The sequence below is a fragment of the Vicia villosa genome, unplaced genomic scaffold, assembly GCF_029867415.1.
Source record: "Vicia villosa cultivar HV-30 ecotype Madison, WI unplaced genomic scaffold, Vvil1.0 ctg.003248F_1_1, whole genome shotgun sequence".
NCBI classification, from domain to species: Eukaryota; Viridiplantae; Streptophyta; class Magnoliopsida; order Fabales; family Fabaceae; genus Vicia; species Vicia villosa.
This window is the reverse complement of record NW_026706149.1, coordinates 13438-85526: the sequence shown is the minus strand read 5'-3', so window position 1 is coordinate 85526 and position 72089 is coordinate 13438. Positions and strand designations below refer to the sequence as shown.

Sequence of the window (72089 nt, the reverse complement as noted above, 5' to 3'; positions counted from 1 at the left end):
CCAAATTCAGAGGATACACTTTTTTCGGAGCTAGACTTTGCATTTTTACTCAATTCCTCAATTTGTCGCCTTGATAATTTGGCTATTACATCCTCTTCTTGACTCTGCTGCCTCTTATCCCTAAGGCTTCTTCTTTGTTGTGTCTCTTTCTCGTGCCCTTCCAAAAGAACCTTCTCTATCTCTTCATAATCGGTCTATATTTTTTCAAAATATATACAAAGAAAAAGTGAATATTAACATATATATAGAAAACCAAACAGATACATAAAAAATGAAGAAATTGTGTGTTTTATGTTTACATTGAAGGAAGCCTGTAGAATGTTCTTGCTGAACCTAGATAAGATGGAAGGTTGGTTTTGATTTCCAGACAATAAGAAAGACTGTTGAAAAGGACAAAAAATAATATTAAGATCATTAGAAAATCTTTACTGTAAAATAGGTATAAATACAATCGCAATTGTTGTAGTTATGTTATGGTAGAGATCCCTAAATTTTTTTATACACCAACGCGCAAACCATATTTGATATGAGAAAAGGTAAACATTAACTGACTATATTACCTGAAGTTGGCCAGGTCTATTTATGGGAATGGCAAGAACTAATACTCTAAGATCTTCGTCGTCATCTTGGTTAACCAAATAAGCAACGGTGCCAGCAGGAAGTTTTATCGTGTCTCCACGCTCAAGGTTGAAGGAGTTTCTATCGTCGGGTTTCAACACTGTGAGTATAGCTTTTCCTGAAAATTACAGTAAACATTATATTTTTAAATTTAATTTAATTTATTCTTAGAAAACAAACACGTAAAGTAATAAATACCGTTCATTTTAAATAAAATATGTGTGATTAATTTTAAATATTTAATTTGATAAATAATACATTACCACTGAGGACAACAAGGATGAAATCGGCATCAGTTTGTTGGGGAAGAAATATGGTGTGAGGTTTGGACTTTTTTTTTCAATAAGCAATTTATAAGATATTGCACTAGGGGTGCAACCCTTACAACAAAAACCTATACCGTTCGATTACAAGAAAGCGGTAATTTGTACCAATCATATAAGCTATAATGAATCAAAGAATGACTTAAAGACATCCATCTCCAGGAAAGAAAAACAACATTTGAAATCACCACATCGTAGCAATAAGACTTATCCTCAAAAACGATGGCGTTTCGCATGAGCCAAATACTCCAAATTGTTGCCACCCAAATCGTGTTAATCTTGGTTATGCTAAGGGCATCCTTGATCTTGTCTTGAAAATAACCAAAATCCACAAATTCTTCTAAAGACATGTTTGTATCCATCCCTATCCAACACAGCACAGTACTCCAAATTCGGCTTGAAACGGCACACTCAAAAAACAAGTGGTGCGTGTTCTCCTCATGGGCTAAGCAAAAAACACAATCAACCGAAATTAAGTTCTGTACATTCCTTATTAACAGAAGATCTTTCACCGGAAGTCTATTCGAGAATAATCTCCAAACAAACGTCTTTATCCTAAGAGGTAATCTCAATTTCCAAACCACCATCATGAGTCTTACTGTAACCGCCTGCCAAGCCAATTCCTTACGATCTGCCTCCAGCTTGGTTATGCTGCCAACAGAAAATAAACCATCGCTGTTCAGCATCCATTCGAAAACATCATCCTCTCTGCTATCCAGAATCGGTGCTGGCGGTAAAAAATCATGAAATTCATTCCATCTGTTTGCAGCCATGACCGTAGCTGCTACTGCTTCCTCTCGGTCTGTTCCTGGAACGGTTAACAGATCTTCAGCCAGCAACCTATGTTTGTTCCACCGAGCCACCCCATCCTGCCAACTAATTACCTCCTTGATTGAGCAATTTTTATTTACAGCAAAGGCATATAAATCTGGAAACAGAACACTTAATGATTGGTTTCCCATCCAATTGCTTTTCCAAAACAGAGTATGTTTGCCGTTTTTTGGGATACACTTTACGCAGCCGGAAAAACCTTGCTCGAAGGAGGCCAAGCACAAGTCATTGTTTATAACATCCCTCCACCAAATTGAGTCATCCGATTTTGTAACATCAGCCCCCGTTGCTTGAACCTTGAGCTTGGGATTTAAGTATCTCAATTCTATGAATCTACTCCATATTGTGTTTTTTCTCCGTTAGAATACGCCATTTCCATTTTAAAAGGAGAGCTCTATTCACCTCACGGATGTCTCTAATACCCAATCCGCCCTTCTCTTTAGGTTTGCACACTATCTCCCATCTCGCCCAATGGATGCTCCTTTTGTTCACGTTTCCGCTCCATAGGAAGTTACTTTGAAGTCCTCTAATCTCTTTTATAATTTTCCCCGGTGCTTTTAGAAAGAGAGAGTAAACGTCGGTAACGCGTTAAGCACCGCATTAATTAACGTTATCCTCCCTCCAAAAGAGATATTTCTACCTTTCCAAGCCGACAATCTAGCCTTAATGTTATTCAAAACATCCTTCCAAGCCTTTATTTTCCTAGGACAAATTCCCACCATAACCCCTAGGAATTTGAAAGTAGCCGCGCTTTTCTTGCATGAGAGAAACCAAGAGGCCGTATTCATAAACCAATCACTTACGTGTACCCCTATAACACTACTTTTCGAGAAATTTATTTTCATACCCGAAACTAACTCAAAACCTCTCAATATCACTTTCAAATTCCAAATATTATCACAAGAGGGTTCGCCAAGAATTACGGTATCGTCCGCGAATTGGAGAATGTCGACATGATCCTCTTCCCCAAACAAAAGAGGTTTAAACTCCCCTACGTCCACCGCTTTTTTCACCAACGCCGTTAGACCCTCCATAACAAGAACAAAAATGAAAGGAGACAAAGGATCCCCTTGTCGAAGACCTTTCTTGGCCGAGAAGTCTTTAGTGGCACTTACGTTCACCAACACGGACATATGACTAGTAAAGATGCAAGCTTCCATCCATTTCATCCATTTCTCACTAAAGCCCATTCTAACCATGACGAATCTAACGAAATTCCAAGAGACAGAATCATAAGCTTTTTCGAAATCTACCTTTAACAAAAGGCAACTCCTTTTCTTCCTCTTTGCCCAATCAAGGATCTCGTTCACCAACAAAACTCCATCCATCATGTTTCTTCCCGGAACAAACGCGGTTTGATTCGGCGATACCAATTTTCCCACCACCCTTTTGATTCTAGCACAAAGAAGCTTCGCAAGAATTTTATAAATACTTCCAACTAAGCAAATTGGCCGGTATTCCAACAAATCTTGGGGATTTTTGTTTTTTGGTATCAAGGCCAAAAAAGAGGAGGTTATGGATTTCACAAGGGAACCCTTGGAGTGGAAGTCGTTACAAAGAGCCATCAAATCATCTTTTAGTAAAAGCCAAAACCTCTTGAAAAACTCTAAAGTGTATCCGTCCGCCCCGGGACTCTTGTTCCCATCACAAGACCAAATCGCCTCCTTTACTTCCTCTTCCGTAAAAATCTTTTCCAACTCTAAAGACTCATCAACGGACAAAGAATTGAAACTATCTCCACTAAGCTCTAGCCGGGTCTCCACTTCTTCCTTGAAGAAGCTTTTGAAATGCTTAAAGACGTAATCTTTAATTTCGTTTGGTTCTTCCAACCTTCCAAGACTAGATACAAGGGAGCACATCGTGTTTCTTCTTCTTCTATCCCTTAGAGAATTGTGAAATAAACGAGAATTATTGTCTCCTTCGGATAGCCACATTTGTCTAGACTTCAAACGAAGAAATCCTTCCTTCTTGTTAATGTTGTCCCAAAAGATCTCCACCTCTTTGGTTCTCTTTGAAACCACCTCTTCCGGAACGTTACCTGCAAAATGAACAAACATGTTATCTAAATGATGCATCTCCTCTTCGGCTTTTGCAATGTTCAAGTCTATCCACCCATAGACATTTTTGTTCCACCATCTAATGCGTTCTTTAAGAACTTTCAACTTCTCCACCAAGCAATAATCGCCCCTCCCCTTCATATGAATTTTTTCCCACTCTTTAGTCGCGAAAGGAACGAAATCTTCGTGATTGAACCATAAATTGTTGAATCTAAAAGGTTTCGGGCCCCAATCTTTCCTATTTTCTTGTATCCAAATCGGTGCGTGATCGGATATGTCTCTCTTTCCTATCCTTTGGCCATCCACTTTCCAATCATCTATAAGTTTGTCCGACAACAAAAACCTATCGATCCGACTCATAGATTTGCCATTGCTTTTAAACCAAGTAAATTTGCCTCCTATTGTAGGTACATCCACCACATCCATCATCTCTATGAAGCTCTTGAAATTCTCAATCTCTTTGTTGTTGTTGCCTTTTGAGATACCTACTCTTTCCTCACTAGAGGAAACGGAATTGAAATCCCCTCCTATACACCAAAAACCCTCCTTATTATTATTTTTTATCTCTATCAACCTCTTCCATGTCCTTCTTCAAATAAACCTATCACAAGAAGCATACACATTAACGAAGTAAATTAAATTTCCCGATTTTTTGACGCAAAGGCCTAGGAAACCTTCGTCTCGAAAACTGTATATTAGATCGAAGTTGTCCTTCTTCCACATTGTTAATATGCCTCCTGAAGCTCCTACCGAATCCGAAGCCGACCATTCAACATTCTCATCACCCCACAATTCCTTGACCATCGTACTGCTCAAACTGCTCAGCTTTGTCTCCTGTAAAAAACAAATCTCAGCGCCCCCTTTTTTAATAATAGAAGCCACTCTCTTCCTCTTTGCACTACTTCCTCCCCCTCTCATATTCAAAGAGACTAAATTCATGGTTCACCATTAGACTTTTTCCCCTTCTCCCCTGTTTCCTCTTTTCTGCCCTGAGTCTCCATCTCTTCCAATTTGCAAATAGGATCAAACTCGCTACTTCTGTTTATAATTCCCAGTTTATTAATGGAATTCCATAGGCCCATTGTTGCTTTCCCTAAAGCCCCATTAGTAATTCTCGAATTACAAACTATTATATCAGAGTGCGTCAAAGAATCACAGGACAAAACCGCCCCACCCGCTACACTACTGTTGTTACAGATAAAAGGTAAAGAACCTGGATTGACGGCTGGAAATTCTTGTCTCGGTGGACCGCAAGCCTCCGGTGGGTAACAAAAATTTTCCACCCTCAAACCTAGATTGAGAACTTTCCTCATCTTCTTTCTCACCTTCTTGGTATTCACTATCTTGCTGTTTCTTTCATCCTCCTTCACGAGCTTACTGTTTCGAAAGATTGTCCCAATTGATGCGGGTGAATTAAAATTTGTTTTCTCCTGTACCTCAACACCCAGACCATCCTGTTTTGTTTTGTTCGGTCCATCCTCAATTCTACACGCGGGCCCTTCAAGACTGTAAGCTGTTTGGGCCATAATGGGCCCAACACAAGAATTGTCCAGATTTGAATTGTTAATAAAAACTCCCGCGGGTCCCACTCTATTTGCCTCGTCATCCGTTACCTTGAGTGGGTAGACTTTTTCCAAGCTGCACGCTACCATACTACAAGAAGAGGAAGAGATACTTTCTTCAGAACAAACTTTCTCTGTCCTCCCTTGACTTCTATCCTCTTTCACGTAAGAGCATATAATGCCCTCACCATTCCCCAACTTCTCCAGCCTCAATTTTTCAATCTTGTCTGCAAAGCCCTCTTTTAGACCCCTATGGAGTGACCCATCCCTTTCATCGTTCCCCCTATTCTCTGAACCGTGAAAAGCACCTATCAACTCTTCATCTTCTTCCCCTCCACTTTCTAACTCCGGTGAGCTTCTCCTATCTGACCACTCGGACGATTCTGAATCGATGCCTCCTTCACCCTCCCCTTCCCTCCTACTCCACTGGGGCTCTTCTATTAGAAGTATATTAATCCATGATCCATCTAAACAGACCGAGACTTTATCTCTGATGATCTCGATAGCATTTGTAAACACCATGATTTTTGTCACATCCAAACTTATAGAAGGCTTCTGAATCCATTCGTAATTTGCCACCGAACCAATATCTGAGAATAAGGTATCTATGAACTTTTTGTTCCTCACATGGCAAGGAATGCCATAAGCCGAAATCCAGGCCACCCTTGCACATTCTACATCTGTTGATTTCCAGTCCCTCACCTCTTTGAACCACCTCTTAATCCAATCTCCTCCCTCCGCTAAAAATGCATCGAGTTCGCCTTTCACCACCTCCTCTAGGAGACACAGATTCGGTCCTAAAGGTGTAGCTTTAACCGTGAAAATGCCCTCTTCAATCAGTCCTTGTGAGACTCCATAAGCGAGACCTGGTTCAGCCGCTATCCCCACTTTGGCCATGCTAAACATCTTCTTTTCTTCCGTGCTCGATTGATAGTAGAAGGCCTTGTTGTCCTCCTTTTCCCCCTTCTTCACTCCCGGAGCGTGACCCTTCACAACCTCGGCAAAGCTCTTCGATGGACCCGATCTAGCTGGTAACACTTCCTTCGGAGAGGCTACAGAGGAAAAAATCTTTCTAAGGGGGCCAGCATGCTTGTTCCTCCCTGCAACATTCTTACGACTAACCTCCTTTCTCAAGTATTTAGTGATGTTAGCGTTGATCTTCTTTTCTCCCAGCCTCACATTATCCAGTTTGATTTCTAGCATTCTCGCATCTTCCACGTTATAAAATCTCACAAACCCGTATCTCATTCCTTTCCAGTCTTTTTTAGGGGGGATAACGATCTCCTCTATACAACCAAACTCCTTGAGTTCGAAGTATAGGTCCTTGGCTCTCCATGTATCATCGAAATCATTCAGAAAGAAAGTAGTAACTGGTCCGTTACCCTCTCCTGATACGCTCTTCCAGATATCCCATCTTGAATCTCCTGTCTTCCTTCCCTTGAACCTGTTAATCGTGGACCACCCATTGTTATTGTTGTTTGTTTTATATTCCAAAAGGCGGTAGTTTTAAAGATTTTCAAATATTTTGGAACGCTGGTCAAACTTTTGGAGAAGACGGATGTGACCGTTTTCATTTTCAAAAAGGGTTTGAAACCTGTTAGATTCGAAGATAAATGGATTCTCTTGATCAGATCTAGATGAGACACACGCTAGTAAAGCAATTCCCAGCAGCATCAAAAGTGGAAATGAAGCTTTCATTGTAATAGCAGCCATGTTGATTTGAACTACTGTCTCACTTTGCATGTTGTGGATGAACAAAGTACATTGATATGAGAGGGTATTTATAGATATAGAAAGAAAGTTATATAATTAACATGCACCAACATTTGGCCATGTTGTACCATGCATATAGACGTGTGTGAAAATGTATAAAATTGAGGTGGCAAAATGAAAAGAGGTGGTGGAGTTTTGTTTGAATTTGATGATTCTGGACATTCTTATGGAAAAGGAGGATGCTTTATATATGAATTAATGAAATGACTAGATAGTGTTAACAATTGATTCGTCACACAAATTCTTTTTCAGGATAATTTCTCTTATGACAATAAAGTAATATGAATCACATCTGCTGCACACATGTGTTATTACTGAGTTGGAATTTCTTCATGTTGAATTATTAAAAAAATCTTTTCTTTAAATTTTCTTAAATAAATAAATGTTTGAGTAGTTTCTTAAATCTATTTAATTGTTGTTGAAAGAAATTATTTTTTCATAGAGCATCTTGCTTTAAATTTGTCCAATATATTTTAGTTGCATCTAAATTTAGGTTTTCAAAAAATTAATCAAAATATCTGACTTTCCAAAAAAAAAAAATGTAATCCCTACTTTTTCTTGCGTAAATTTTTTGGAAAGTTTCGCTCTTAAGATATTGAAACGCTGGTATTGAAAATGAAATTACTTTGAGATGCTATTGCTATTGCTTTGAAGATAGCTGTTATAGTTGTTGAAAATAAAATTATTTTTTCGTAGAGCTTATAGTTTTAAGTTTATCCATTATATTATAGTTTAAATTTGTCTAATATATTTTAAGTGAGACTTTTTCGTAACTGCTAAGAAAAATATTATTTTTTAATGACATTTTTATTAAAAATTTATCTATTTTATTAACAGTTGTTTTTCATTTTTTCAAATATACGACAAACTATTAGAAACAGTAAGAACATAAAAGAATATACTTAACAATTTTAGATATAAAAAAACTATAAATTTTTTTAAAATAAGAATTATTATAATACAACAACTATAACTTTTAAGGATTTTAAAAATTGTATCAAATAAATTTTAAGATACGAATGAACTTACCCGTCCAAACGCACGGGTATTCTACTAATTATAATTACAAGTCAACACAGATTTATTAATTTTATGACAATTAAAGCTTACCATTAAATATGGTAAAATGTAGAACTTTTCAATTTTAAAAATTCAATTTCAAATAAAATATTTGTTTTGGTTTTAAAAATAGAGTTTTTTCGATTCTAGATATGTAAATGTTTTTTAATTATCATATTACTAGATATTTTTATCTGTCTAAAAAGAAAAGAGTTGAATTTATAACTTCTTTATCTGTTTAATCCATCTATTTTTCTCAAAATTAAGTGTATATGCTAGCAAACATGCATTGTCTTTTAATTATATAATATTATTTCATTTTATACTAATTTATTTAAATTTAAATTTAAATTTACCTTAGAAGATACAATACTTACAAAATAAAATAATAAGTTTAAGAATTTTCCATAGTCATATTAATAATATACCAACTTGCAATATAAAGAATGTCTGAATAAAACTTATATTGTTATTGTTTCTTATCTTGCAACCACAAGATATAGATTGGTGATTACAAGTGAGACCATAACACATTGAAGTATATCTCAACTTCAATGATGATCAAACTTCTTTTATTTATTTTTTAATGAAATTTAAGATTATAGATCCAAGTGCAAGCGTGTCTAAACAAAACTAGTATATTCAACTAAATTCGTAGACACAAGTAAATTTATGTTCAAAATTAAACTACTCAATATTACATTCAGAAAAATCGTTATCAAAACATATAAAATACACAAATTAGAGAGATAAACCGCACAACGCGCGAGTCAATATCTCCGGTTAATATAATACAACAACTATAATTTTAAAAGGTTTAAAATGAATAAGTTACTAAAGAAATTATTGGTGTCCACATTTTATATATGAGGAAATATTTGCTTGTTGAATTAAATTATCTTTAAGTTAATATTTTTAAAATTAAAATAGATTTGTATAATTTTGGTCCTTCTATTTTAGATTATTTACAAAAGTATTTATCTATTTTAAATTCAAACGATTTTGGCCTCCCGTCACATATATGCCCTAAAAGCGTTTTTTTAACTTTTAATATGTGAGATATGAGCAAATCTGCTTGAATTTAAAATAAGATGACTAATTATGGGAGTATCTAATATTGGATTCAAACCCAGGAACTCTACTTTAGCTGAAAGAGATCCATACCATCAAAAATGGAGGCAAGGTTCTCAATTTTTTTTTAATGATCTTCAATTCAGTAAGAGTCTATTTTATTGGGGGTTTTGGAAGGGAGGAAGAAAATATTCCACAATTCACTACTCTTTTTAAATTTTTGACTGGTAATAAACTGGTGCATTTTATAAAATTTAATTAAATAGATCAGATATCACTTCGTTGGTTCAAACAACCTTGGTGAAATGTGTTATTCTGAAACATGAATTACAATTTAACTTATCTATTCAGTTGCCATTTTTTCATTTCATCGTTGAGGAACCTTTCAACCCTAAAACATCTAGAGCAAGTTGAACCCATTTTTTCATCTTCATAAACGAAATGAAACATGCAATCACAATATTTCGTTCTTTGGTTAATGTACAACTTCTTCACTATTGTTCGTTCTTATATTTCTCGTTTACAAATCAACGAAAATCGATATAACTATGGTTCATTCTCGAGTTTCCCTGTAGGAAGACAAAGAAAGGAGGACAAAATTCTTTCACTTATTCGTCATATTTCTATTACGTAAACCATTCATCATGCATGTACGATACGTTTATGTTCTTGTTGTTGATGTTTACGTTGTTGTTGTTCATGTTTATGTTATTGTTGTTTTTGAACTTGAATGTTGTTGAATGTTGATGTTGTTGTTGTTGAATGTTGTTGACGTTGTAAGTTCTTATACAGTCACTTATGTTGTTGATGAACTTATTTTGTTATTGAATGTTGTTGATATTCAGTGTTGTTGTTGAATATTTAATTTTGTTGTTATTGAATGTATGCTAGACACATTGTTGTTCTTGTTGTTGTTTATATGATGTTGTTACTGAATGTATATAAGATACAATTGTCATGTTAGTATTTTTTATATGTTGTTGTTGTTGAATGTGTATTAGACACATTGTTGTTGTTGATGAATGTGAATCAGACACATTATTGTTATTGTTTGTATATTTTTTATAAGATTGGTTAAATATTTTGTTGTTGTTTTTTAACATAGATGGATTCTTCATCTAGCGACGAAACTCATCACTATAACATTTATTGCTTCTGCCAACACTTTTTATGCAACATGTGAAAATTATTTCCTAAAGAAGTTTAGACAATGATTCTTATGGGATGCAAAGATAATTCTCGTAACACCTCACAAATGTCCTTTAAATAATTATGGGGACAATTTTCAAGTGTTGTCTAATTTCACAGAACAACGCATCTTATGCTCTGATTTGATTTGTAACATCGAAAACAAGGCATTTTATTTGTTTTGAGTTCATAACTTTGGATCATGTTATTTTCATTAATTATTTCAGTTGAAGAGATTATGAAAGTTATGTTATTATTTGAAATTCCATTGCGAGTATGTCAAAAAAATGAGATGGTATGCATGTTTAGTTTTGAGTAACATCCTAAAGCGGTTATTATTCTTTTAAATTAATATTCGGGGCTTATGGTGTTACAGCTATGATTTGAGTTATACTTGGTCGTGATTGAACTCAAACTCAGTAGTGGCTGAAGAAGAATCTATGGTTCGACTCATGTACAAACAGTGATTCGACTCACAGAGTGCATTATTAGAATATAGTGTAAGTCATGATTCAAATCACAAGATTACACAAATACCTGGTTCTTATTTCCTCATTTGATTCGACTCAGGGGATTGTGTGATTCGAATCACACATCACAAATCTAAAAAATTCAAGTTCCAAAGATGTTTTTGAGAATTTACTTTTGACATGACTTGAATAAATCTTAATGATGGTTCTTGTTCCAAAAATTTAATTACTTGATCTAAAGTATAATATTCATACTCAAACATTAATATTTTGAATTATGCATGCTAAAATAAAGATTCAAAACTCTATCCTTAAAGATTCGCAATTGAGAATGCGACTCAAATATAAAATTAAAGACAAAGTAAATCTTAAGGTACAAGTTAAAAAAACCGTATAGAGGTCCCCTCTCTTAATGTATCAGAGACATGAAACTTCATAATGGTGGTTAAGGCTTGCTTGAAGAATCGAGAGGCCCTATATTGTGGTGTTTATGGTGGTGAGAGGATTAGCTCACGTGAGGTGAGAGGCTTTATGGTGTACGGAATTTGGATAAGTTATGATATGTCCTTTATCCCATTTTAAGGAATAGGTCGTTATAGAAGGCTTTGGGATTGTGGTGAAATAAAAAAGTCTTTAGTAGTGCATAAAGTGTTTTATGGTCAAATAAGATAACATTAATAGGGACTATTACGTTAGTAGATGATATAGTTTGAATTAAACAACCTAGATAATTATCAGTAAGTAAACAACCTAGATAATAAATTAGAATGTATAACTTTTATTAGTAATTATCTTATTTTAATTTTATTGAGTTAATCTTTTTTAGTTTTGGATCTTTTCCTTGACTATCCATTATTACCATTATATATATATATATATATATATATATATATATATATATATATATATATATATATATATATATATATATATATATATATATATATATATATATATATATATATATATATATATAGTCTTTGACACATTCGAAGATGTCAAATAAATCAATGAAAATATTTTCAATTTTTTAGTTAGTTTTTATAGTCTTCTAGATTTTTTAATATTATATTTTTCTTTAGTTTTAATAGTATTTTTCTTTAGATCTTATTAATACACTGATGAATGTATCTCACGGATCATAGATATGAGAAATCAAATTTTTACATTAGCTCTACTGTTATTAGTGTCTTATACTTTTATTTATTGACTTTTTTAATAAACGATCTTTATATATTGTTTTGAAGTTTAGGCCTATATTATTATAACATTTGTCGTTTGCTCATAGTATGACAATTTTTATTAGGATACGATTTAATTTTTTTTTTAATTTCCTATGTGATTTTTCTTTAGGATTTACAAAACTATTTTCGGAAAAATACTAATAGTGGCATATACCGACCCATTTTTAATTGCATTATCAAATTATAACTAAAATTATAATTTAAGGATTTAATTAACTATTTATGGATGATTAAATAATACATACTCATACTAGTATAAAAGAGTATTACTAAAAAAACATAGTAGTTAAGAGGATCATCAAAATACTCTTTATTTATTTATTCATAATATAATAGTGGAAATATAATTATAGTTACCAGAGAACATTGTTTTATTCTTTGCTCACTATGAGCTATATATCTTGATAGCATACATGCATATTATTTGCTCATTCATTAAAAAGCATCCAAAATTGAAGATAAACGATCTCTTGTTTCATGGCTTCCTCTCTCTCTTTGCTGAGGTTGAGCATTTGCAAAGTAAGATTGTTTCTGATTTCCTAATAGTCTATCAACCTCTTGAGCTGATCCAGGGAATGCAAGATCTTTCACTGGTGGATGTATCTGGCTAATCACATTGTCCTCCTCGCCTTCAAATTTTCAATGACCAGAAAAAAATATCTTGATAATTTTTTCTCTTTGATTTAATAGAACCAAACTTTTAAAATACATACATAAAATGAATATATAGAGAGAGTGAATGAGTGATAATATGATATACCTGCAAGAAAGTTCCTCTGGTTGTTCTCAGCATTGATACCAAATCCAAGCAAATTGAGATTTGAGGAAGCTCTTATGGCAACTGGATGACCTGCTGGAATTATAAAAACATCTCCTTGAGACAACTTAGCTTTGTAATTTATCACTTGTTTGTTTATCTCTTCTTCCTCTTGTTCCTCTTCTTCGTCGTCTTCTTTTCTCTGTCCTTGTTGCTTTTCATTTCTTAGACCCACAAGTTCAAAATCTCCATTTCCTTCGTTAACTGTTACTATTACTATGGCCCTCGAATTGTAGTGTGGCAACAATAGAGATCCCTATAATTTAATTTTTAAAGAATAATTAAATAAATATTTTGGTATATGTTCTATACACAAAGCATGTTACTAAGTAAATAAAACTTAGTTACTTATAAGATGTCAACTTAATAACAAAATTTTGACAATATAACTTCAATGGGCAAAAATCAAATCATTTAGAACAATTGAAGTTTGATCAAGTGAAATCTCAGTGTGTAATATAGTTAGTTGCCTATAGTATAAAATAATTTTTCCATACCTCCTTAATCTCAACAGAATTAACAAGTATATCCAAGTTTTGAAGTTGTGGATTTTTCTCTGGGGTGACTTCAAAGAATTTTCCAAACTTGTTAGAATAGATAGGGTTGCGACTTCTTAAGTTAAATGGTTCAAACTCAGAGGATACACTTTTTTTGGAGCTAGACTTTGCATTTTTACTCAATTCCTCAATTTGTCGCCTTGATAATTTGGCTATTACATCCTCTTCTTGACTCTGCTGCCTCTTATCCCTAAGGCTTCTTCTTTGTTGTGCCTCTTTCGCGTGCCCTTCCAAAAGAACCTTCTCTATCTCTTCATAATCGGTCTATATTTTTTTTACAATATATACAAAGAAAAAGTGAATATTAAAATATATATAGAAAACCAAACAGATACATAATAATGAAGAAATTGTGTGTTTTATGTTTACATTGAAGGAAGCCTGTAGAATGTTCTTGCTGAACCCAGATAAGATGGAAGGTTGGTTTTGATTTCCAGAAAATAAGAAAGACTGTTGAAAAGGACAAAAAATAATGTTAAGATCATTAGAAAATCTTTACAGTTAAATAGGTATAAATACAATCGCAATTGTTGTAGTTATGTTATGGTAGAGATTCCTAAAAATTTTCATACACCAATGCACAAATCATATTTGATATAAGAAAAGGTAAACATTAACTGACTATATTACCTGAAGTTGGCCAGGTCTATTTATGGGAATGGCAAGATCTATTACTCTAAGATCTTCGTCGTCGTCTCGATTAACCAAATAAGCAACGGTGCCAGCAGGAAGTCTTATCGTGTCTCCACGCTCAAGGTTGAAGGAGTTTCTATCGTCGGGTTTCAACACTGTGAGTATAGCTCTTCCTGAAAGTTACAATTAACATTATATTTTAAAATTGAATGTAATTTATCCTTACAAAACAAGCATGTAAAGTAATAAATACCGTTTTTTTTTTAAAATAAACTATGTGTGATTAGTTTTAAATATTTAACTTGATAAATAATAAATTACCACTTAGGACAACAAGGATGAAATCGGCATCGGTTTGTTGTGGAAGAAATATGGTGTGAGGTTTGGACTTATATTCCAAAAGACGGTAGTTTTGAAGATTTTCAAATATTTTGGAACGCTGGTCAAACTTCTGGAGAACACGGATGTGACCGTTTTCATTTTCAAAAAGAGTTTGAAACCTGTTAGACTCGAAGATAAATGGATTCTCTTGATCAGGTCTAGAAGAGACACACGCTAGTAAAGCAATTCCCAGCAGCATCAAAACTGGGAATGAAGCTTTCATTGTAATAGCAGCCATGTTGATTTGAACTAATGTTTCACTTAGCTTGTTGTGTGGATGAATAGAGTACAGTGATATGAGAGGGTATTTATAGATATAGAAAGAAAGTTATATAATTAACATGCACCAACATTTGGCCATGCTGAACCATGCATATAGACGTGTGTGAAAATGTACAAAATTGAGGTGGCAAATTGAAAAGAACATAACTTAGGTGGTGGAGTTTTGTTTGAATATGATGAATCTGGACATTCTTATGGAAATGAACACAAATTGTTTTTAGCGAGAACTTCGAGCTCTATGATAATAATATATGGATTACATTCACACTTTTACTGAGTTGAAATTTCTTCATGTTGAATTAATAAAAATCTCTTTTTTCTAACTTTTCTTAAATAGATAAAAGCTTAAGTGGTTTCTTCAAAAGTTGTGCTTTTCAGACATTGTGATATGAAGCTTAAGAGGTCCAACAGAATTAAAATGCAATCTGTTTGGTTGAAGGACTTTGTGCTAGAATAAATAAATATTAGTAGTATTATTTATCTATTATGTTTTATGAGTTTAAGTCCAATAGTAGTGGCCCATGGCCCAATATATGAGGAAACCCTACTATATAAGTGTATGCTGCCTCTTTATGAAATCAAGAAGAAAAGTTGTTTTATTTTATTGTCTTTTAATGTACTCTTAGATCTAGGGTTCCTTACATTTATCTATCATTGGTGCTTTCATTGCTCCTTCTCAATCCTCCCATGGCACCACCTAAACCCCCAAATCCTTCTTCCAAAGAGATTTTGGAAGAAGCTATCCAAATTTCTACCTTAAACCTAAACAATGCTATGGCTGAAAATCAAGAACAATTAGATGTGAGATTTGCTAACTTTTCAGCATCTATAGCACATCAAATAGGGGAGATTCACTCAAGGATGAATGCTGAAAGAGAAGATGAAGATTCAAAATATGAAGCTTTAATGGCTGCCATTCAAAAGGCAGGATTGCAAAAGGAAAAACTAGCTACTGTGTCTACTGCTGCTGCACAATCTTCATCTCCTTCAGGTACTGCCCAAAATTCCTCCACCATTTTATTTGGTACTCCACCTTTTACACAAACCCTCACACCAGCACAATCACCCCTTAGACCACCTAACAGCCACGTCAGCCCTGCCCACACACATGCTGTCGTAGTGACGTCAGCTCCACAGATCATGACGTCAGCATCCCATATAATGACGTCAGCAACCCCACCACCGCCTTTTCATACATACCCCCCTTATATTAACCCACAGACTGTTTTCATACCACCCCATTCACTCCCACAACCATTCCCACAACCAGAATTTTACCCACCACAACATCCCATTCCTAATTTACCCCCAATCCGATCCCCTAAGCTAGAATTGTCATTATTTGATGGAACCAATCCGTTAGAATGGCTTTTCCAAGCGGATCAGTATTTTGGCTTTTATAATTTACCCCCAGAAAATCGTTTGTCTCTTGTTTCATTTTATATGAAAGGGGATGCCTTAAGTTGGTTTAAATGGATGCATCAAAATCACTTGTTAAGTACTTGGGGCTCTTTTACAAGGGATTTAGAATTAAGGTTTGGTCCATCTACCTTTGAAAACCATCAAGCAGAATTATTTAAATTAAAACAAGTTGGGTCAGTTATGGAATATCAAACTAAATTTGAACAACTTGGTAACAAGGTTGTGGGGCTGCCAGCAGAAGCCATATTAAATTGTTTTATTTCTGGATTACAGCAAGATATCCAGAATGAGTTAGCTATTCATAAACCCACCTCAATTTCCCATGCCATAGGACTTGCCAAACTAATCGAATCTAAACTAAAAGAGTCCAAAACCAAGTTTCCCAAACCATTTCAACCATCCTATCAAAAACAACACCCTTTTGCTTCCACCTCCCAAACTACAAAAACATCCTTCCCTACACCAACAACACCTTTGAACCCCCCAAAACCACCCTTAACCAACCAAACCAAGATTCCCATTCGCAAGTTAACTCAGGCCCAACTCCAAGAGCGGCGGGCCCAGGGTCTTTGTTTTAATTGTGACGAAAATTTTTTTACCGGACACAAATGCACAACTAGCAGATTCTTTATTCTAATAGCTGATGAGGAAATTCAGCCTGAAACTCAAGAGGTGGCAGAACTATCAGAAGTTCATATGGAAACTGACTTAGTTGATACATATTTTCAACTCTCTCCCCAAGCAGCAACAGGTCAATTCTGCCCACAAACCCTCAAATTCAAAGGTTCAATAGCAGGTCTGCCAGTCATGGTACTTGTTGACACGGGCAGCACCCACAACATCATGCAGCCCAGAATTGCACAACACTTAAATCTGCATACAACACCTATCAACCAATTTTCAGTAATGGTGGGCAATGGCTCTCATTTGCAATGTGAAGGTATTTGTGATAATGTGGAAATCATGTTGCAAAATAAACCTTTCAACCTGCCCTTTTACTTATTACCGATTGAAGGGGCAGATATTGTGCTAGGCATGGCTTGGCTAAGAACTCTAGGTCCTATACAAGCTGATTTCTCAATCCCATCCCTTACTTTTCAATACCTCACAAAACCAATTACTTTAACAGGCGACCCTAACACTTATCCAACCCATACTTCTTTTCATCAATTAAAACAGCTCATTCATACTGACGCAGTTGCCTCTTTCCACCTACTACTTATGGAACCAACAAATGCCAAACTCCATTTTCCAGAACAAGAACCTCATGAACTCAAGCCACTTTCCCCACAAATTACCCAACTCTTAACAAAATTCCAAAACATTTTTCAACAACCCAAAGGCCTACCCCCTCAAAGAACCCATGACCACCACATTAACCTCTTACCTAATACTTCCCCCATCAATGTAAAGCCATACCGTTACCCCCACTCAAAAAAGGATGCTATGACAACTTTAATCCAACAAATGCTTGAGGAAGGAACCATTGTTCCTAGTACTAGCCCTTTCTCTTCACCCGTGTTACTTGTCAAAAAAAAAGACGGGACGTGGCGTTTCTGCGTAGATTACCGCGCATTAAACGCAGTTACAATTAAAGATAGATTCCCCATACCCAATATTGATGAACTATTAGACGAGTTGGGATCAGCAACTGTTTTCACCAAGATAGATTTATGTTCAGGATACCATCAGATCAGGGTTGCATCAAAAGACACATATAAAACAGCTTTTCGAACATTTGACGGACACTATGAATTCCTAGTTATGCCCTTTGGGTTAACTAATGGGCCTTCTACGTTCCAATCAGCGATGAATGATCTATTAAGGCCGTTCCTCAGGCGCTTTGTTCTAGTTTTTTTTGATGACATTTTAATTTACAGTTCCAATTTTAGTGAGCATATTGACCATTTGCAGGTTGTGTTCCAGTTATTGAAGGACCATCAGTATTTTGTGAAGTTATCTAAGTGTGTGTTTGCAGCTGAACAGATTAATTTCCTAGGGCATATAATATCAGCGAGTGGTGTTGCACCCGATTCAGAGAAAATTAAAGCTATTCTAGACTGGCCGGCGCCACGTTCTCTCTCGGCACTTCGGGGATTTCTCGGCCTCACCGGATTTTATCGTCGTTTCGTTAAACACTACGCCACACTCGCCGCTCCTCTCACCGATCTCTTGCGTTCCACTAAATTTATATGGAGTACAGAGGCTGATGCAGCCTTTACAAATCTTAAAAGAAAAATGACCGACATGCCGGTCTTGGCTCTACCTAACTTTACAAAAGACTTCAACATTGATACCGATGCATCTGGGGTAGCTATAGGCGCCGTGTTGTCTCAGGAGGGTCATCCAATTGCTTTCTTCAGTAAGAAAATGTGTCCTAGAATGCAGGCGGCGTCGGTGTATGTACGAGAGATGTTTGCCATCACAGAATCTGTAAAGAAATGGCGTCAGTACCTCATAGGCCATAAATTTCACATCTATACAGATCAGAAGAGCCTAAGGGATTTATTATTACAAAGAATCCAAACACCAGAACAACAGAGATGGACAGCAAAATTACAAGGTTTTGACTTTGAGATATCTTACAAACCTGGTCGGACGAATCTGGTGGCAGATGCTCTCAGCAGAAAGTTTGAGAAGGAAGGATCTTTGTTGCTAGCTTTATCTTCTCCATTTCCGGATCTATTCACAACTCTCAAAAGGTTCTACAAGTTTGATATCGTGGGTCAGGATCTCCTCAAACTAGCTTTCCAACCAAACACAGATTACTCAATATCACAAGAACTGCTATATTACAAGAACAGAGTGTACATACCAGATTTGGAAGATCTACGTTTGCGAATCTTGAAGGAACATCATAGTACACCAGAAGGAGGGCACTCCGGGGTCAAGGCTACCTTAGCACGCATTGGAACTTCTTTTTGTTGGCCAGGTATGTACCTTGCAGTTAAGAACATGGTTAAACACTGCTCACACTGTCAACATAATAAATACGATACACAAAAGAAGAGGGGACTGCTACAGCCACTACCAGTTCCAGAAAGAGTATGGGAAGATATCACTATGGATTTCATTGCAAACTTACCGTCTTCTGCCGGGCATACAGTGATCTGGGTCCTTTGTGATCGTCTCAGCAAATTTGTCCACTTTGTTCCACTTCCTACACACTTTACTGCTAAGGATTTGGCCGCTCGCTTTACGGTAGAAATTTTTCGCCTTCACGGCATACCCAGATCCATTGTGTCTGACCGAGATCCTCTCTTTCTAAGCAAGTTTTGGAAACATTTTTTTAAGCTCCAAGGAACACACCTGAAATATAGCACCTCTTATCACCCAGAGACTGATGGTCAAACGGAAGTAGTAAATCGTTCATTAGAAACATACCTGCGGTGTCTAGCTGGTGACCATCCTCATAAATGGCACAGATTCTTGCATCTTGCTGAATACTGGTACAACACATCATTTCACACGGCCATTCAGATGTCTCCTTTCAAAGCACTGTATGGCCGCGACCCCCCAAAGCTTTTGGACTATGTGACAGGAGCAACTCCGGATGCTAATGTAAACCAGACCTTACAACAACAACAGGAGGTACTCACGCAGTTAAAACAACATCTCAAAAGAAGTAGAATCAACATGGAGAAACAGGCAAACAAAAAACGAAGGTCATTTACCTTTCAAGAGGGAGATCTGGTTCTTTTAAAACTCCAACCATACCGCCAGACTACAGTTGCACAGCGTCTCAGTCAGAAGTTAGCAAAGAAGTATTATGGTCCTTTTAAAGTGGTAAAACGAGTGGAAAACGTGGACTACCTCTTAGATCTGCCTTCATCATCTCGCATCCACCCGGTTGTTCACGTCTCGTTGTTGAAACCTTTTCATGGTGAAGATATGAATCCGGACTGCAAGCAAAGTTCTCAGCAAGATTCGAGTATTATTGCTCCGGTTTATGTTTCTGGGCTCAGCGGACATCAGGATGAACACGATCTTCACGACACGGAGACAAGTTTCGAACCTGTTGGACAAAGTCACACGGTCAGCTCACTGGACCCCAAACCACCAGAACAAATCAAAGCAAACATCACACAAACAGAAGACTTACCGAGTGTCGACGGAGGTTGTGTCGACCAGGAGCACGACGACGGAGGTTGTGTCGACCAGGAGCGCGACGACGGAGTTACGCTGTTGAAGGCAGACCGGCAGAAATCAGTGAAGCTACGAAGAGGAGAGTTCGCGGTTCGCAAGAGAGAAAGCATGTTGGAGAACAATTCTGAAGTGCCTAAGTTATGTACTCCTCAAATGGTACTTAACCCTAATGTGATGGATGAAAGTACAACTCAACTTAAGTGTTTGGACAAATTTGCCCTTCAGCCAGCTAACGTTCCAATTTCTGTTCCCAAAGTCACAAAACGTGTTTGCTTTGGTAATAGCTGTATTCCAGCCAAACACACTGCTCGAGACATGACCATACCCTCTAATATCCAATCAAAAGCTACTTTTCGGATTCCCCCTTATCTTCCAGAGATTTCCCCACCGCCCAAGATAACTACTGACGTGGATTCACCAAAACCACACTCCATTTTCGGTTCAGCCAGCAATACAAGCAACCCATTACCAAGTCCAGCTACCACATGGCCCAAAACCGTGAAAACCCCTTTGAACCTTGAGGACAAGGTTCCTTTTGGGCCCGGGAGTAATGATATGAAGCTTAAGAGGTCCAACAGAATTAAAATGCAATCTGTTTGGTTGAAGGACTTTGTGCTAGAATAAATAAATATTAGTAGTATTATTTATCTATTATGTTTTATGAGTTTAAGTCCAATAGTAGTGGCCCATGGCCCAATATATGAGGAAACCCTACTATATAAGTGTATGCTGCCTCTTTATGAAATCAAGAAGAAAAGTTGTTTTATTTTATTGTCTTTTAATGTACTCTTAGATCTAGGGTTCCTTACATTTATCTATCACATTGAAAGACTGGTATTGGAAATGAAATTGCTTTGAGAGCTTCTAGTTTTATGTTTCTAGTAATTTTAAAGAGAGCATCTAGTTTTAAGCTTCTAGAAGTTTTAAATTTGTCTAATATATTTTAAGTGAGATTTTCTCGTAATTGCTAAGAAAATTATTGTTTTAAATAACTTTTTTTTTAAAATGTATCTCAATTTTATTTACAGTAGTTTTAATTTTTTTTAAATATACGACAAACTATCAGAAATAATAAAACTATAAAAGAATATATTTAAATGACTTTCTTTTATTTGCTAAGAAAATTATTTTTTTAAATGACTTTTTGTAAAAAAATGTATCTCTATTTTATTCACAGTTGTTTTAATTTTTTTTTAAAATATACGACAACCTTTTAGAAATAATAAAACCATAAAAGAATATATTTAACAATTTTAGATACAAAAAATTCGATAACAAAAAATAAGAATTACAAAATATTACTATAATACAACAACTATAATTTTTAATAGTGTTACAGAAAAATTGAGAATTAATATAATACAACAACTATAATTTTATTAGTTTATAATATAAATAAGTTACCAAAGAAATTATTGGTGTGGACATTTCATACATGTGACAAAAAATTGTTTATTAAATTAAAGTATTTTAAGATTAACATTTTTAAAATAAAAATAGATTTGTATAATTTTGTTTTTCTTATTTCATATCTATTTAATATAAATTCAAGGTTGTCATGATAGTAACCCTAACCTATAAGCCTTTAACCTAGCAATGTGCTGACATGTTATCTTGACAACAATTCTTACCCATTTATTTTAAAAATTTCTATGCTTAAACAATGACTTACTTATATAAATATAAAAATAAAATTAAAGTATCATTAAAATATATAAAATAAATATAAATAATTTTTAAATGAAAAATTTATAATAAAGAAGAGATAAAAATATATATAAAATAAATAATTTTTAATATATATATATATATATATATATATATATATATATATATATATATATATATATATATATATATATATATATATATATATATATATATATATCATTTCTAAAATATAAGTTAAAAAATCTCTCTCTTCACCTTTCAGATTTAAATTTAAATAATAAGTTAAAATTTAAAAATTAAAATTAAAATATTAAATTTAATATAGTTCAAATAATCATATTTTTATAATCATAAAATTAGAGAATTTCTGAATCTATCCCTTGAATCTCTTAGCCACCCGGCGAAATTCTACTTATGCCCCCTGTTTCCGTAGATGTACCTCCGAAAGCAATTTTTTTTTAAAACTCTGTTTTTTCGTAGGTGCATCTACGGAAGCGTTAAAACATGGTGAAATTTGGGAAGATCCCAAATTAATTGGGAAAATTCCAAATTAATTGAGAAAATCTCAAATTAAATGAAATATTCTGTAGCTACATCTACGGAAAATTTTGAAAATAAAGTGTTCCATAGATATACCTACGGAATATTCTGTTATATTTTAAATCAATTACATTTCACTCCAAAACTCAATTTTATAACAAAAATGGAACATCAAATTATAGTAAATCAAAGTAGTGCAATTGAGGTTTTCCAATTACTTTGATTTATTATAATTTGATGTTCCATTTTTGTTAAAAAAAATTGGAGTTTAGGAGTGAAATGTAGTTGATTTGAAATATAATAGAATGTTCTGTGTGTACATCTACGGAACACTCTATTTTTAAAACCTTCCATAGATGTAGCTACGAAATATTTCATGACTATGTTTTAACGCTTCTATAGATGCACTTACGGAAAAAACCAAAATTTTAAAGAAAAAAAAGGTGCTTCTGAAGGTAGATCTACGGAAGCAGAGGGACAATTTTGGCAACTCGCACGGTGGGGGAGAGATTCAAGGTATAACATTGCAGCTCGGTTCAACCAGAGTGTCATTTCAAAAAAGTATTGTCAACATTGAGCATTGATATAACACTCCTTTCTATTCCAGGTTGTACGGTTTTGTCTCAAGAAATTGTATACATCTCGTTGGAAAGGAACTAGAAAGAGTGAAATTTGTTGATTCTAGCCAAGAAATATGTGGTTGCTTCATCAGAACAACACATGGGTTACCGTGTGCGTGTCAGCTTGCCATTTTTCAAGTACTAGGCAATTGTGTTCCTTTATACTCGATTCATGAATTTTGGACGAAATTGCACATTATAGAGCACGTGGTTAGTCATGATGAAAGTGGTACAAAGTGGGATTTATAAGCAAAGTGTGAAGAGTTGAAGACATATTTCAGCTCATTGGATAATGTAGGGCAGAGAGTGTTGAAGAAAAAAGTTCGGGAACTAATACATTCATCCACAACTTCTATGTGTCCACCGCTAGTGAAGTACAAGCCAAATGGGGTGTTAAGAAGAATAGAAATGGTCAAAAAAGTGGTGTGCATCGTGATCCTAGCCAGTGGAATAATGCAGAGGGCTCGCAAGATATTCGAACTACAAAGAAATCATGCACAAATCGAACACCAAGTCAACTGTCAAGTACGATTGGCAGCCAAGCGTCCACCAAATCTTCAAGACATCTCTACTTGTCACAGTTCCCTACTTTCTTACATCTATACATCAATGACTTTATTGATGTTGGTGACAATGGAAATTGTAGTTTTCGGGCTATTGCAGCTTTTCTTAGATGGGGCGAAGAGTCGTGGCCTTTGATTCAGACGCAGTTAGATTCTTAAAATCATCAACACTCACAATTATTTTCAAGCTGTTCCATGACACAATTTCTACAGTTATGAATGTGTTGGAGTAGACCGCTTAGGTGTGCAGGGTAGGGATAAATGGATGACGATTCCTGATATGGGTTACCCTATTGATTCTAGATACATTGTTGTTTTTGTCTCCCTTTCCAAAAGACTTAACATCACATTTTCCCCTCTTGCCTTAGCTCCACATATGTATACGAGCAGGCATAAAATCAATGTTATTGATTTTGTCAATGACAATCATTGGGTTCAGGTAAAGTTTAAATTCGATTGTTCATTGCCTCTTGTCACTGACCACTAGAGACAAAATTATACTGATGATGCAAAAGCATGGGAATCAGCATATGTGGGTCGCTTTAATCACTAGGTAGACGAAGTTAGGAAGAAATTCTAGTTGGTTTTGTATCCTTTTATGTATGACTGCCATTATATGCGTATATTTAGTCGGGTTTCTATTTTACCGATTGAATTATTTGAGAAAAATCAAGAAAAAATATGAAATAACAACTTTATGGCTTAATACCGGAAATTTGAAAATTTCTAGAATTTTTTAGTGGATACCAAAAATTTAAAATTTCAGGTAACAGACATAAATATTTTAATAAATCAGCGTAATTTTTTGAAATTTTCTATAATTTATTGAAATTTCCGGTATGAACATGTAATTTTTCTAGTATTTGAGTAAGGATTTTTACGACAAAACACCAAAAAATGGACAAGGTGCCATATATAACTTGGTGGTGGCATGTAGAATCATTCATACTTGAGCATACTTCGACTATAGCATTGTAGAGCTTCGACTATATCATGTGAACAGACTTCAAAGACATGCTAAGATCCTATCGAAATGTCGAACGAATAGGCCATCCTTCGACCAAACTAGAGTTTGATTATATATATATATATATATATATATATATATATATATATATATATATATATATATATATATATATATATATATATATATATATATATATATATATATATATATATATATATATATATATATATATATATATATATATATATATATATATATATATATACTCTTCATAAACCAAACGAGTTGATTACTTTACGAGTTTAATTTTGAGCCGAAGATTTTTTTTTAATAAGTAATGAGATTAAAAACCGGATTAAAACCGGAAACCGAAAACAGAAGCTATCACCTCTTTATACAGGATAGAGGGAATTTATGCCAAGCATAAAAGTTACAATTTAAAGAAGATCCGTTAACTATTCTAAACCACTTCCACGAGCTTAAGACGATCGCCGAGAGGCATTCATCAAAGCTGAAAATATTGCCTTTAAAGATGATGGCATTCCGCATCAACCAGACATTCCACAGAGTCGATAACCAAATAATTCCCACAGTTAACCTATCTTCTTTAGCCTTAACCTTATCAGCATGATCCAAAAAATTCCTCAACTCCTCCAAAGACAGAATCATAGAGTCACCAAGCCATTGACCCACCTTTGTCCAAATTCCTCTAGTTACCGAGCAAGAGTCAAATAAATGAGAAATATATTTTTACTAATAATATATGAGAAATAAATAAATATATTTAAATATGAAAACAGGTGTTTTGAATTTAACTCAGGTAGTTGTGTTATGTAATTTTCAGCAAACGCCAAAGTCCTTACCAACTGAAACTGCATGTTTAAGTTACACATAAATATTTTACAATAATATGAAGTTTTCATCCAATCTATCCCAGAGTGTTCATTCCCCTCTGTGCAAGTTTCTTGCCTGCTTGCATCATACTTCTACTATTAATTTTTTAAACGTCGTAATAAAATTCTTAAAAACTATCTTCATCAAATCTTCATTCTTTTCTCTTTTTCAATTGTTGCATTATTTTAAGAAGATTAATAAGTGTCATGAGAAAAATCTTATTTCATCATGTTTCTTTAAGAAATATTGCAAACCCACCAAACACCTGAAAAGAAATTAATAATTGTAATTTGTATGAGATTTTTTTTTTAAGCAAGAAATTCATTGATTAAAGAGAATCCAAGTTCTCAACCGAACTTACAAAAAAGAAAACGGGCGACAAACGAAACACCCCGAGAAGAAAATATCCTCCAATTACAACTTACAAAAAGAAAAGCAAAAGATCTTTGCTAAAGCTATAAAAGTCACAATTGAAAAGACTAATTTTTCTTATGACTAACCATTTCCAAGCCGAAATCTTAGAGTTCCACACTATATCATTAACAATTGTAATTTGTATGAGATTTCATTTTCTCTACGTTATAAGTCTTTTTATTTTTAGTTCTACTTATAATATTACTTACACAAAACAACTAATAAGTGTTTATATTTTATGAATTCAATCATCAATTTTTAGAATATTTTAATTGTTTATTATTATTATAATGATATATGAAAACTATTTATTTTACATTCTAGATATTTCTTTTTTTACACTAAATAATTAATAATTCATATATAATTTTATTGTTGCATTGAATTTTGAAACAATTTTGCATAGGGGCTGTTAAATTCAACCTTATTTTAAAAATAATTTTTTAGTATTATATATTTTTGTTAAAATAAATTTTAAAAAATAAAAAACATTTGTGTAAATAATTTTTTGAAAATAATATTTTAGATAGTCTATCCTTTAGCTAAGATTTTGTTGGATATAAAAATTTTAAAAATTATTTTGATAATTTTTTATAAACATCACTTTAAGATTTTTATTTAATTTTTAATTTTCGTTACTGAGTATTAATTCATAATAAAATTGATTAATATAACTTGCACTATCTTACTATTATTTCATAAAAAATAAATTCAAAAATATAAACAAAAATTATTCTCTATAGTTTTATAAAAAATGACTATAAATTTATTACATTTTTCCACAAAAGCAACAGTTATATAAAGGATCTTAATATGGAGTAGTATAATTGAATATTATATTGTCATGCTGGTAAGTAATACAAAACATTTCAATTGAAATAATAATTTTTATTTAACACCCAAATTTTCTATAAATTAGTAGCTTCATTTTTGGCTTATCCACACTCATTCACACCTTAGTAGCTCTAAAATTGATCCCAAAAAAAAAAAACTATGGATTCTTTATCTAGCTTAGAAATTTCCTTAGAAGAATCCAATATAATGCCACCCATAGAGAAACCACATAATTTCACCCACCTACACTTCTATTTCCATGACACCCTAGATGGTGAAAAACCAACTACACTCAAAATTATCAACCCACCTAATGAATCATCTCATGGTGATTTTGGATCCACTTTTATTATAGATAACCCTTTGACTGAAGAAAAAGATATAAGTTCAAAAGTTATTGGAAGAGCTCAAGGAACCTATGCATTGGCTTCTAAACAAGGTGATTTTGCTTTGAAAATGGATGTTAATTTTATTTTTACAGAAGGTAGGTACAAAGGGAGCACACTTAGTTTGGTTGGAAGGAATGTTATTATGGATGAAGTTAGAGAAATGCCTATTGTTGGAGGAACTGGTGCGTTTAGGTTTGCAAAAGGGTATGCTTTGGCAAAGACTGTTTTATATGATCCTGCTTCTCATAATTCCATTGAGGAATTTGATCTTAGCATTTACCATTTATAAAAATATCTTGTATGGTTTTTAGTAAGATTACATGTTTTTTAATTTCTATTTCAATAAATATAGGAGGTTTTCCTTAAGAGGTAGGGTTTCGCGGTATCGTTCTTTTTCAATCTGGTGGAGAGGAATGTCCCTTCTTCGATTCAAGAAATAATATCCATTGAGTTGGTTTGGCAAGCCTTGACTAAGAAGGTTGGATCCGATTATTCGACTTTCTTTTGGGAAGACTCTTGGCTTGATAGTACTCTCTATGGTTGTTGAGATTTTCACAACTCTTTACGAAGTTCATCTTTCTAGCCTGATCATGTTTGGGTGGTGTTTTGTTGTGGGGTTGGTGTGGAGATCTCCTTTTTGTTTTTTTCTTTATGTTTTGTTTTTTTTGTTGTTTTTGCATGTGTTACCTTGTAATTTCCAGTGTGTTTTACCCTTTTTACAAATATATTCTTTCACCATTAAAATAAAAGAGAATGATTACATGCAGCTCTACGTGACTTTGCAATGGGTGCAAATTTTCCATAATGGTTTGGTTTCTTTTTAAATTGGATGTCATTGCATCTAAGGTAAAGTGGATGAGCTTTTCCTAAAATGAAACAATAATCGGTTTAAGCTTATGCTCACTTCAATATTATATGTAATTTATTCATTGAATTTTAAAGTCTTCCTCCTTTTTATATTGCGGCACTTTTTTTTTTTCATAAGCCAATATTTATTAAAAGAAATAATAGTGGTATATCTATGTAATATCTAGGCTTAATGCATTTTTTTTTATTTTTTAACTTAATTTAATATTTCATTTTAGTCTTTTAATTAACTAATAAGCGTTATGTATTGGTTCCTTAACAACAGTTTCGTTAACCAACTCAAACATTTTTGTTAAATATTAGGACAAAAATTGATTATGTAATTGTAGAAAAGAGATTCAATTTAATATTGGTACAAAAGCAATATCCTGTTTACAGTGCTTGAAAAGATTTTATGATGTTTTATTCTTCTTTTTTTTCAAATTTCTATTTTTTTTTTTAGTAAACAAGAAATATATAGAAAGGAGAACTAAGGGTTCTCAATCCTGTTTACAAAAGAGCGGCACAAGACCGGAACACAAGAAGAAAGGCCGAGAAAAACGAAGAAATTAACACCCAATTAATATTATGACAAGAACCGCAATGGTTCCTTAACAAAATCATAATAAGAATAATTGGCGTGGGTAATTTCTCCACAAAAAGACCACCTCCAAACCAAGCATTTAATGCTCCAAACCAAGTCATCTAAATTCCAATCCTCCGACCTAAAACACATCCCATTACGGCTCAACCAAATGGACCAAGTCGTGGCCAACCATATGACATCTAATTTCTTTACACCTACTTTTTTTGATTTACAAAAAGAGTGCCAATCCATAAAATTTGACAAGCTCTCTTCCTCCCCTAAACCATGTTTTCCTATCCAAAAAGCTATATCCCTCCAAATACGCTTTACACAAGGGCAAGCAAAAAAAGAATGATCCCGGTTTTCCGGAACAATACGAAAAAAGGAGCAAAGTAAATCGTCGGGAAGAATAGGAATACCTCGAATAACCAAGAGATCTTTTGTTGAAAGTCTATTAGCTAGGAGCCTCCACCCAAAAGCCTTAATCTTAAAAGGGACATCCGCTTTCCACACCAATGATTTAGCCTCATAATATCTTCCAAACGGACCAAGAGGAGTACGGTGAGTAGCGTAAGCTTCATAACAAGATGCTACCGAAAAGGAATCAACCCCTTTACGGTCCCACACCACCTCATCCTTAAGAGCGCCCATCCCTCCAAACGCCTCCAACAAAGTGCACAAAGTTCCCCATTCGGTCAAGACACGAGGAGAGAACATCCGGTTTTCCGGAATACCGCACTTCCCCCAAAACCACTTATCATCCACCCAACCTCCCATCGCCGCCACCGAAACTCCTTTCAAGCAAGAAGCCTCAAAAAGGTTTGGAAATTCTTCCTTCAAAACCAATCCGCCTAACCACCTCGCTTCCCAAAAGGGAGTATTATACCCATTATGAACAATGAACCTGCAAAAAGAAACAAACGGGTCAAAAAAAGAGTTTGCTCCCAACTTCATGATGTCTTTCCACCACACGGACTCCCCACTCTTACTCCTCGGGAAGATAACTCCACCCATAACCTTCACCCCTAAATCACCATACCGCGCCTTAAGAATATTAAGGCACAAAGAATCCTCCCCTTTAAGAATTTTTCACCTCCATTTACTTAAAAGAGCCAAGTTGAAGTCCGCCACATTTTTTACTCCAATTCCTCCTTTCTCGAACGGTTGAGTTACCTCCCTCCAACTAATCCAATGAATGCACCTCCTACCTTCTCTTCCACCCCATAAAAAAGAACTTTGAATCCGAGTGACCTCCTTCGCTACCTTGAGAGGCATTTTATAGAAAGACATAGTGAACACGGTTAAAGAACTCAAAATAGATTTCAACAAAGTTATTCTACCACCAATATTAAGGAACCGATTTTTCCACCCCGCCAACCGATGCTTCAACTTGGAAATGAGCGGACCCCAAGTTTCATAGTTCCTTGGATTGAAGCCAACCGGAATCCCAAGGAAAAGAAAGTTGCTCTCTTCAATCTTGCAAGAAAGAACATAGGATGCGGCTTCCAAGAATCCTCCATTGACATTTATCCCAATCAACTTACTTTTGTGGTAGTTAATTCCCAAACCCGAAACCAACTCAAAGGCTTTTAAAACCGCTCTTATGGCCCACACATGTTTCCAAGTACCTTTCCCCACCAAAAGAGTGTCATCCGCAAATTGGAGAACGTCCACGTCACACTTCCGGTGGATTGAAAAGCTTTCAAAATCCCCCACTTCAATAGATTTCCTAATCAACCCCGTTAAAGCTTCCGCTACTATCACAAAAAGAAACGGCGATAAAGGATCTCCTTGCCGCAATCCCTTGCCCACCTCATAATCCTTCGTTGGACTACCATTCACAAGAACCGACATATGGCTTTTGAACACAAGCTTTTCCATCCAACCACTCCATTTATCACCGAAACCCATCCTTCTAAGCATATACCTCAAAAAATTCCAATTCACCTTATCATGTGCCTTTTCAAAATCGACTTTAAAAAGTAAACAATCCGACCCTTCTTTCCTAGCATAATCCACCACTTCATTTGCCACAACAACACCATCCAACATATGACGCCCCGGAACAAAACCACTTTGGCACGGAGAAATAATCTTCCCAAGGGTCCTCTTAAGTCTACCCGCCAATAACTTCGCCAAGATCTTGTACATGCTTCCAACCAAACAAATCGGTCGATAATCATCTAAAGAAATGGGGTTATTAGATTTTGGAATCAAAGTAATGAAAGAAGACGTTACCGCTTTTGAAAGACAACCACCATCATAGAAACTTTTGAAGAATCCCACAATATCTTCTTTAAGAAAATGCCAACACTTCTTGAAAAAAAGAAGGGAATATCCATCCGGCCCCGGGCTCTTCGATCCGCCACAACTCCATAAAGCTTCTTTTATCTCTTCTTCTGAGAAAGGACTTTCAAGAAAAACCAAGTCGGAGTCACACACCTTTTTGAAAGCTATTCCGTCCAAGAGAGGTCTCACCTCCTCCTCCTCTTTAAATTTATCATTAAAGTGTCTAAACACTTCCCCTTTGACATCCTCCACCGTCTCCTTCATTCCTTCGGGAGAAAGAATTGGACCTATATGATTTGTCCTCCTTCTTTCCTTGATCACCTTATGAAAAAAACCACTATTTGAGTCTCCCTCCTTCAACCAATTCAATCTAGACTTTTGCAAGAGCATATTCTCTTTAATTTGAATATCTCTCCAAAAACTACAAGAAGCCTCCCTCCTCTTATCTACGATTTCTATAAACGAATCCACGTCACCCCCCTCCAAAATCTCATCGCAAAGGTTAATTTTTTTCACATCATTCTCTATGTTCATATCAAGTCTCCCAAATATCACCTCATTCCACCACTTTAATTTAATTTTAAGAATTTTCAACTTCTCCTTTAGCACAAAATCCCCTCTTCCCTCCACCTTTAAACAACTCCATTCCTTTTCAATGAACGGGAGAAAAGAATCCAAAGAAAACCATTCATTATTAAATCTAAATGGTTTAGGTCCCCAATTAACTTTGTCCTTCACCAACCAAATCGGGCAATGATCCGAAATATCCCTCTCACCCGTAAATTGGCCAACCACTCCCCACCTATCCACCACCACATCCGTTATAAGGAAACGATCTAATCTGCTCATTGTCTTGCCATCACCACTATACCACGTAAACTTCTTGCCCTTACACGGAACATCCACAAAAGAAGACTTATGAATAAACTCCGCAAAGAGATTCATCTCACTTTGGTTTGCCGTAGTCGTAGAACCCTTCCTTTCTCTTCTATTTTTACCGCGTTAAAATCCCCTCCAATAACCCACTCCCCATCTTTATACCTCTCCTTCAAATTCCCCAAAACCTCCCACAACCTTTTCTTTTTGTTCGGAGAACACGAAGAGTAAATATTAAAAACATAGTACCAATAATTTTCCCACTTCACCTTGATGCCAAGATAACCATCTCCTCTAAAGCTACAAACCACCTCCACCGTGCCTTCCTTCCAAAGAATTAATATACCCCCCGAAGCTCCCAAAGCATTAGAGAATGAATAGCCAACATCATGGTCACACCAAAAACTCTTCGCAAAATAGTCCTTAAAGTCTTTAATCTTCGTTTCTTGAATCAAAAAAATATCAGCTTTCCCTTTTTTAATAATAGAATTCACCCTCCTTCTCTTTAAAGAATTTCCTCCTCCCCTTATATTCATAGAACCAATAATCATTTCGAACTTGTGTTATGCTCCTTCCTATCTTCCATTATGACGTTACCCACTTTCTCAAGATTTTCTATCCTACTCCTTAAATTGTCCCTTCCCTCCGCATCCACCACACCCAACGAAACAATTGCCGACAACAATTTCCTTCCCACATCACCCTCTAAATAATTCCATTGTCTATTGTTGCATCTTTGAATATCCGAGGCTTCAAGATGATTTCCATAATACACCGAATCTTCGTCGCCGAACGAATGAATAGAATCCGACTTCGAATCAATTGGACACCCCGTTTTCACACCCTTCCCCTTTAGTTTAATAAATTTGTGAATGCCGCCACTGCCCCTAACTCCCCTCACCTTTTTCTGTTTTACCTCCCTCCCCTTATCCCTGCCAACCTCAAAAACTTTTCTGAACCGGACCTTCTTAGGACCCCCCAAGCCACTGTTATTTCCCTTTATGCAAACCACCTGCCCCTTACAATTTTTCATAGATCCCTTAACCTCCTTCAAAGCATTATCGAAAGACCCCAATTTATGAACACCGGAATCAGAGATAGAACATGACACCGATACAGACTCAGGTACCACCGAAGGATTAGAAACAGAATTACTCAGCCTCTTTTTCGCACAACTCGAGAGTTCCGCAGGAATTTCGTCCCCCTTACCGTCCCCACCTATACTCTCAATAGAAACTCTCCTTTCTTCCAAGGTGCTATCGACCTGGACTAACAATGGAGAGAGAACCGGAGCAGCGGTAGCAGAATCAAAGATTTCGTCATCGAAAACACAATCATCAGACCACTCATTCCCAGATTCCACAGAATCAGACACAGAAGAAAAAGATTTGCGATTACCTGGGGAATTCCGAATTGAGCCGATCACATCCTCCTTCAAGAATAGGGTGAAATCCTTCCCATCAATCTGAACCAGCATCGAGTGAGGCAACACATAATCAATCTGAACCCTTATCATACATCTCGCTGTATCGAAATTTGTCCTCTCCGCCGTTGACTCATCCGTGCAGATGAAGCTGCCCATTGAGTTAGCTAATCCGACAAAAAAATTAGCATTCCAAGCGTGAACTGGAACCCCGTATATACTAACCCAAATAACTCTCCCTTCATCCCGATCGAGTTCATTCCATCTCCTAATCTCAGAAAACCACTGCTTCCACCAAGTTTCGCCCTCCACCATGTCAAAAATTTCAATGGCGCCTACCTTCCAATAAACAGTTTCCTCTAGCTAACCTTTTGTTTGTGATCTCGAAACATTTTGTAAACTTGTTTGGTTATGTATCTGTCTATAGTTTGAAACTCCAGTCAAACTCTAGATTGTACCAAGGGTTTTAAAGTGTCGCAGCTTTTGAACATAGATTTGATGATCTATAAACAATTCTTCGACGGTAGGAAATTCTCAGCAGTTTATTTTTTCAAATAATAGGCATGAATCTAATTAATCCAAACCTATCCTTTTTTGCGCAAACATTCCAGAGCAGCTTCCCAAGAGTAGCTTTATTCCACTCTCGGAGATGAATCAGATTCAGCCCCCTGGTGGAAATAGGATCACAAATGTGATCCCACGAAACAGGCACTTTACGCAAATGACCTTGTTTACCTGTCCACACGAATTCTCTACACATTCTTTCAATATGAGTAATAACCGTATTGGGGAATAATTTTTTTTTTTCATTTAGTAGTTAGCTATGGCGAAAATAACACTTTTCAACAATTGCAGTCTTCCAGCATATGATAATAACTTTGTGCTCCAATGATTCAGTCGCTTCAGCATTTTGTCAATTAGGGGTTTGTAATCTTGGACAGACAACTTTCTACTAGAAAACAGGGCACTAAGGTATTTCACTGGTAACGACCCTATCACAAAACCAGTTGCAGTGCGAAGCATCTCCTGAGTTTCCTTATCGACCCCGCCACAGAAAAGCTTGCTTTTAGGCACACTGATGGTTAGTCTAGTGGAATTAGAGAAGAACCTCATTTTATCCATGATAAGATGCATTAAAATCATATCACCTCTCACAAACATGAGGATGTCGTCAGCAAAACAAGGATTAAGTATCTTTAATTTTTCACATTTAGGATGAAAATTAAAGTTTGGATTGTGAGTTAACGTTTGTAATACGCGATGCAAATATTCCATAACAAGTACAAACAACATCGTGGATACTAGGTCACCTTGACATAATACTTGCTTGGCTTCTAGTGTTTTGGAAGGCATTTGGTTAATAGAAAATTTGTATGAGACCATCGTCACACAAGCCATAATCCAAGATATAAACGGATGTGGGAAATCAAGCTCCACCATAATATGTTGAAGAGGCTCCCATTCTACCGTATCGTACACTTTTTATATATCCATTTGGATCATACATCAGGGAGAAACATTTTTCCTATTGTAGCCTCTGACTAATTCTTATGCCATCATTAGTGAGGTTAAAACCAAAATCTTTTATTATTTCTTTTATGAGTTTTAATTGTATTAATTTATAAATTTACAATAAATTTAAGATAATAGGAATAAAATGTTTTAAGAATTAAATTCTAGAAATGGATAATTTTATAAACAGCCAATTCAATGACTATTTATGGGAGAAGATAATGGAAGAAGTTATAAAAATGAGTAATGTTCAAAATATATTAATTTTAATGGTATTATAAAAATTAATTTTTAATCATGTAAGAATTAAATTTTAGAAAATGAACAATTTAATAAAGAGACAATCTAAAACTAATTTACAATTAAAATTATAAAACTTAATGAAAAATTATGATCAGTTTTATGTATCATTAACGATAGAAATTAATGAAAAAAAATATAAAAGTAATTTACAATTAAAGTATATTCATGGTAAATTAATTATTAAAAACTAAATATTTTTATAATAAATAAGATTTAAATATTTATATATAATAAATAAAAACTACAAATTCCTAAGAAAATAGAAAACATCCTCATATTGTAAATTTAAAGTTTAACATACTATAAAAAGAATTAATAAATATTTTAATATAAATTAAGAAAATTTAGCTATAAATAAAATTAAAAAATATCTTTATATGATATTATTCAAATATTAAAATAGAATAATAATAAACTTTAAACTATCATGTCAGTTAATCTTTAGTTATATTTCTAAATCATTACTTTTATAATATTTTCACTACTTTAATTCTTTAACATATATTTTTTGGTTATAGTTTTAGATGACTGTCACATTCATTTTTCATATATTACTAAATATTATTAATATAATGTCAATTTAATAAATTATATATATATATATATATATATATATATATATATATATATATATATATATATATATATATATATATATATTTGTATAATAGATAAATAATTATAATTTTTATAAATAATATTATTTTTAATAGTTGTAGCTAAATATTATATTAAATTTATTAATATTTTCTTTAACTATTATTATTTGAATATTATATTATTATTTGCTATTCATATTATTATTATTATTATTAGGGGTGGTTGATTAATAAATTATTATTTTTATTAATTATAGTTAAAATAAATAATTATAATTAGAAAATTCAGAGAAATGATTATAATTTTTATAATAGTTATTGTTGTATATTATATTAATTGTATTATTATTATTTTAATATTATTAACTAAATATTATATTATCATATATTATTATTATAGTGGTTGATTATCATATTATTATTATTAATATTATTATTATTATTATTATTATTATTATTATTATTATTATTATTATTATTATTATTATTATTATTATTATTATTATTATTGTTGTTATTGTTGTTGTTGTTGTTTTTGTTATATTTGTTCTTAATATTGGGTCAAACTAGTAAATAATAGAATTTAATTTTTGCTAAGAGTTTCTATCATAATGACACATGGTTGTGACAATCTTAGGTTTATATATACTAGATTGTGACCCCGCGATGCGCTGCCGTGTCTATGGATTCATAAGTGGTTTGGTGGTTAGGAGAAAAACAACATAAATAGAAGAAAATACTATGATATCTTAAAAACACATAATTAAAATGATGTGTTATTAGTGGGTCATTGTCATGTATACATTCATTAATTTAAATGGTGATAAAAATTAGTTTATCTGAATTGATAGTAGAGTTTACCTCTATTTGAAATAAGTTTTTCCAATATCCGTTTAGACATTCATATTTTAGCGATAATATATCAAGAAAACTAATAAATTGAGCCATATGTGGCTAAAGAATAAGTTCATTCAAAGAAAATATAATAGTAATCATTATTGTAACACCCCACACATAATTGACTAGTATATTATGCATGCGACGTTAAAATTAATATTGAGTACATACAAAAGCCAAAAATACAAGAAGATCCATATTAAATACAACACAAAAATTTGTACAAGAAGGTATAAAACACGTGTCTTCAATGGATCTGCACAGCGGAAGATAAGACCTGACAAGGTCTTCGAGCCATCACCACTTCTAAATCTTCAATCCAATCTTGATACTAATTAGACACTTCTAAACTGTACCTGAAAATGATAAGATGATTGGGGTAAGATTACTAAGTCTCAGTGAGTACTCCTATCCTATGATTCCACTCGACTCTATAGTGTACATGCATTAGTAAAACCGAGTCCACCATTGGTCCAGGGTTTATCTTTTCATCTGGTGTAAGTACGGAGCAAACATATGAATCGTCCACCATAGGAGTTATCATCTCACAAGTGCATAAATAGTACAAACAAACACATATGCAGACCCATTCTCGTGTACATGGAAACCAGAAGTAGTAACAACCGGTCTCCCTAGGTTGCACAATACACCTTCAATGAGTAACCAAGTGCACGACATATGAATCCTTATCAGACATACCATATGAGAGATTGGATTCGCGTATCACTAGTACTAAGTAAGATTCCTTCCTTGAACTCCAAAGCAATATCGTCCCACATCTATCGGGAAGGATGATTTCCGCGCCCCGTACATGATAGAGATATTGTGGCGTTATACCTATCTGGTAGTACTAACATGGTGGTCCAACTCTGAGGCCATGTACTCAAGTAACCTACCTCAACAGTGCATAACGATCTCCGTGCGTATCCAATAGTCACAACCGGCAGGTGTCTAAACAGGTCTCCACTAGGGTCATTGTTCCTTAAATCCTTCCAATCACACTCCTCAGGATACTGAAATCTAAGAGTGCTACACATTCAAGGTTTACTTACTTGGAAGGCAACAATCCATACATGAAGAGTTAAGATTTCAGCTCGAGTTGCTATGCCATGCACGTAGTCCCCCTCACAGCGCATGCATAAGAGATTCTAAGGAAAATCCATTTCGGATAGGAATACCATGGTTCCAAACAACAAATACAATTGTGATCATTCCGCTGACAATCCAGGTAGATGCTAATTCTCATTCACCTAACACCCAACGCCAAGTATAGTTCTATGGTCTCAATCGGGGTCAGACAAACCATAACTGGTAAGGTATTTATGTTTGTTCTTGAGTTTCCCTTTTACAAAACAAAAAAAAAGTCAGAGCAGGAAGCCAAAGAAAGGAGGACGAAACTCTTTTACTTACTCTTCATATTTCTAGTACGTAAACCATTCACCATGCATATACAATACGTTTATGTTCTTGTTGTTGATGTTTACGTTGTTGTTGTTGATGTTTACATTGTTGTTGTTGATGTTCATGTCGTTGATGTTGTTGTTCATGTTTATGCAATATAAAGAATGTCCCAATTTTACTTATACTGTGATTCTCTCTTATATTGCAACCGTGAGATATAAATTGATGATTACAAGTGAGACCATAAAACATTGAAGTATATCTCAACTTGAATAATGATCAAACTTCTTTGATTTATTTTCTAATGAAATTTAAGATTATAGTTCTAAGTGCAAGCGTGTCTAAACAAAACTGGTACATTCAACTAAATTCATGGACACAAGTAAATTTATGTTCAAAATTAAACTACTCAAAACTACATTCAGAAAAATAGTTATCAAAACATATAAAATACACAAATTAGAGAGATAAACCACACAACATGCGAGTCAATATCTCCGGTTAATATAATACCACAACTATGATTTTAAAACTTTAAAATGAATAAGTTACTAAAGAAATTATTGGTGTCCACATTTTATATATGTGGCAAATATTTGTTTGTTGAATTCAATTATCTTTAAGTTAATATTTTTAAAATTAAAATGGATTTGTATTATTTTGGTCCTTTTATTTTAGATTATTAACAAAAGTAATTATCTATTTCAAATTCAAACAATTTTGGCCTCCTGTCACATATATGCCCTAAAAGCGTTTTTTTACCTTTTAAAATGTAAGAAATGAACAAATCTGTTTCAATTTAAAATAAGATGACTAATTATGTGAGTATCTAAGACTGGATTCAACCTAGGAACTCTACTTTAGCTGAAAGAGATCCATACCATCAGTAAGAGTCTGTTTTATTAGGGGTTTCAGAAGGGAGGAAGAAAATATTCCACAATTCACTACTATTTTTAAATTTTTTACTGGTAGAAAATTGACGCATTTTTAAAAATTTAATTAAATAGATCAGATATCATGTCAGTTGGTTCAAACAAGAATTAAAATTTAACTTATCTATTTAGTTGCCATTTTTTCATTTCATTGTTGAGGAACCTTTCAACCATAAAACATCCAGGGCAAGTTGAACCCATTTTTTCATCTTCATTAACAAAATGAAACATGCAATCAAAATCTTTCGTTCTTTGGTTAATTTACAATGCCATCACTGTCGTTTTTCTTAGATTTCTGGTATACAAATCAACAAAAATTGATGTAACTATGGTTCGTTCTTGAGTTTCTCTTTTACTAAACAACAAAAAAATGTCAGAGTAGGAAGACAAACAAAGGAGGACAAAACTCTTTTACTTATTCGTCATATTTCTATTACGTAAACCATTCATCATGCATGTACGATACATTTATGTTCTTGTTGTTGATGTTTACGTTGTTGTTGTTCATGTTCATGTTATTGTTTTTTTTTTAACTTGAATGTCGTTGTTGAATGTTGATGTTATTGTTGTTGAATGTTGTTGATGTTGTAAGTTCATATACAGTCACTTATGTTGTTGTTGAACTTATTTTGTTGTTGATATTCAGTGTTGTTGTTGTTGAATGTTTAATGTTGTTGCTATTAAATGTATGCTAGACACATTGTTGTTCTTGTTGTAGTTTATATGATGTTGTTACTGAATGTATATAAGACACAGTTGTCATGTTATTGTTTTTTATACGTTGTTGTTGTTGAATATGTATTAGAAACATTATTGTTGTTGATGAATGTGCATTAGACACATTATTGTTATTTTTTGTATATCTTTTTTAAGATTGGTTAAATCTTTTGTTGTTGTTTTTTTAACATAGATGGATTCTTCATCTAGCGACGAAACTCATCACTACAACATTTATTGCTTCTATCAACACTTTTATATGCAACGTGTGAAAATTATTGCTTAAAAAAAGTTTAGGCAATGATTCTTGTGTGATGCAAAGATAATTCTCGTAACACCTCACAAATGTCCTCTAAAATACTTATCGGGACAATTTTCAAGCGTTGTCTAATTTCACAGAACAAGGCATTTTATGCTCTGATCTGATTTGTAACATCGGAAACAATGCATTTTATTTGTTTTGAGTTAATGATTTTGGATCATTTTATTTTCATTAATTATTTCAGTTGAAGAGATTATTGTAGTTATATTATTATTGGAAATCCTTCTACGAGTATGTCAATAAATTAAGATGGTATGCATGTTTTATTTTGAGTAACATCCTAAAGTGTTGAATATTCTTTTAAATTAATATTCGAGGCTTATGGTGTTACAGCTGTGATTTGAGTCATAGTTGGTCATGATTGAACTCAAACTTGGCAGTCGCTAAAGAAGGATCTATGATTTGACTCATGTACAAACTACGATTCGACTCACATAGTGCATTATTAGAATCTATTATAAGTCATGATTCAAATCACAAGATTACACAAATACCCGGTTCTTGTTGCCTGGTTTGATTCGACTCAGGGGATTGTGTGATTCGAATTAGACATCCAAAATCTCAAAAATTCAAGTTCTAAAGATATTTTTGAGAATTTACTTTTACATGACTTGAATAAATTTTAATTATGGTTCTTGTTCCGAAAATTCAACTACTTGCAAACATTAATATTTTAAATTATGCATGCTAAAATACAGATCCAAACTTTATCCTTAAAGATGCGCAATTGAGAATGCGACTCAAATATAAGATTAAAGACAAAGTAAATCTTAAAGTACAAGTAAGAAAACCATATAGAGTTCCCCTCCCTTAGTGTATCAGAGACATGAAACTTCATTACGGTGGTTAGGGATTTCCTGAAGTATTGAGAGACCCTGTATTGCGGTGTTTATGGTGGTGAGAAAATTAGCTCATGTAAGGTGAAAGGCTCTATGGTGTGCGTAATATTGGATAAGTTATGATATGTCCTTTATCCTATTAAGGAATAGGTCGTTATAGACAACTTTGGGATTATGATGAAATAAAGAGTCATTGGTAGTACATGAAGTCTTTTATGGTCAAATAAGATAACATTAATCCATAGGGACCATTACGTTAGTAGATGATATAGTTTAAATTATCAGTAAGTAATCAACTTAGATAATAAATTAGAAGTATAATTTTTATTAGTTATTAACTTATTTTAATTTTACTGATATAATATTTTTTTAGTTTTAAATCTTTTACTTGACTATCCATTATTAGCATTATATGTATGTAGTATCTTTGACACATTCGAAGATGTCAAATAAATCAATGAAAATATTAGTTAGTTTTCATTGTCTTCTAAGTTTTTTAATATTATATTTTTCTTTAGTTTTAATAGTAATTTTCTTTAGATCCTATTAATACACTGATGAATGTATCTCACAGATCATAGATATGAGATATCAAGTTTTTACATTAGCTTTAACGTTATTTATGTCTTATACTTTTTATTTATTGACTTTTTTAATAAATGATCGTTATATATTTTTGTTATGAACTTTAAGCCCATACTATTATAACATTTGTCGTTTGCTCGTAGTATGACAATTCTTATTGGGATGCGATTTAAATTTTATTTAATTGTCCTATGTGATTTTTCTTTAGGATTTACAAAATTATCTATGGAAAAATACTAATAGTGGCATATACAGGCCCATTTTTAATTGCATTATCAAATTATACCTTAAATTATAATTTAAGGGTTTAATTAACTATGTACGGTTCATTAAATAATACATACTCATTTTTAAAGAAAAAGAATGTTCATACTCATACTTGTATAAAAGAGTATTACTAAAAAAAATATAGTAGTTAAGAGGATCATTAAAATACTCTTTATTTATTGATTCATAGTACAAAAGTGGAAATATAATTATAGTTACCAGAGAAGATTGTTTTATTCTTTGCTCACTATGAGCTATATATCTTGATAGCATACATGCATATTATTTGCTCATTCATTAAAAAGCATCCAAAATTGAAGATAGGCGATCTCTTGTTTCATGGCTTCCTCTCTCTCTTTGCTGAGGTTGAGCATTTGCAAAGTAAGATTGTTTCTGATTTTCTAATAGTCTATCAACCTCTTGAGCTGATCCAGGGAATGCAAGATCTTTTACTGGTCGATGTATCTGGCTAATCACATTGTCCTCCTCGCCTTCAAATTTTCAATCACCGGAAAAAAAGAACATCTTGATAAATTTTTTTCTCTTTGATTTAATAGAACCAGACTTTTAAAATACATACATAAAATTAATATATAGAGAGAGAGTGATTGAGTGATAATATGATATACCTGCAAGAAAGTTCCTTTGGTTGTTCTCAGCATTGATACCAAATCCAAGCAAATTGAGATTTGAGGAAGCTCTTATGGCAACTGGATGACCTGCTGGAATTACAAAAACATCTCCTTGAGACAACTTAGCTTTGTAATTTTGCACTTGTTTGTTTATCTCTTCTTCCCCTTGTTCCTCTTCTTCGTCGTCTTCTTTTCTCCGCCCTTGATGGTTTTCATTTCTTTGACCCACAAGTTCAAAATCTCCATTTCCTTCGTTAACTGTTACTATTAGTATGGCCCTCGAATTGTAGTGTGGCAACAATAGAGATCCCTGGAATTTAATTTTTAAAGAATAATTAAAAAAATATTTTTGGTATATGTTCTATACACAAAGCATGTTATTTAGTATATCAAACTTAGTTACTTATAAGATGTCAACTTAATAACGAAAGTTTGACAATATAACTTCAATGGGAAAAAATCAAATCATTTAGTACAATTGAAATTTGATCAAGTGAAATCTCGGTGTGTAATATAGTTAGTTTCCCATAGTATAAAATAATGTTACCATACCTCCTTAATCTCAACAGAATTAACAAGTATATCCAAGTTTTGAAGTTGTGGATTTTTCTCTGGGGTGACTTCAAAGAATTTGCCAAACTTGTTGGAATAGATAGGATTGCGACTTCTTAAGTTAAATGGTTCAAATTCAGAGGATACACTTTTTTTGGAGCTAGACTTTGCATTTTTACTCAATTCCTCAATTTGTCGCCTTGATAATCTGGCTATTACATCCTCTTCTTGACTCTGCTGCCTCTTATCCCTAAGGCTTCTTCTTTGTTGTGTCTCTTTCTCGTGCCCTTCCAAAAGAACCTTCTCTATCTCTTCATAATCGGTCTATATTTTTTTACATCATATACAAACAAAAAGTGAATATTATTATACATATAGAAAACCAAACAGATACATAAAAAATGAAGAAATTGTGTGTTTTATGTTTACATTGAAGGAAGCCTGTAGAATGTTCTTGCTGAACCCAGATAAGATGGAAGGTTGGTTTTGATTTCCAGACAATAAGAAAGACTGTTGAAAAGGACAAAAAATAATGTTAAGATCATTAGAAAATATTTACAGTAAAATAGATATAAATACAATCGCAATTGTTATGGTAGAGATCCCTAAATTTTTATATACACCAACGCGCAAACCATATTTGATATGAGAAAAGGTAAACATTAACTGACTATATTACCTGAAGTTGGCCGGGTCTATTTATGGGAATGGCAAGATCTAATACTCTAAGATCTTCATCGTCATCTCGGTTAACCAGATAAGCAACGGTGCCAGCAGGAAGTTTTATCGTGTCTCCACGCTCAAGGTTGAAGGAGTTTCTATCGTCTGGTTTCAACACTGTGAGTATAGCTTTTCCTGAAAGTTACAATTAACATTATATTTTAAAATTTAATTTAATTTATCCTTTCAAAACAAATATGTAAACTAATAAATACCGTTTTTTTGAAATAAACTATGGGTGATTAGTATTAAATATATAACTTGATAAATAAAAATTTACCACTGAGGACAACAAGGATGAAATCGGCATCGGTTTGTTGTGGAAGAAATATGGTGTGAGGTTTGGACTTATATTCCAAAAGACGGTAGTTTTGAAGATTTTCAAATATTTTGGAACGTTGATCAAATTTTTGGAGAAGACGGATGTGACCGTTTTCATTTTCAAAAAGAGTTTGAAACCTGTTAGATTCGAAGATAAATGGATTCTCTTGATCAGAAGAGACACACGCTAGTAAAGCAATTCCCAGCAGCATCAAAAGTGGAAATGAAGCTTTCATTGTAATAGCAGCCATGTTGATTTGAACTAATGTCTCACTTTGCTTGTTGTGGATGAACATAGTACACTGAGATGAGAGGGTATTTATAGATATAGAAAAGAAAGTTATATAATTAACATGCACCAACATTTGGCCATGTTGTACCATGCATATAGACGTGTGTGAAAATGTACAAAATTGAGGTGGCAAAATGAAAAGAGGTGGTGGAGTTTTGTTTGAATTTGATGAATCTGGACATTCTTATGGAAAAGGAGGATGCTTTATATATGAATTAATGAAATGACTAGACAGTGTTAAAAATTGATTCGTCACACAAATTCTTTTTCAGGAGAATTTCTTTTATGATAATAAAGTAATATGGATCACATCTGCTGCACACTTATGTGTTATTACTGAGATGGAATTTCTTCATGTTGAATTATAAAAAAAATCATTTCTCTAAATTTTGTTAAATAAATAAATGTTTAAGTAGTATATTAAATCTATTTAATTGTTGTGGGAAGAAAATATTTTTTTATAGAGCATCTAGCTTTAAATTTGTCCAATATATTTTAGTTGCATCTAAATTTAGGTTTTCAACAAATTAATTAAAATATCTGACTTTCCAAAAAAAAAAAAGTAATCCTTACTTTTTCTTGCGTAAATTTCTTGGAAAGCTGTGCTCTTAAGATATTGAAACGCTGGTATTGAAAATAAAATTACTTTGAGATGCTATTGCTTTGAAGATAGCTGTTATAGTTGTTGAAAATAAAATTATTTTTTCGTAGAGCTTCTAGTAAGTTTATCCAATATATTATAGTTTTAAATTTGTCTAATATAATTTAAGTGAGACTTTCTCGTAACTGCTAAGAAAATTATTATTTTTTAATGACATTTTTATTAAAAATTTATCTATTTTATTCACAGTTGTTTTTCATTTATCCAAATATACGACAAACTATTAGAAACAGTAAAAACATAAAAGAATATACTTAACAATTTTAGATATAAAAAAAGTATAATTTTTCATAACTAAGAATTATTATAATACAACAACTATAATTTTTAAGGATTTTAAAAATCATATCAAATAAATTTTAAGATACGAATGAACTTACCAGTGCAAACGCACGGATATTCTACTAATTTATAACTACAAGTCAACCCAGATTTATTTATTTTATGGTAATTAAAAACATACCATTAACTATGGTAAAATGTAGAACTTTTCAATTTTAAAAATTCAATTTCAAATAAAATATTTGTTTCGATTTTAAAAATAGAGTTTTTTCGATTCTACAAATGTAAATGTTTTTTAATGATCACATTAGTAGATATTTTTATTTGTCTAAAGAGAAAAGAGTTGAATTTATAACTTCTTTATCCGTTTAATCCATATATTTTTCTCAAAATTAAGTGTATATGCTAGCAAACATGCATTGTCTTTTAATTATATAATATTATTTCATTTTATACTAATTTATTTATATTTAAATTTAAATTTACCTTAGACGATACAATACTTACAAAATAAAATAATAAGTTTTAAGAATTTTCCATAGTCATATTAATAATAAAATAATAAGTTTTAATAAGTTTTAAAAAAAGGGAAGGAGGGAACTATTTGGCTCGCAATCCTTTGGAGCATTTGGTTGAGAAGGAGTGAGATTATTTTTAACAACTCGTCTTGAAACTCAAGAGACGTAGTGTGGAGTTGTAAAGCTCTTGTTTGGAGATGGTCGTTTATCGGGAAAATTATATATGCATGCCAATTGTAATTTCTATGAGTTCAGCAATAACCCATTGTTTTACCTTAACTAGATTTCAATAGGAGTGTAATTTTCTTTGATGGGGGAGTCCCTGTTTTTGTTGTATCCTGTTATTTGGGTTAATAAATTTGTTTCTTGCTTTTAAAAAATAATAATATACCAACTTGCAATATAAAGAATGTCCCAACAATTTAACTTATATTGTGATTCTTTCATATATTGCAACCACAAGATATAAATTGATGATTACAAGTGAGACCATAATACATTGAAGTATAACTCAACTTGAATAATAATCAAACTTCTTGGACATTTTTTGGTAATGAATTTAAAGATTATAGTTCCAAGTCCGCGCATGTCTAAACAAAATTGGTGCATTCAACTAAATTCATGGATACAAGTAAATTTATGTTCAAAATTAAACTACTCAATATCACATTCAGAAAAATCGTTATCAAAACATACAAAATACACAAATTAGAGAGATAAACCGCACAACATGCGAGTCAATATCTCCAGTTAATATAATACAACAACTATAATTTTTAAAGTTTTAAAAGGAATAAGTTAGTAAAGAAATTATTGGTGTCCATATTTTATATATGTGGCAAATATTTGTTTGTTGAATTCAATTATCTTTAAGTTAATATTTTTAAAATTAAAATAGATTTGTATAATTTTGGTCCTTCTATTTTAGATTATTTACAAAAGTAATTATCTATTTCATATTCAAACGATTTTGGCCTCCCGTTACATATATGCCCTAAAAGCGTTATTTTTACCTTTTAATATGTTAGATATGAACAAATTTGTTTGAATTTAAAATAAAATGACTAATTATGTGAGTATCTAAGACTGGATTCAAACCCAAGAACTCTACTTTAGGTGAAAGAGATCCATACCATCAAAAATGGAGGCAAGATTTTCACGATTTTTTTTAATGTTCTTCAATCCAGTAAGAGTCTGTTTTATTGGGGGTTTTGGAAGGGAGGAAGAAAATATTCCACAAATCACTACTATTTTTAAATTTTTGAGTGGAAATAAACTGGCACAATTTTTAAAATTTAATTAAATAGATCAGATATCACTTCGGTTGGTTCAAACAACCGTGGTGATATGTGTTATTCTGAAACATGAATTACAATTTAATCTATCTATTCAGTTGCCATTTTTTCATTTCATAGTTGAGGAACCTTTCAACCCTAAAACATCCAAAGCAAGTTGAACTCATTATTTCATTTTCATTAACGAAATGAAACATGCAATCACAATTTTTCGTTCTTTGGTTAACGTACAACACCGTCACTAACGTTAGTTCTTAGATTTCTCTTTTACAAATCAACGAAAATCAATATAGATATGGTTGGTTATTGAGTTCCCCTTTTATAAAACAACAAAAGAAAGTCAGAGTAGGAAGAAAAAGAAAGGAGGACAAAACTCTTTTACTTATTTGCCATATTTCTATTACGTAAACCATTCATCATCCATGTACGATACAATTATGTTCTTGTTGTTGACGTTTACGTTTACGTTATTGTTGTTTTTGAACTTGAATGTTTTTGTTGAATGTTGATGTTGTTGTTGTTGAATGTTGTTGATGTTGTAAGTTCTTATACAATCACTTATGTTGTTGTTGAACTATTTTTGTTGTTGGATGTTGTTGATATTCAGTGTTGTTGTTGTTGTTGTTGAATGTTTAATATTGTTGTTATTGAATGTATGTTAGACAGATTGTTGTTCTTGTTGTTGTTTATATGATGTTGTTACTGAATGTATATAAGACACAATTGTCATGTTATTGTTTTTTTATATATTATTGTTGTTGAATGTGTATTAGACACAATGTTGTTATTGATGAATGTGCATTAGGCACATTATTGTTATTGTTTGTATATTTTTCTAAGATTGGTTAAATCTTTTGTTGTTATTTTTTAACATAGATGGATTCTTCATCTAGCGACGAAACTCATCACTACAACATTTATTGCTTCTGGCAACACTTTTTATGCAACAAATGAAAATTATTGCCTAAAAAGGTTTAGGCAATGATTCTTGTGGGATGCAAAGATAATTCTCGTAACACCTCACAAATATCCTCTAAAATATTTATGGGTACAATTATCAAGCGTTGTCGAATTTCGCAGAACAAGGTTATTTATGTTCTAATCTTATTTGTAACATCGGAAACAAGGCATTTTATTTGTTTTGAGTTAATGATTTTGGATCATGTTATTTTCATTAATAATTTTAGTTGAAGAGACTCTTGAAGTTATGTTATTATTTGAAATTCCGCTGCAAGTATGTCCATAAATTGAGATGGTATGCATGTTTAGTTTTGAGTAACATCCTAAAGTGCTAATTATTATTTTTTAAATTAATATTCAGGGCTTATGGTGTTACAGCTATGATTTGAGTCATAGTTGGTCATGATTGAACTCAAACTTGGCACTGGCTAAAGAAGGATCTATGATTCAACTCATGTACAAACTGTGATTCGACTCATAGAGTGCATTATTAGAATCTAGTGTAAGTCATAATTCAAATCACAAGATTACATAAATACTTGGTTCTTATTGCCTCGTTTTATTCGACTCAGGGGATTGTCTGATTTGAATCACACATCTAAAATCTCAAAAATTCATGTTCCGAAGATGTTTTTGAGAAATTACTTTTGACTGGACTTGAATAAATATTAATTATGGTTTTTGTTCAAAAAATTCAACTACTTGATTTAAAGTATTATATTCAAAATCAAACATTAATGATTTGAATTATGCATGCTAAAATACATATTCAAAACTCTATCCTTAAAGATGCGCAATTGAGAATGCGACTCAAATATAAGATTAAAGATAAAGTAAAGCTTAAGGTACAAGTAAAAAAACCATATAGAGGTCCCCTTGCTTAATATATCAAAGACATGAAACTTCATTATTATAGTCAGGGCTTGCCTGAAGTATCGAGAGGCCTTGTATTGTGACGTTTACGATGGTGAGAGAATTAGCTCACGTGAGGTGAGAGGCTCTATGGTGTGCGTAATGTTGGATAAGTTATGATATGTCCTTTGTCGCATTAAGGAATAGGTCGTTATAGAGGGCTTTGGGATTGTGATGAAATAAAAAAGTCTTTAGTAGTACATAAAGTGTTTTATGATCAAATAAGATAACATTAAGTTACCTTTGACTTGTTTTAACTCTTTGTAATATTGTTGTGAGAGTTGCACCCCTAGTGCGATTTCATTAATCAATTGCTTATTGAAAAAAAAATGCATAGGGACTATTGCGTTAGTAGATGATATAGTTTGAATTATCAGTAAGTAAACAACTTAGAATTATAACATTTATTAGTTATTATCTTATTTTAATTTTATTGAGTTAATCTTTTTTTAGTTTTGGATCTTTTACTTAACTATCCATTATTAGCATTATATACATATGTAGTATCTGTGACATATTCGAAGATGTCAAATAAATCAAAGAAAATATTTTCTATTTTCTTAGTTAGTTTTGATAGTCTTCTAAATTTTTTAATATTATACTTTCTTTAGTTTTAATAGTATTTTTCTTTAGATCCTATTAATACACCGATGAATGTATATCACGGATCATAGATATGAGAGGTCGAGTTTTTACATTAGCTCAATGTTATTAGTGTCTTATACTTTTATTTATTGACTTTTTTAGTAAACGATCGATATACATATTTTTGTTATGAAGTCTAAGCCCATACTATATAACATTTGTCGTTTGCTCGTAGTATTACAATATTTATTAGGATACGATTTAATTTTTTTTAATTTTCCTATGAGATTTTTCTTTAGGATTTACAAAATTATCTATAGAAAAATACTAATAGTGGCATATACAGGCCCATTTTTAATTGCATTATCAATTTATAACTAAAATTATAATCTAAGGCTTTAATTAACTATTTATGGTTGATTAAATAATACATACTCATTTTTAAAGAAAAAGATTGTTCTCACTAGTACAGTATAAAAGAGTATTACTAAAAAACATAGTAGTTAAGAGGATCATCAAAATACTCTTTATTTATTTATTCATAGTATAAAAGTGGAAATATAATTATAGTTACCAGAGAACATTGTTTTATTCTTTGCTCACTATGAGCTATATATCTTCTTAGCATACATGCATATTATTTGCTCATTCATTAAAAAGCATCCAAAATTGAAGATAGACGATCTCTTGTTTCATGGCTTCCTCCCTCTCTTTGCCGAGGTTGAGCATTTGCAAAGTACGATTGTTTCTGATTTTCTAATAGTCTATCAACCTCTTGAGCTGATCCAGGGAATGCAAGATCTTTCACTGGTCGATGTATCTGGCTAATCACATTGTCCTCCTCGCCTTCAAATTTTCAATCACCCGAAAAAAAGAATATCTTGATAATTTTTTCTTTGATTTAATAGAACCAGACTTTTAAAATACTTACATAAAATTATTATATAGAGAGAGTGAATGAGTGATAATATGATATACCTGCAAGAAAGTTCCTTTGGTTGTTCTCAGCATTGATACCAAATCCAAGCAAATTAAGATTTGAGGAAGCTCTTATGGCAACTGGATGACCTGCTGGAATTACAAAAACATCTCCTTGAGACAACTTAGCTTTGTAATTTTGCACTTGTTTGTTTATCTCTTCTTCCCCTTGTTTCTCTTCTTCGTCGTCTTCTTTTCTCCGCTCTTGTTGGTTTTCATTTCTTTGACCCACAAGTTCAAAATCTCCATTTCCTTCGTTAACTGTTACTATTACTATGGCCCTCGAATTGTAGTGTGGCAACAATAGAGATCCCTGGAATATAATTTTTAAAGAATAATTAAATAAATATTTTGGTATATGTTCTATACACAAAGCATGTTATTGAGTATATAAAACTTAGTTACTTTTAAGATGTCAACTTAATAACAAAAGTTTGACAATATAACTTTAATGGGAAAAAAACAAACCATTTAGAACAATTGAAATTTGATCAAGTGAAATATCGGTGTGTAATATAGTTAGTTGCCTATGGTTAAAATAATTTTACCATACCTCCTTAATCTCAACAGAATTTACAAGTATATCCAAGTTTTGAAGTTGTGGATTTTTCTCTGGGGTGACTTCAAAGAATTTGCCAAACTTGTTGGAATATATAGGATTGCGACTTCTTAAGTTAAATGGTCCAAATTCAGAGGATACACTTTTTTCGGAGCTAGACTTTGCATTTTTACTCAATTCCTCAATTTGTCGCCTTGATAATTTGGCTATTACATCCTCTTCTTGACTCTGCTGCCTCTTATCCCTAAGGCTTCTTCTTTGTTGTGTCTCTTTCTCGTGCCCTTCCAAAAGAACCTTCTCTATCTCTTCATAATCGGTCTATATTTTTTCATAATATATACAAAGAAAAAGTGAATATTAACATATATATAGAAAACCAAACAGATACATAAAAAATGAAGAAATTGTGTGTTTTATGTTTACATTGAAGGAAGCCTGTAGAATGTTCTTGCTGAACCTAGATAAGATGGAAGGTTGGTTTTGATTTCCAGACAATAAGAAAGACTGTTGAAAAGGACAAAAAATAATATTAAGATCATTAGAAAATCTTTACTGTAAAATAGGTATAAATACAATCGCAATTGTTGTAGTTATGTTATGGTAGAGATCCCTAAATTTTTTTATACACCAACGCGCAAACCATATTTGATATGAGAAAAGGTAAACATTAACTGACTATATTACCTGAAGTTGGCCAGGTCTATTTATGGGAATGGCAAGAACTAATACTCTAAGATCTTCGTCGTCATCTTGGTTAACCAAATAAGCAACGGTGCCAGCAGGAAGTTTTATCGTGTCTCCACGCTCAAGGTTGAAGGAGTTTCTATCGTCGGGTTTCAACACTGTGAGTATAGCTTTTCCTGAAAATTACAGTAAACATTATATTTTTAAATTTAATTTAATTTATTCTTAGAAAGCAAACACGTAAAGTAATAAATACCGTTCATTTTAAATAAAAGTTGTGTGATTAATTTTAAATATTTAATTTGATAAATAATACATTACCACTGAGGACAACAAGGATGAAATCGGCATCAGTTTGTTGGGGAAGAAATATGGTGTGAGGTTTGGACTTTTTTTTTTCAATAAGCAATTTATAAGATATTGCACTAGGGGTGCAACCCTTACAACAAAAACCTATACCGTTCGATTACAAGAAAGCGGTAATTTGTACCAATCATATAAGCTATAATGAATCGAAGAATGACTTAAAGACATCCATCTCCAGGAAAGAAAAACAACATTTGAAATCACCACATCGTAGCAATAAGACTTATCCTCAAAAACGATGGCGTTTCGCATGAGCCAAATACTCCAAATTGTTGCCACCCAAATCGTGTTAATCTTGGTTATGCTAAGGGCATCCTTGATCTTGTCTTGAAAATAACCAAAATCCAAAAATTCTTCTAAAGACATGTTTGTATCCATCCCTATCCAACACAGCACAGTACTCCAAATTCGGCTTGAAACGGCACACTCAAAAAACAAGTGGTGCGTGTTCTCCTCATGGGCTAAGCAAAAAACACAATCAACCGAAATTAAGTTCTGTACATTCCTTATTAACAGAAGATCTTTCACCGGAAGTCTATTCGAGAATAATCTCCAAACAAACGCCTTTATCCTAAGAGGTAATCTCAATTTCCAAACCACCATCATGAGTCTTACCGTAACCGCCTGCCAAGCCAATTCCTTACGATCTGCCTCCAGCTTGGTTATGCTGCCAACAGAAAATAAACCATCGCTGTTCAGCATCCATTCGTAAACATCATCCTCTCTGCTATCCAGAATCGGTGCTGGCGGTAAAAAATCATGAAATTCATTCCATCTGTTTGCAGCCATGACCGTAGCTGCTACTGCTTCCTCTCGGTCTGTTCCTGGAACGGTTAACAGATCTTCAGCCAGGAACCTATGTTTGTTCCACCGAGCCACCCCATCCTGCCAACTAATTACCTCCTTGATTGAGCAATTTTTATTTACAGCAAAGGCATATAAATCTGGAAACAGAACACTTAATGATTGGTTTCCCATCCAATTGCTTTTCCAAAACAGAGTATGTTTGCCGTTTTTTGGGATACACTTTACGCAGCCGGAAAAACCTTGCTCGAAGGAGGCCAAGCACAAGTCATTGTTTATAACATCCCTCCACCAAATTGAGTCATCCGATTTTGTAACATCAGCCCCCGTCGCTTGAACCTTGAGCTTGGGATTTAAGTATCTCAATTCTATGAATCTACTCCATATTGTGTTTTTCTCCGTTAGAATACGCCATTTCCATTTTAAAAGGAGAGCTCGATTCACCTCACGGATGTCTCTAATACCCAATCCGCCCTTCTCTTTAGGTTTGCACACTATCTCCCATCTCGCCCAATGGATGCTCCTTTTGTTCACGTTTCCGCTCCATAGGAAGTTACTTTGAAGTCCTCTAATCTCTTTTATAATTTTCCCCGGTGCTTTTAGAAAGAGAGAGTAAACGTCGGTAACGCGTTAAGCACCGCATTAATTAACGTTATCCTCCCTCCAAAAGAGATATTTCTACCTTTCCAAGCCGACAATCTAGCCTTAATGTTATTCAAAACATCCTTCCAAGCCTTTATTTTCCTAGGACAAATTCCCACCATAACTCCTAGGAATTTGAAAGTAGCCGCGCTTTTCTTGCATGAGAGAAACCAAGAGGCCGTATTCATAAACCAATCACTTACGTGTACCCCTATAACACTACTTTTCGAGAAATTTATTTTCATACCCGAAACTAACTCAAAACCTCTCAATATCACTTTCAAATTCCAAATATTATCACAAGAGGGTTCGCCAAGAATTACGGTATCGTCCGCGAATTGGAGAATGTTGACATGATCCTCTTCCCCAAACAAAAGAGGTTTAAACTCCCCTACGTCCACCGCTTTTTTCACCAACGCCGTTAGACCCTCCATAACAAGAACAAAAATGAAAGGAGACAAAGGATCCCCTTGTCGAAGACCTTTCTTGGCCGAGAAGTCTTTAGTGGCACTTCCGTTCACCAACACGGACATATGACTAGTAAAGATGCAAGCTTCCATCCATTTCATCCATTTCTCACTAAAGCCCATTCTAACCATGACGAATCTAACGAAATTCCAAGAGACGGAATCATAAGCTTTTTCGAAATCTACCTTTAACAAAAGGCAACTCCTTTTCTTCCTCTTTGCCCAATCAAGGATCTCGTTCACCAACAAAACTCCATCGATCATGTTTCTTCCCGGAACAAACGCGGTTTGATTCGGCGATACCAATTTTCCCACCACCCTTTTGATTCTAGCACAAAGAAGCTTCGCAAGAATTTTATAAATACTTCCAACTAAGCAAATTGGCCGGTATTCCAACAAATCTTGGGGATTTTTGTTTTTTGGTATCAAGGCCAAAAAAGAGGAGGTTATGGATTTCACAAGGGAACCCTTGGAGTGGAAGTCGTTACAAAGAGCCATCAAATCATCTTTTAGTAAAAGCCAAAACCTCTTGAAAAACTCTAAAGTGTATCCGTCCGCCCCGGGACTCTTGTTCCCATCACAAGACCAAATCGCCTCCTTTACTTCCTCTTCCGTAAAAATCTTTTCCAACTCTAAAGACTCATCAACGGACAAAGAATTGAAACTATCTCCACTAAGCTCTAGCCGGGTCTCCACTTCTTCCTTGAAGAAGCTTTTGAAATGCTTAAAGACGTAATCTTTAATTTCGTTTGGTTCTTCCAACCTTCCAAGACTAGATACAAGGGAGCATATCGTGTTTCTTCTTCTTCTATCCCTTAGAGAATTGTGAAAGAAACGAGAATTATTGTCTCCTTCGGATAGCCACATTTGTCTAGACTTCAAACGAAGAAATCCTTCCTTCTTGTTAATGTTGTCCCAAAAGATCTCCACCTCTTTGGTTCTCTTTGAAACCACCTCTTCCGGAACGTTACCTACAAAATGAACAAACATGTTATCTAAATGATGCATCTCCTCTTCGGATTTTGCAATGTTCAAGTCTATCCACCCATAGACATTTTTGTTCCACCATCTAATGCGTTCTTTAAGAACTTTCAACTTCTCCACCAAGCAATAATCGCCCCTCCCCTTCATATGAATTTTTTCCCACTCTTTAGTCACGAAAGGAACGAAATCTTCGTGATTGAACCATAAATTGTTGAATCTAAAAGGTTTCGGGCCCCAATCTTTCCTATTTTCTTGTATCCAAATCGGTGCGTGATCGGATATGTCTCTCTTTCCTATCCTTTGGCCATCCACTTTCCAATCATCTATAAGTTTGTCCGACAACAAAAACCTATCGATCCGACTCATAGATTTGCCATTGCTTTTAAACCAAGTAAATTTTCCTCCTATTGTAGGTACATCCACCACATCCATCATCCCTATGAAGCTCTTGAAATTCTCAATCTCTTTGTTGTTGTTGCCTTTTGAGATACTCTTTCCTCGCTAGAGGAAACAGAATTGAAATCCCCTCCTATACACCAAAAACCCTCCTTATTATTATTTTTTATCTCTATCAACCTCTTCCATGTCCTTCTTCTAATAAACCTATCACAAGAAGCATACACATTAACGAAGTAAATTAAATTTCCCGATTTTTCGACGCAAAGGCCTAGGAAACCTTCGTCTCGAAAACTGTATATTAGATCGAAGTTGTCCTTCTTCCACATTGTTAATATGCCTCCTGAAGCTCCTACCGAATCCGAAGCCGACCATTCAACATTCTCATCACCCCACAATTCCCTGACCATCGTACTGCTCAAACTGCTCAGCTTTGTCTCCTGTAAAAAACAAATCTCAGCGCCCCCTTTTTTAATAATAGAAGCCACTCTCTTCCTGTTTGCACTACTTCCTCCCCCTCTCATATTCAAAGAGACTAAATTCATGGTTCACCATTAGACTTTTTCCCCTTCTCCCCTGTTTCCTCTTTTCTGCCCCGAGTCTCCATCTCTTCCAATTTGCAAATAGGATTAAACTCGCTACTTCTGTTTATAATTCCCAGTTTATTAATGGAATTCCATAGGCCCATTGTTGCTTTCCCTAAAGCCCCATTAGTAATTCTCGAATTACAAACTATTATATCAGAGTGCGTCAAAGAATCACAGGACAAAACCGCCCCACCCGCTACACTACTGTTGTAACAGATAAAAGGTAAAGAACCTGGATTGACGGCTGGAAATTTTTGTCTCGGTGGACCGCAAGCCTCCGCTGGGTAACAAAAATTTTCCACCCTCAAACCTAGATTGAGAACTTTCCTCATCTTCTTTCTCACCTTCTTGGTATTCACTATCTTGCTGTTTCTTTCATCCTCCTTCACGAGCTTACTGTTTCGAAAGATTGTCCCAATTGATGCGGGTGAATTAAAATTTGTTTTCTCCTGTACCTCAACACCCAGACCATCCTGTTTTGTTTTGTTCGGTCCATCCTCAATTCTACACGCGGGCCCTTCAAGACTGTAAGCTGTTTGGGCCATAATGGGCCCAACACAAGAATTGTCCAGATTTGAATTGTTAATAAAAACTCCCGCGGGTCCCACTCTATTTGCCTCGTCATCCGTTACCTTGAGTGGGTAGACTTTTTCCAAGCTGCACGCTACCATACTACAAGAAGAGGAAGAGATACTTTCTTCAGAACAAACTTTCTCTGTCCTCCCTTGACTTCTATCCTCTTTCACGTAAGAGCATATAATGCCCTCACCATTCCCCAACTTCTCCAGCCTCAATTTTTCAATCTTGTCTGCAAAGCCCTCTTTTAGACCCCTATGGAGTGACCCATCCCTTTCATCGTTCCCCCTATTCTCTGAACCGTGAAAAGCACCTGTCAACTCTTCATCTTCTTCCCCTCCACTTTCTAACTCCGGTGAGCTTCTCCTATCTGACCACTCGGACGATTCTGAATCGATGCCTCTTTCACCCTCCCCTTCCCTCCTACTCCACTGGGGCTCTTCTATTAGAAGTATATTAATCCATGATCCATCTAAACAGACCGAGACTTTATCTCTGATGATCTCGATAGCATTTGTAAACACCAAGATTTTTGTCACATCCAAACTTATAGAAGGCTTCTGAATCCATTCGTAATTTGCCACCGAACCAATATCTGAGAATAAGGTATCTATGAACTTTTTGTTCCTCACATGGCAAGGAATGCCATAAGCCGAAATCCAGGCCACCCTTGCACATTCTACATCTGTTGATTTCCAGTCCCTCACCTCTTTGAACCACCTCTTAATCCAATCTCCTCCCTCCGCTAAAAATGCATCGAGTTCGCCTTTCACCACCTCCTTTAGGAGACACAGATTCGGTCCTAAAGGTGTAGCTTTTACCGTGAAAATGCCCTCTTCAATCAGTCCTTGTGAGACTCCATAAGCGAGACCTGGTTCAGCCGCTATCCCCACTTTGGCCATGCTAAACATCTTCTTTTCTTCCGTGCTCGATTGATAGTAGAAGGCCTTGTTGTCCTCCTTTTCCCCCTTCTTCACTCCCGGAGCGTGACCCTTCACAACCTCGGCAAAGCTCTTCGATGGACCCGATCTAGCTGGTAACACTTCCTTCGGAGAGGCTACAGAGGAAAAAATCTTTCTAAGGGGGCCAGCATGCTTGTTCCTCCCTGCAACATTCTTACGACTAACCTCCTTTCTCAAGTATTTAGTGATGTTAGCGTTGATCTTCTTTTCTCCCAGCCTCACATTATCCAGTTTGATTTCTAGCATTCTCGCATCTTCCACGTTATAAAATCTCACAAACCCGTATCTCATTCCTTTCCAGTCTTTTTTAGGGGGGATAACGATCTCCTCTATACAACCAAACTCCTTGAGTTCGATGTATAGGTCCTTGACTCTCCATGTATCATCGAAATCATTCAGAAAGAAAGTAGTAACTGGTCCGTTACCCTCTCCTGATACGCTCTTCCAGATATCCCATCTTGAATCTCCTGTCTTCCTTCCCTTGAACCTGTTAATCGTGGACCACCCATTGTTATTGTTGTTTGTTTTATATTCCAAAAGGCGGTAGTTTTGAAGATTTTCAAATATTTTGGAACGCTGGTCAAACTTTTGGAGAAGACGGATGTGACCGTTTTCATTTTCAAAAAGGGTTTGAAACCTGTTAGATTCGAAGATAAATGGATTCTCTTGATCAGATCTAGATGAGACACACGCTAGTAAAGCAATTCCCAAAAGCATCAAAAGTGGAAATGAAGCTTTCATTGTAATAGCAGCCATGTTGATTTGAACTAATCTCTCACTTTGATTGTTGTGGATGAACAAAGTTTACTGAGATGAGAGGGTATTTATAGATATAAAATAGAAAGTTATATAATTAACATGCACCAACATTTGGCCATGTTGTACCATGCATATAGACGTGTGTGAAAATGTACAAAATTGAGGTGGCAAAATGAAAAGAGGTGGTGGAGTTTTGTTTGAATTTGATGAATCTGGACATTCTTATGGAAAAGGAGGATGCTTTATATATGAATTAATGAAATGACTAGACAGTGTTAACAATGGATTCGTCACACAAATTCTTTTTCACGAGAATTTCTCTTATGATAATAAAGTAATATGGATCACATCTGCTGCACACTTATGTGTTGTTACTGAGTTAGAATTTCTTCATGTTGAATTATTAAAAAAATCTTTTCTCTAAATTTTTTCAGTAACTGCTAAGAAAATTATTATTTTTTAATGACATTTTTATTAAAAATTTATCTATTTTATTCAAAGTTGTTTTTCATTTTTTCAAATATACGACAAATTATTAGAAACAGTAAAAACATAAAAGAATATAATTAACAATTTTAGATATAAAAAAACTATAATTTTTTTAAAAATAAGAATTATTATAATACAACAACTATAACTTTTAAGGATTTTAAAAATCGTATCAAATAAATTTTAAGATACGAATGAACTTACCCGCGCGAACGCACGGGTATTCTACAAATTTATAATTACAAGTCAACGCAGATTTATTAATTTTATGACAATTAAAAGCATACCATTAACTATGGTAAAATGTAGAACTTTTTAATTTTAAAAATTCAAATCCAAATAAAATATTTGTTTCGATTTTAAAAATAGAGTTTTTTCGATTCTAGATATAAAAATGTTTTTTTTTTTTAATTATCGTATTAGTGGATATTTTTATTTGTCTAAAGAGAAAAGAGTTGAATTTATAACTTCTTTATCCATTTAATCCATATATTTTTCTCAAAATTAAGTGTATATGCTAGCAAACATGCATTGTCTTTTAATTATATAATATTATTCCATTTTATACTAATTTATTTAAATTTAGATTTAAATTTAAATTTACCTTAGAAGATACAATACTTAAAAAATAAAATAATAATTTTTAAGAATTTTCCATAGTCATATTAATAGTATACCAACTTGCAATATAAAAAATGTCCCAATTAAACTTATATTGTGATTCTTTCTTATATTACAACCACAAGATATAAATTAATGATTACAAGTGAGACCATAACACATTGAAGTATATCTCAACTTGAATAATGATCAAACTTTTTTGATTTATTTTCTAATGAAATTTAAGATTATAGTTTCAAGTGCAAGCGTGTCTAAACAAAACTGGTACATTCAACTAAATTCATGGACACAAGTAAATTTGTGTTCAAAATTAAAAGAACTCAATATTACATTCAGAAAAATTGTTATCAAAACACATAAAGTACACAAATTAGAGAGATAAACCGCACAAAGCGCGAGTCAATATCTCAAGTTAATATAATTCAACATCTATAATTTTAAAAGTTTTAAAATGAATAAGTTACTAAAGAAATTATTGCAGTCCACATTTTATATATGTGGCAAATATTTGTTTGTTGAATTCAATTATCTTTAAGTTAATATTTTTAAAATTAAAATATATTTGTATAATTTTGGTCCTTCTATTTTATATTATTTACAAAAGTAATTATTGTTAGAACATGAAATATTCTGATCAATATTTCTAGTTTTGATGATAATATTATATATGCATTTTGTATAAGACAATGTGGTACTCTAATTATTCACGTTTTTCATTTCAGGAAAATTCTAAAAGAGTATGCACTAAATCAGCATTCAGAAGCTCTGACCCAGAAGATCTAGATGACTTCATCAGAACATGGTCTGGAAGACATCAGAAGATGGTCTCGAGAAAATCAGAACCTGTTCTGGAAGGCATCAGAAGATGGCAATCAGAAGTAAGGCTCTGAAGATTTGATGGTATCACGCTACAAAGAACTTCCAAAATCTGATGACTGAAGTTACAATCTGCACCAACGCTGAAGACTCTGATATTCAAACGTCATTCTAATAGTCTGAGTTCAGAAGAAAGTACAATATGAAAAAGCTACAACGTCAAATCTGACTGACAAAAGGAACGTTAGAAGCTACAAAAGGCAAAGTCAGCAAGAGCCGTTGAAAGAAGGCTCGAGGTAGTTGACAAAAGAGTGAAACATTAAATGCAGTAGTGTACTATTCACGTAAAGCATTAAATGCTCCTCAACGGTCACTTTTCTCATTGCCTATATAAGTGATGCTCTGGATGCTGAATAAAATATAGAACATATGCTAAGTAACCTTATGCTGCCAAACTGATTCTCAAAGTTATCACACAAACAGCAAAGCAACTTCATCTTCAACCTCGCAAACATTGTAATATCTTAGTGAGTGTTAAAACTTAATCTTGAGAGAAAATCACTTGGTGATTATAGCTTAATAAGAAGCACATTAAACTCTTGTAATATTGTTTACTATTTTGTAAAAGAATTCCTAGAGTGATTAAGTTGTGATCTGTATACTCTAGAAGACTTAGAAGTTGTCTAAGTGGAGAACCATTTTAATCACGGATGATTAGTGGATTAAATCCTCAGTGGAGGTAAATCACTCTGTAAGGGGTGGACTGGAGTAGTTTGATTAACAACGAACCAGGATAAAAATAACTGTGATTATATTTTATCTGCCATTTTTAGAAACAACCCTTATTCAATCCCCCCTTTCTAAGTGTTTTTCACTCCTTCAATTATCTATTTCAAATTCAAACGATTTTGGCCTCCTGTCACATATATGCCCTAAAAGCATTTTTTTACCTTTTAATATGTGAGATATGAGCAAATATGTTTGGATTTAAAATAAGATGACTAATTATGTGAGTATCTAAGACTGGATTCAAACCCAGGAACTCTACTTTAGCTTAAAGAGATCCATACCATCAAAAATGGAGGCAAGGTTCTCAATTTCTTTTAATGATCTTCAATTCAGTAAGAGTCTATTTTATTGGGGGTTTCGGAAGGGAAGAAGAAAATATTCCACAATTCACTACTATTTTTAAATTTTTGACTGGGAATAAACTGGCGCATTTTTTAAAATTTGATTAAATAGATCAGATATCACTTCGGTTGGTTCAAACAACCGTGGTGAAATCTGTTTTTCGGAAACATGAATTACAATTTAACTTATATATTTAGTTGCCATTTTTTCATTTCATCGTTGATGAACCTTTCAACCCTAAAACATCCAGAGCAAGTTGAACTCATTTTTTCATCTTCATTAACAAAATGAAACATGCAATCACAATCTTTCGTTCTTTGGTTAACGTACAACGTCTTCACTATCGTTCGTTCTTAGATTTATCTTTTACAAATCAATGAAAATCGATATAACTATGGTTCGTTCTTGAGTTTCCCTTTTATAAAACAACAAAAAAAAGTCAGAGTACGTAGGAAGACAAAGAAAGGAGGACAAAACTCTTTTACTTATTCGCCATATTTCTATTACGTAAACCATTCATCATGCATGTACGATACGAGCATGTTCTTGTTGTTGATGTTTACGTTGTTGTTGTTGTTGTTATTGTTGTTTATGTTATTGTTGTTTTTGAACTTGATTGTTGTTGTTGAATGTTGATGTTGTTGTTGTTGAATGTTGTTGATGTTGTATGTTCTTATACACTCACTTATGTTGTTATTGAACTTATTTTGTTAATGAATGTTATTGATATTCAGTGTTGTTATTGTTGAATGTTTAATGTTGTTTCTATTGAATGTATGCTAGACACTTTTTTGTTCTTGTTGTAGTTTATATGATGTTGTTACTGAGTGTATATAAGACACAATTGTCATGTTATTTTTTCTATACGTTGTTGTTGTTCATTGTGTATTAGACACATTATTGTTGTTGATGAATGTGCATTAGATACATTATTGTTATTGTTTGTATATTTTTGTAAGATTGGTTAAATCTTTGGTGGTTGTTTTTTAACATAGATGGATTCTTCATCTAGCGACAAAACTCATCCACTACAAAAAACGCGCTTGATTGCGGCGGTTTTTTTTAGGGGTATTTCAAAAACCCCTTCAAAATAGAATAAAAATTGATGTTCTCTATGTAATGGGAAAATATTAGAGTAATTTGCGGGGGTTTGAAACCCCCGTAATCTAAGAACATTTTTCTCAAATTTTTACTTCACTTTCTTATTAAGATACTTTTTACAAAAAAAATGATTTTGTTTTTAAATTATATTAATTATTAATTTACTTATAAACATTATTATATAACATATAACATATGTGTAAGAAATTAAAAGAAAAGAAACTAAGGAAAAAAACGTTTCGGTTCGAGTTCCATCTTCTCACTACACGACCTTTTTCTTACAACCGGCTTCTCAGAAGACGAGCAGCGATTATGCTCACCATCGTCGATATTTCACAACCATATGCTGCTAACAAAGTTGTCTATTACTCCCCGGTCCTCTTTCTCATTAAGGTTAGCTTATTCTTCTTTACCCTTTTATGTTATATTTAGGGTTTCTCTCAGCCTCTAAAATCTAGCTTTCAAAACCTCATACAAATTTGTTCATCTCTCTCCCCTATTTCAATTAAAGCATTAAGGAATAGTAAGAGGATTCAATTTCAATGAGAAATAGATTAGAGGGTTGATTTAGGAATTTAGGGTTATTAGTTACGTGAGTTCGATTTAGTTTTGATTTCATAAAAGACTTAGCAGATACAAATAATATTAACTGTGGAATATCTTAGATCCTATTCTGAGAGAAAAATCATAATTACTGTCTGAGTTTGATTTAACTGTAGGTTTTGTCGAAGATTACTAAGGAAAAGTGTTATGGGTCTTCTTTGTAGGTGAGTATTTTTGTTTATTGCAATTTTGTAAAGGAACTTTTGTCTATATAGATTTTATTAGTGTTGGTGTTTATTGGAAAGTTTTGTTAATGTAGGTATATTGTCATTATGCTCTACTTGGAATCTCAGTTCCACATGTTCTTGTTGAGCTCCTCTGTTTGACCTTGTTAACCTTTGTAGTTTCAGGTTGACTACTAATAGATACCCTAACTATGGCCTTCACAAAATTGTCTAAATTGTTATTTTTCTCCTTATTATCATTATTATTGACTAATGCAGAATGTTCTTTGGATCTAGTTTTCCCTTATTACATATGGTTGTCAGCTTCTCTTAGTCTTTGGTAGCTCTAGTTTTATTGTTATAACTTTAGGTTTGGTTGCTACTATAATATTAATTTGTATTCTTTTGCTTGTGAATGCTTAATCAAATATTTTAACTTATTATTATTTTTTTTATAATTTCAGCAAAGTGACATTGCAAGTTAGTCTAGTTCTCCAACATTAAATGATCATGACGTGGTAACAACTTTTGTTGTTGGTTTTGATTAGGAGATTGAACAAGAGTAAAAGTGATTCTAGTCTTGTGAAACTCCGATGTAATTGAAAAATGGTCAAAATGTGAACAAGGATCCTACACTTTTTGGATCTATTCCAAATACACCATTACTTTTCTGAATTTCCCAATACACACTCCAAGTAATTGCTTAGCCCTTATAAAATTAACTCAAGCCCAGAGACAAATTTTAATCATTTTGCCACTAGGAATTAAATGCTCAAATTTGTGAATTTGTTTGCAGGATCGGATAATCTCTCCACATTACCTTCCATTCACATATACTTTGAAGATTATGTTGTGATGAGATCTTAGGGGAAACATGAAACAAGGATAGATGCAGCCATTGGTAATACTCATCAACGAAACTTTATAGATGCAAGTGTATTGAGCTCGGACAACAAACTTAAAATTTGTGAGCAACTCTCTATTTTTCCGCTCCTATTTTGTTCGCTACTTTGATGTCTCTATTCTTCTGTCTTGCGAGCTGTTTTAGTAATGGGGCTGCTTACTGAGTGTTAATTTTATTTTTTCTTGGATTGGGTATAGTTTTAATCTTAATCTTATTGTAATTGGTTGATTTTGTCGAGGCTATGTAATATTTGCGTGGGAGAATTTTGTATTTTATCTTTGTTGCTTATTTTATTATTAATATAATTATTCTGTCATTTTAGAAAATATAATAGAAGTTTGACTATTAAGATTTTTTTTTGCATATTTTATATTTTTTGCGGGGGTTTAAAGCCTCCGTAAAACAACCTCTCCAGTTTATTAACCAAGATACCAGCGGTCGCTCATAAACCCCGCAAATAAATTGAGGGAATCGTATAAGCGGCAGTTTTTAAAACTCCCACAAAACATTTTCTGGAGGTCAAAAACCCCCGCAAAATGGGAAAATAACCCCCGCAATTCTGACGCATTTTTTGTAGTGATCACTACAACATTTATTGCTTCTAGCAACACTTTTTTATGCAACATGTGAAAATTATTGCCTGAAAAAAGTTTAGGCAATGATTCTTGTGTGATGCAACGATAATTCTCGTAACACCTCACAAATGTCCTCTTAAATACTTATGGGGACAATTTCAAGCGTTGTCTAATTTCACAGAACAAGGCATTTTATGCTCTGATCTGATTTGTAACATCAGAAACAATGCATTTTATTTGTTTTGAGTTAATGATTTTGGATCATGTTATTTTCTTTAATTATTTCAGTTTAAGAGATTATTGAAGTTATGTTATTATTTGAAATTCTGCTGCGAGTATGTAAATTAATTGAGATGGTATGCATGTTTTGTTTTGAGTAACATCCTTACGTGTTGATTATTATTTTAAATTAATATTCGGGGCTTATGGTGTTACAACTATGATTTGAGTCATAGTTGGTCATGATTGAACTCAAACTTGGCAGTGGCTGAAGAAGGATCTATGATTTGACTCATGAACAAACTATGATTCGACTCACATAATGCATTATTAGAATCTAGTGTAAGTCATGATTCAAATCACAAGATTACACAAATACCTAGTTCTTATTGCCTCGTTTAATTCGACTCAGGGGATTGTGTGATTCGAATCACACATCCAAAATCTCAAAAATTCAAGTTCCAAAGATGTTTTTGAGAATTTACTTTTACATGACTTGAATAAATCTTAATTATGGTTCTTTTTCCAAAAATTCAACTACTTGATTTAAAGTGTAATATTCATACTCATACATTCATATTTTGAATTATGCATGCTAAAATACATATTCAAAACTCTATCCTTAAAGATGCATGCGCAATTGAGAATGCGACTCAAATATAAGATTAAAGACAAAGTAAAGCTTAAGGTACAAGTGAAAAAAACCATATAGAGGTCCCCTCCCTTAATGTATCAGAGACATGAAACTTCATTATGGTGGTTAGGGCTTGCCTGAAGTTTCGAGAGACCCTGTATTATGGTGTTTATGGTGGTGAGAGAATTAGCTCACGTGAGGTGAGAGGCTCTATGGTGTGCGTAATGTTGGATAAGTTATGATATGTCCTTTATCCCATCAAGGAATAGGTCGTTATAGACGGCTTTGAGATTGTGATGAAATAAAAAAGTGTTTAGTAGTACATAAAGTGTTTTATGGTCAAATAAGATAACATTAATCCATAGGAACTATTACTTTAGTAGATGATATAGTTTGAATTATTATTAAGTAAACAACTTAGATAATAGATTACAAGTAAAATTTTAATTAGTTATTATCTTATTTTAATTTTATTGAGTTAATATTTTTTTAGTTTTGAATCTTTTACTTGACTATCCATTATTAGCATTATATGTAAGTAGTGTCTTTGACACATTCGAAGATGTCGAATAAATCAATGAATATAGTAGTTAGTTTTCATAGTCTTCTAAGTTTTTTAATATTATATTTTTCTATAGTTTTAATAGTATTTTTCTTTAAATCCTATTAATAAACTGATGAATGTATCTCACGGATCATAGATATGAGATATCAAGTTTTTACATTAGCTTTAATGTTATTAGCGTCTTATACTTTTATTTATTGACTTTTTTAATAAACGATCGTTATATATTTTTGTTATGAACTTTAAGCCCATACTAATATAAAATTTGTCGTTTGCTCGTAGTATGACAATATTTATTGGGATGCGATTTAAATTTTTTTAATTTTCCTATGTGATTTTTCTTTATGATTTACAAAATTATCCATGGAAAAATACTAATAGTGGCATATACAGGCCTATTTTTAATTGCATTATCAAATTATATCTTAAATTATAATTTAAGGGTTTAGTTAACTATTTATGGTTGAGTAAATAATACTTACTCATTTTTAAAGAAAAAGATTGTTCATACTCATACTAGTTGTTTGGTGCCAAATTGTGTTAATATCTAGTTTAATTTGTGGCACCTTTCGACCGTTTTTATCGAGTATTCGTATAATTCCCTGTAGATTTAGATAATTATTTGTAGTTTATAATTTTAAGCTTTTATTTTATGTTAATATGTGTTTTAGTTATGATTTTGTAGGTCTTAGCAAATTTTGGGAAGTTTTGAGCTTGTTTTTGCCATGATTGAAGACTGGTGGAGAGAGCATAGCGCGCGTCGCGCGGTAATAGGGAGCGACGCGTCCTGGGCCAGATATTTTGTTGAAGCTTCCAGCAGAGAGAAGCGCGCGTGGCGCGCTTGGGCGGTTTGATCTTCAAGTGTAATGGCACGATGCGCGCTAGAGGGCGCGACGCGCCCTGGACAGAAAACAGATTTACTATATAAGGAGAAAATCAGATATTTTACTTGATCTTGATCTTTTTGAGAGCTAAAAGAACCCTTGTCTACTGTAGCAACTGAAGAATTGGAGTTTTGAAGCCTTGATCGTCGATTAATCGTCGTTGATGCTTGTCATTCTTCATTCCTTCCTTATTGAGCAAGCTACCATTTCTATGGATAGCTAAATCTCTTTTGTATCATGATAAGATGTAATCCTCCTTGACTTTTGTATGTTTGTCTTGTGAATATTATTTATGAACAAGTGATGATCAATATAGATGGTTTAGTTTGTTTATTAAAGCTTTTCTATGGTATAAATGTTTGAGACATCAATGTTTTTATCTTGATCTAACTTTATCATCTATCAAACTATAAGTTGCAGACATGGATTTAATGTTTGATGTTTACGTTGTATCGGTTTTAAAACGTTATTTGTATTGTTTAAATGGTGGAGAAATCGGCAGTTAAACAATACGGTAAATCTAGCTATATCGTTGCGGACACGGACGATATAGACGTCGATACGTAATTATATTGATCGTTAATGAGTTCATATATATATATATATATATATATATATTTATAGGTTGACATACAAAGTTAGGTCGGTGAAATCGAATCTTGATACATTTTCTTAAAACTTAGGACTTTCATTAATTTACTCTTTGCTACTAAATTATTGAATGATCTTTTGCAAACCCAAAATCAAAGTAACCTTAAGTCAAGACAAAATAAGCTATAGAACGGCGGTGATATCGCAATAATCCCTGTGGATACGATATAAACGAAAAGTACTCCAGTATACTCTTTCAACAAAATGGCGCCGTTACCGGGGATTGTTGTTTAGATATTGTAAGCATTGCAATATTTTGTTTTGTATTGAGTCTTATAATTAATCTCTTGTGTCTAAAATTTTATTCCTTGTGTTTGTTAATTTGCTTGGTTAGTTTTTCAGATTACAGTTTATGCGAGGACGTGTACCTGCAGATCAACTCCTTTTTTATCCTGAGATTGAAAGGACTGCGCGTAGAGAGAATAGCAAAACTCGTAGACGGAGACAACTAGATAGGGAAAGAAGACAACAACAAGAAGCTTCTTCTTCGTCAACTCCGGTTGAAAACTTAGTTGAAGGAGAGATGGCAGGTGCGAAACCTAATGTTCCACCTCGAGGGCCTTGTGTTAATAGCCATCGTCTGAATGCACAATTTGCTCGTGATCAAGCCAATGGAAGGAACTCCGAGATGAAAATGGGGTTACTTCAATTATTATATCAAAATCCTTTCACGGGAGCAGATCACGAGGATCCTTTTACTCATCTAACAAAGTTCTATGAGATCGCCGGAACCATTGGTGCTCCGGAAGCCGAAGAAGAACAGGTGTTCAGGAGACTATTTACTCATTCCTTGATAGGAAAAGCTAAGGAATCGTATCTTGATAGACCAAACAATGTCATGACTAATTGGAATGAGTTAGAGGAGAAATTTTTGGATCAGTTCTTCCCGCATAATAGGTTCATGGGAGCGAAAACTTCCATTGCTGTGTTCTCACAAGGTCCGAATGAAGCTCTCAATGAAGCGTGGGAGAGTTTCAAGTCTATGGTTCAAAAATGCAAAGGGCATGGATTTGATGAATTGACTCAAATCCATATCTTTAGAAATGGACTTCAACCACAACTGAAAACACTTTTAGATGCTACCGCGGGTGGGTCTTTGATGTCAAAAACTGCCAAGGAAGCAATTGCTATCATTGATAGAATGGCTTGGAATAATCATCAAGGGAAACACAACCGTAGTACATCGCAAAGAAATCCGGGAGTTCTTGAGTTGAATACTAGTGATGCAATACTTGCATAAAACAAGTTATTGACTCAACAAGTAGAATTGCTTACTCAACAAATGTCGAAACTCCCTCAACAAATCAAAGAGATAAATGGGATCCCTACTAAAAATCAACAAGTGATGTGTTGTGAATTGTGTAGGGGTGACCATCAAACTGGTTTTTGTCCTCCACCTGGTGAAGAAGTGAATTATGTTTCAAATACTAGCCAAGGATATGTTGGGCGACAACAACAACCTTACAACAATAACCAAGGTTACCAACAAAGAGGTAATCAAGGTTATCAACAAGGATGGAGGCCGGATGCGGGTCCATCGAATCGTCAAAATCCTTATCAAGGTGGTTACAATCAACAACCTCAACAAACAAAGCTTTCAATCGAGGACACTCTTAGCCAATTCATGCAATTGCAAATTGCAAGCCAAAAGAGTACGAATGCGGCCATAAAGAATCTTGAAACTCAAGTCGGGCAATTGTCAAAGCAACTTGTCGATCAAAACAAAGGTCCTTTTCCGGCTACTACACAAGAAAATCCTCGAGAGCATTGTAAGTCCATTCTAACTCGTAGCGGTAGAAATATTGATATGGGTGTAGGAGAAGTAGTTGAGGAAGATATTGTTGATGTTGAAAAGGATAGAGTGATTGAAGTATAAAAAAATGTTGAGGGTGATTTAGTTGAAAATGAGAAAGAGAAAGAAATAGTTGAAAAAGAAAATCCGGAGATAGAAGTGGAAAAAGGAAAGAAAAAATTGAGTGTGAGTGAAAAGGGGAAGATGGAAGAGGATTCAATTCATGTGAAAAAATTGCCTTACCCTCCCGGTCCGTCAAAGAAAGAAGATGCAAAGCACTATGCTCGGTTCTTGGACATTTTCAGTAAATTGCAAATAAATGTTCCTTTTTCCGAGGCATTAGAGCAAATGACGATGTATTCTAAATTCATCAAAGACATCATCACCAAAAAGAGAAGATTCTTGGATCCTGAGGTAGTAACGGTGAGTTCTTGTTGTAATGCGTTAATTCAACGCACTACACCGATTAAATCAAATGATCCTGGACGGGTGACGTTGCCGTCTATTGGCAATGTTCAAATAGGCAAAGGTTTTGTGGATACCGGTTCTAGTATTAATTTGATCCCATTGTATATGGTGAGAAGGTTAGGAATTAATGACTTGAATCAACTCGAATGACGTTATCATTAGCGGATAAATCCATAGCTCATCCTCATGGAGTTGCGGAAGATTTGCTTATCAAGGTTGACAAATTTTGATTTCCTGTTGATTTTGTTGTCATAGACATGGAAGAAGATCCTGATATACCATTGATCTTAGGAAGGCCTTTCATGAAGACGGCCCGAATGATGATAGACATTGATGATGGCTTAATGAAATTGCAGTACCAAGACGAGGAATTATGTCTTGATATCTTTGAAGCCATCAAGCATCCGAGTGATGCTGATGATTGTTTTAGAATCGATGCTACAGAAAAAGCTATTATGAAAGTGGAGAATCAAATGCATTTGTCAAATCCTCTTGAGAAAACTTTGATGGAAGCTCTTGAAGTGCTTACAAAAGATCAAGAGAAAGAAATTGAAGATTGCTTGAAAAATCTTGAGGCATGTGATGAGATAAACCCATTTGAAACTCAAATTGAAGAATTGAAAGATGAGCCTAAAGTTGAAGAGTCAAAGGTGGAGTTGAATGTGTTTCCGTCTCATTTGAAATATGTGTTTCTCGGTGACAATTTCACTAAGCCGGTTATCATTAATAGTGGCTTGTCTAGCAAGGAAGAGCATCGATTGAAAGAAATATTGACAAATAATCAAGGAGCAATAGGATGGGTTTTATCCGATTTGAAGGGTATTAGTCCGGCCTATTGTATGCATAAAATTATGTAAGAAGATGATTTTCGGCCCGTGGCACAACCTCAAAGGCGATTGAATCCGACCATGAAAGAAGTTGTTAGAAAAGAGGTTGTGAAGTTATTAGAGGCGGGGATGATTTATCCTATCTCCGATAGCGAATGGGTGAGTCCGGTGCATGTAGTTCCGAAGAAGGGTGGATTGACGGTTGTGAGAAATGAAAAGAATGAATTGATCCCTTCGAGAATGGTGACCAGGTGGCGTATGTGTATTGATTATCGGAGGTTGAACCAAGCTACAAGAAAGGACCATTTTCCATTACCATTTATGGATCAAATGTTAGAGAGGTTAACCGGAAGAAATTTCTATTGTTTCCTGGATGGTTATTCAGGATACAATCAAATAACAGTGAATCCGGCGGACCATGAGAAAACGGCTTTTACATGTCCCTTTGGCATTTTTGCTTACCGAAGAATGCAATTTGGACTATGTAATGCTCCTGCAACATTTCAAAGGTGCATGCAAGCTATTTTCTCAGATTTGATCGAGAAAAGCATCGAGGTATTCATGGATGATTTTTATGTGTATGGGTCGTCTTTTGACTTGTGCTTGAAGAATCTTGATGTGGTGATAGAGCGGTGTATTGAAACAAATTTGGTTCTAAACTGGGAGAAGTGTACTTTCATGGTGACGGATGGGATAGTTCTTGGTCATAAGGTTTCTTCAAAAGGACTTGAGGTCGATCCAGCAAAAATCGAAGTTATTGAGAAGCTTCCCCCTCCGGTGAATGTGAAAGGCATAAGGAGCTTTCTGGGACATGCTGGGTTCTATAGAAGATTCATCAAGGATTTCCCCAAGGTCGCAAAGCCGTTGAGTAATTTGCTCAACAAAGGTACGGAATTTATTTTTGATGAATCATGTTTAAAAGCTTTCCTAGAACTCAAAGAGAAATTGACCACCACACCCATAATTGTCGCTCCTAATTGGTCGCTTGAATTTGAACTCATGTGTGATGCGAACGATTATGCGGTTGGTGCAGTCTTAGGCCAAAGGAAGAACAAAAATTTCCATGATATACATTATGCGAGCAAAGTTTTAACTGAGGCACAGGTTAACTATGCCACTACAGAAAAAGAGTTGCTCGCAATTGTATTTGCATTGGAAAAGTTTCGTTCTTATCTTATTGGTTCAAAAGTAGTGTGTTATACTGATCATGCCGCAATCAAATATCTTCTCACCAAGCCTGATTCAAAACATAGGCTTATAAGGTGGATTCATTTGCTTCGAGAATTTGATCTTGAAGTGAGAGATAAAAAAGGGACAGAAAATTTGATTGCGGATCATTTATCTCGGTTAGTGAATACCGAGGTAACAAAACATGAAAAAGAAGTGAGGGATGAATTCCCGGATGAAATACTGTACATGGTACAAGAA

The 72089-nt window shown here is 33.7% G+C and overlaps 5 protein-coding genes, 1 long non-coding RNA gene and 1 pseudogene across 9 annotated transcripts; 3 read left to right on the top strand and 4 right to left on the bottom strand.

Annotated features, from left to right (window-relative positions):
• The window catches only part of LOC131640638 (vicilin-like), an 8266-nt pseudogene extending 1117 nt beyond the window's left edge, over positions 1–7149 (bottom strand).
• Positions 7150–12491: 5342 nt separating this feature from the next.
• Positions 12492–14869, bottom strand: LOC131640635 (vicilin-like). The gene is made up of 6 exons (XM_058911013.1): positions 14525–14869; positions 14201–14376; positions 13940–14020; positions 13511–13834; positions 12957–13269; positions 12492–12825 (listed from the first exon to the last, which is right to left on the bottom strand). The coding sequence occupies exons 1-6, from the start codon at positions 14820–14822 to the stop codon at positions 12632–12634; spliced, it is 1386 nt and encodes a 461-aa protein (XP_058766996.1). The 5' UTR covers positions 14823–14869; the 3' UTR covers positions 12492–12631.
• Positions 14870–15553: 684 nt separating this feature from the next.
• Positions 15554–21058, top strand: LOC131640630 (uncharacterized). Its single transcript, XM_058911010.1, has one exon. The coding sequence runs from the start codon at positions 15554–15556 to the stop codon at positions 21056–21058; it is 5505 nt and encodes a 1834-aa protein (XP_058766993.1).
• A 6006-nt stretch (positions 21059–27064) lies between these two features.
• Positions 27065–27675, top strand: LOC131640636 (dirigent protein 21-like). Its single transcript, XM_058911015.1, has one exon. The coding sequence runs from the start codon at positions 27100–27102 to the stop codon at positions 27616–27618; it is 519 nt and encodes a 172-aa protein (XP_058766998.1). The 5' UTR covers positions 27065–27099; the 3' UTR covers positions 27619–27675.
• A 14205-nt stretch (positions 27676–41880) lies between these two features.
• LOC131640634 (vicilin-like) lies at positions 41881–44240 on the bottom strand. The gene is made up of 6 exons (XM_058911012.1): positions 43908–44240; positions 43587–43762; positions 43337–43417; positions 42908–43231; positions 42353–42665; positions 41881–42214 (listed from the first exon to the last, which is right to left on the bottom strand). The coding sequence occupies exons 1-6, from the start codon at positions 44197–44199 to the stop codon at positions 42021–42023; spliced, it is 1380 nt and encodes a 459-aa protein (XP_058766995.1). The 5' UTR covers positions 44200–44240; the 3' UTR covers positions 41881–42020.
• A 5725-nt stretch (positions 44241–49965) lies between these two features.
• LOC131640627 (vicilin-like) lies at positions 49966–58255 on the bottom strand. Its single transcript, XM_058911006.1, has 7 exons — positions 57987–58255; positions 51996–52065; positions 51675–51850; positions 51414–51494; positions 50985–51308; positions 50432–50744; positions 49966–50299 (listed from the first exon to the last, which is right to left on the bottom strand). Exons 1-7 carry the CDS (start codon positions 58212–58214, stop codon positions 50106–50108), a joined length of 1386 nt encoding a protein of 461 aa, XP_058766989.1. The 5' UTR covers positions 58215–58255; the 3' UTR covers positions 49966–50105.
• A 4355-nt stretch (positions 58256–62610) lies between these two features.
• Positions 62611–64384, top strand: LOC131640629 (uncharacterized). 4 transcript variants are annotated; one of them, XR_009295303.1, is made up of 5 exons: positions 62611–62768; positions 63095–63142; positions 63238–63328; positions 63691–63837; positions 63939–64381. It is a non-coding gene; the product is annotated as an uncharacterized LOC131640629 (long non-coding RNA). The 4 variants fall into 4 exon arrangements; XR_009295302.1 differs by having other exon boundaries at positions 63095–63328; positions 63939–64384; XR_009295301.1 differs by lacking the exon at positions 62611–62768 and having other exon boundaries at positions 62821–63142; positions 63939–64378.
• Positions 64385–72089: the final 7705 nt, after the last annotated feature.

Bases quoted from the DNA above. Each gene is read 5' to 3' on its own strand.
- LOC131640635 (XM_058911013.1), bottom strand. From the start codon at position 14,822: ATGGCTGCTATTACAATGAAAGCTTCATTCCCAGTTTTGATGCTGCTG. The intron at 14,377-14,524 runs GTAATTTATTAT...TGTAACTTTCAG, and splicing joins CATCCTTGTTGTCCTAAGTG to GAAGAGCTATACTCACAGTG. The intron at 13,835-13,939 runs GTAAACATAAAA...AAAAAAATATAG, and splicing joins TTCTACAGGCTTCCTTCAAT to ACCGATTATGAAGAGATAGA.
- LOC131640630 (XM_058911010.1), top strand. From the start codon at position 15,554: ATGGCACCACCTAAACCCCCAAATCCTTCTTCCAAAGAGATTTTGGAA.
- LOC131640636 (XM_058911015.1), top strand. From the start codon at position 27,100: ATGGATTCTTTATCTAGCTTAGAAATTTCCTTAGAAGAATCCAATATA.
- LOC131640634 (XM_058911012.1), bottom strand. From the start codon at position 44,199: ATGGCTGCTATTACAATGAAAGCTTCATTTCCACTTTTGATGCTGCTG. The intron at 43,763-43,907 runs GTAAATTTTTAT...TGTAACTTTCAG, and splicing joins CATCCTTGTTGTCCTCAGTG to GAAAAGCTATACTCACAGTG. The intron at 43,418-43,586 runs GTAATATAGTCA...CCTTTTCAACAG, and splicing joins ATAGACCCGGCCAACTTCAG to TCTTTCTTATTGTCTGGAAA.
- LOC131640627 (XM_058911006.1), bottom strand. From the start codon at position 58,214: ATGGCTGCTATTACAATGAAAGCTTCATTTCCACTTTTGATGCTTTTG. The intron at 52,066-57,986 runs AAAACAAACAAC...ATTGAAAAAAAA, and splicing joins ACTACCGCCTTTTGGAATAT to AAGTCCAAACCTCACACCAT. The intron at 50,300-50,431 runs GTATATCATATT...GAAAATTTGAAG, and splicing joins CCAAAGGAACTTTCTTGCAG to GCGAGGAGGACAATGTGATT.